The sequence below is a fragment of the Oncorhynchus nerka genome, unplaced genomic scaffold (genome assembly GCF_034236695.1).
Source record: "Oncorhynchus nerka isolate Pitt River unplaced genomic scaffold, Oner_Uvic_2.0 unplaced_scaffold_1964, whole genome shotgun sequence".
In the NCBI taxonomy this organism is placed as follows: Eukaryota; Metazoa; Chordata; class Actinopteri; order Salmoniformes; family Salmonidae; genus Oncorhynchus; species Oncorhynchus nerka.
The window spans coordinates 1-59,456 of record NW_027039362.1 but is presented as its reverse complement, the minus strand read 5'-3'; the positions used below and the strand labels follow the sequence as shown (position 1 = coordinate 59,456).

Genomic DNA, 59,456 nt, shown 5'->3' with positions numbered 1-59,456 from the left:
GTTGGTGTTTATGTCTAACCCTGTGTTACATCAGGCTGGGGTTGGTGTTTATGTCTAACCCTGTGTTACAACAGGCATCAGGCTGGGGTTGGTGTTTATGTCTAACCCTGTGTTACAACAGGCATCAGGCTGGGGTTGGTGTTTATGTCTAACCCTGTGTTACAACAGGCATCTGGCTGGGGTTGGTGTTTATGTCTAACCCTGTGTTACATCAGGCTGGGGTTGGTGTTTATGTCTAACCCTGTGTTACATCAGGCTGGGGTTGGTGTTTATGTCTAACCCTGTGTTACAACAGGCATCAGGCTGGGGTTGGTGTTTATGTCTAACCCTGTGTTACATCAGGCTGGGGTTGGTGTTTATGTCTAACCCTGTGTTACAACAGGCATCAGGCTGGGGTTGGTGTTTGTGTCTAACCCTGTGTTACAACAGGCATCTGGCTGGGGTTGGTGTTTGTGTCTAACCCTGTGTTATACAACAGGCATCAGGCTGGGGTTGGTGTTTATGTCTAACCCTGTGTTACATCAGGCATCTGGCTGGGGTTGGTGTTTATGTCTAACCCTGTGTTACATCAGGCATCAGGCTGGGGTTGGTGTTTATGTCTAACCCTGTGTTACAACAGGCATCAGGCTGGGGTTGGTGTTTGTGTCTAACCCTGTGTTACAACAGGCATCAGGCTGGGGTTGGTGTTTATGTCTAACCCTGTGTTACAACAGGCATCAGGCTGGGGTTGGTGTTTATGTCTAACCCTGTGTTACATCAGGCTGGGGTTGGTGTTTATGTCTAACCCTGTGTTACAACAGGCATCAGGCTGGGGTTGGTGTTTGTGTCTAACCCTGTGTTACAACAGGCATCTGGCTGGGGTTGGTGTTTGTGTCTAACCCTGTGTTACAACAGGCATCTGGCTGGGGTTGGTGTTTGTGTCTAACCTGTGTTACAAATAACAGGCATCAGGGCTGGGGTTGGTGTTTATGTCTAACCCTGTGTTACAACAGGCATCAGGGCTGGGGTTGGTGTTTATGTCTAACCCTGTGTTACAACAGGCATCAGGCTGGGGTTGGTGTTTATGTGTCTAACCCTGTGTTGCGTCAGGCATCAGGGCTGGGGTTGGTGGGCAAGCTTATAAGGTGTTCAACCCTGTGTTACAATAGCATCTGGCTGGGGCTGTAAGCTTATGTCTAACCCTGTGTTACATCAGGCTGGGGTTGGTGTTTATGTCTAACCCTGTGTTACAACAGGCATCAGGCTGGGGTTGGTGTTTATGTCTAACCCTGTGTTACAACAGGCTGGGGTTGGTGTTTATGTCTAACCCTGTGTTACAACAGGCATCAGACTGGGGTTGGTGTTTATGTCTAACCCTGTGTTACATCAGGCTGGGGTTGGTGTTTATGTCTAACCCTGTGTTACAACAGGCATCTGGCTGGGGTTGGTGTTTATGTCTAACCCTGTGTTACATCAGGCTGGGGTTGGTGTTTATGTCTAACCCTGTGTTACAACAGGCATCAGGCTGGGGTTGGTGTTTATGTCTAACCCTGTGTTACAACAGGCATCAGGCTGGGGTTGGTGTTTATGTCTAACCCTGTGTTACATCAGGCTGGGGTTGGTGTTTATGTCTAACCTTGTGTTACAACAGTCATCTGGCTGGGGTTGGTGTTTATGTCTAACCCTGTGTTACAACAGGCATCAGGCTGGGGCTTGTGTTTGGGTCGCAACCCTGTGTTACAACAGGCATCAGGCTGGGGTTGGTGTTTATGTCTAACCCTGTGTTACATCAGGCTGGGGTTGGGGTTTATGTCTAACCCTGTGTGTTACAACAGGCATCAGGCTGGGGTTGGTGTTTATGTCTAACCCTGTGTTACAACAGGCATCAGGCTGGGGTTGGTGTTTATGTCTAACCCTGTGTTACAACAGGCATCAGGCTGGGGTTGGTGTTTGTGTCTAACCCCTGTGTTACAACAGGCATCAGGGTGGGGTTGGTGTTTGTGTCTAACCCTGTGTTACAACAGGCATCAGCTGGGGTTGGTGTTTAGTCTAACCCTGTGTTACAAGAGGCATCAGGGCTGGGTTTGGTGTTTATGTCTAACCCTGTGTTACAACAGGCATCGGGCGGGGGGGTTGGTGTTTATGTCTAACCCTGTCTTACAAACAGACATCGGGCTGGGGTTGGTGTTTATGTCTAACCCTGTGTTACAACAGGCATCAGGCTGGGGTTGGTGTTTATGTCTAACCCTGTGTTACAACAGGCATCATCCCCGGGGTTGGTGTTTATGTCTAACCCTGTGTTACATCAGGCTGGGGTTGGTGTTTATGTCTAACTCCTGTGTTACAACAGGCATCTGGCTGGGGGGTTGGTGTTTATGTGTAACCCTGTGTTACAACAGGCTGGGGTTGGTGTTTATGTCTAACCCTGTGTTACAACAGGCATCTGGCTGGGGTTGGTGTTTATGTCTAACCCTGTGTTACATCAGGCTGGGGTTGGTGTTTATGTCTAACCCTGTGTTACAACAGGCATCAGGGCTGGGGTTGGTGTTTATGTCTAACCCTGTGTTACAACAGGCATCTGGCTGGGGTTGGTGTTTATGTCTGACCCTGTGTTACAACAGGCATCAGGCTGGGGTTGTTGTTTGTGTCTAACCCTGTGTTACAACAGGCATCAGGCTGGGGTTGCTGTTTATTTCTAACCCTGTGTTACATCAGGCTGGGGTTGGTGTTTGTGTCTAACCCTGTGTTACAACAGGCATCAGGCTGGGGTTGGTGTTTGTGTCTAACCCTGTGTTACAACAGGCATCAGGCTGGGGTTGGTGTTTATGTCTAACCCTGTGTTACAACAGGCATCAGGCTGGGGTTGGTGTTTATGTCTAACCCTGTGTTACAACAGGCATCAGGCTGGGGTTGGTGTTTATGTCTAACCCTGTGTTACATCAGGCATCAGGCTGGGGTTGGTGTTTATGTCTAACCCTGTGTTACAACAGGCATCTGTCTGGGGCTGGTGTTTGTGTCTAACCCCTGTGTTACAACAGGCATCGGGCTGGGGTTGGTGTTTGTGTCTAACCCTGTGTTACAACAGGCATCAGGCTGGGGTTGGTGTTTATGTCTAACCCTGTGTTACAACAGGCATCGGGCTGGGGTTGGTGTTTGTCTCTAACCCTGTGTTACAACAGGCACCAGGCTGGGGTTGGTGTTTATGTCTAACCCTGTGTTACAACAGGCATCAGGCTGGGGTTGGTGTTTATGTCTAACCCTGTGTTACATCAGGCTGGGGGTTGGTGTTTATGTCTAACCCTGTGTTACAACAGGCATCTGGCTGGGGTTGGTGTTTATGTCTAACCCTGTGTTACATCAGGCTGGGGTTGGTGTTTATGTCTAACCCTGTGTTACAACAGGCATCAGGGCTGGGGTTGGTGTTCATGTCTAACCCTGTGTTACAACAGGCATCATCCCGGGTTGGTGTTTATGTCTGACCCTGTGTTACATCAGGCTGGGGTTGGTGTTTATGTCTAACCCTGTGTTACAACAGGCATCTGGCTGGGGTTGGTGTTTGTGTCTAACCCTGTGTTACAACAGGCTGGGGTTGGTGTTTATGTCTAACCCTGTGTTACAACAGGCATCTGGCAGTTGGTGTTTATGTCTAACCCTGTGTTACATCAGGCTGGGGTTGGTGTTTATGTGTCTAACCCTGTGTTACAACAGTCATCAGGCTGGGGTTGGTGTTTATGTCTAACCCTGTGTTACAACAGGCATCTGGCTGGGGTTGGTGTTTATGTCTAAAATCCTGTGTTACAACAGGCATCAGGGCTGGGGTTGGTGTTTATGTCTAACCCTGTGTTACATCAGGCTGGGGTTGGTGTTTATGTCTAACCCTGTGTTACAACAGGCATCAGGCTGGGGTTGGTGTTTATGTCTAACCCTGTGTTACAACAGGCATCTGGCTGGGGTTGGTGTTTATGTCTGACCCTGTGTTACAACAGGCATCAGGCTGGGGTTGGTGTTTGTGTCTAACCCTGTGTTACAACAGGCATCAGGCTGGGGTTGTTTTATGTCTAACCCTGTGTTACATCAGGCTGGGGTTGGTGTTTGTGTCTAACCCTGTGTTACACAGGGGCATCAGGCTGGGGTTGGTGTTTGTGTCTAACCCTGTGTTACAACAGGCATCAGGCTGGGGTTGGTGTTTATGTCTAACCCTGTGTTACAACAGGCATCAGGCTGGGGTTGGTGTTTATGTCTAACCCTGTGTTACAACAGGCATCAGGCTGGGGTTGGTGTTTATGTCTAACCCTGTGTTACATCAGGCATCAGGGCTGGGGTTGGTGTTTATGTCTAACCCTGTGTTGGCAACAGGCATCTGTCTGGGGTTGGTGTTTGTGTCTAACCCTGTGTTACAACAGGCATCAGGCTGGGGTTGGTGTTTATGTCTAACCCTGTGTTACAACAGGCATCGGGCTGGGGTTGGTGTTTGTTCAACCCTGTGTTACAACAGGCATCATGCTGGGGTTGGTGTTTATGTCTAACCCTGTGTTACAACAGGCATCGGGCTGGGGTTGGTGTTTGTCTCTAACCCTGTGTTACAACAGGCACCAGGCTGGGGTTGGTGTTTATGTCTAACCCTGTGTTACAAATAGGCATCAGGCTGGGGTTGGTGTTGCGTCTAACCCTGTGTTACATCAGGCTGGGGTTGGTGTTTATGTCTAACCCTGTGTTACAACAGGCATCTGGCTGGGGTTGGTGTTTATGTCTAACCCTGTGTTACATCAGGCTGGGGTTGGTGTTTATGTCTAACCCTGTGTTACATCAGGCATCAGGCTGGGGTTGGTGTTTATGTCTAACCTTGTGTTTACAACAGGCATCAGGCTGGGGTTGGTGTTTATGTCTAACCCTGTGTTACATCAGGCTGGGGTTGGTGTTTATGTCTAACCCTGTGTTACAACAGGCATCTGGCTGGGGTTGGTGTTTATGTCTAACCCTGTGTTACATCAGGCTGGGGTTGGTGTTTATGTCTAACCCTGTGTTACAACAGGCATCAGGCTGGGGTTGGTGTTTGGTGTCTAACCCTGTGTTACATCAGGCTGGGGTTGGTGTTTATGTCTAACCCTGTGTTACAACAGGCATCAGGCTGGGGTTGGTGTTTATGTCTAACCCTGTGTTACAACAGGCATCAGGCTGGGGTTGGTGTTTATGTCTAACCCTGTGTTACAACAGGCATCAGGCTGGGGTTGGTGTTTATGTCTATCCCTGTGTTACATCAGGCTGGGGTTGGTGTTTATGTCTAACCCTGTGTTACAACAGGCATCTGGCTGGGGTTGGTGTTTATGTCTAACCCTGTGTTACAACAGGCATCAGGCTGGGGTTGGTGTTTGTGTCTAACCCTGTGTTACAACAGGCATCTGGCTGGGGTTGGTGTTTGTGTCTAACCCTGTGTTACATCAGGCTGGGGTTGGTGTTTATGTCTAACCCTGTGTTACATCAGGCATCAGGCTGGGGTTGGTGTTTATGTCTAACCTTGTGTTACAACAGGCATCAGGCTGGGGTTGGTGTTTATGTCTAACCCTGTGTTACATCAGGCTGGGGTTGGTGTTTATGTCTAACCCTGTGTTACAACAGGCATCTGGCTGGGGTTGGTGTTTATGTCTAACCCTGTGTTACAACAACAGGCATCAGGCTGGGGTTGGTGTTTATGTCTAACCCTGTGTTACATCAGTCTGGGGTTGGTGTTTATGTCTAACCCTGTGTTACAAACAGGCATCAGGCTGGGGTTGGTTTATGTCCCTAACCCTGTGTTACAACAGGCATCAGGCTGGGGTTGGTGTTTATGTCTAACCCTGTGTTACAACAGGCATCAGGCTGGGGTTGGTGTTTATGTCTATCCCTGTGTTACATCAGGCTGGGGTTGGTGTTTTATGTCTAACCCTGTTGTTACAACAGGCATCTGGCTGGGGTTGGTGTTTTCTATGTCTAACCCTGTGTTACAACAGGCATCAGGCTGGGGTTGGTGTTTGTGTCTAACCCTGTGTTACAACAGGCATCTGGCTGGGGTTGGTGTTTGTGTCTAACCCTGTGTTACATCAGGCTGGGGTTGGTGTTTATGTCTAACCCTGTGTTACAACAGGCATCAGGCTGGGGTTGGTGTTTATGTCTAACCCTGTGTTACATCAGGCTGGGTTGGTGTTTATGTCTAACCCTGTGTTACAACAGGCATCAGGCTGGGGTTGGTGTTTATGTCTAACCCTGTGTTACAACAGGCATCAGGCTGGGGTTGGTGTTTATGTCTAACCCTGTGTTACAACAGGCATCAGGCTGGGGTTGGTGTGTATGTCTATCCCTGTGTTACATCAGGCTGGGGTTGGTGTTTATGTCTAACCCTGTGTTACAACAGTCATCTGGCTGGGGTTGGTGTTTATGTCTAACCCTGTGTTACAACAGGCATCAGGCTGGGGTTGGTGTTTGTGTCTAACCCTGTGTTACAACAGGCATCTGGCTGGGGTTGGTGTTTGTGTCTAACCCTGTGTTACATCAGGCTGGGGTTGGTGTTTGTGTCTAACCCTGTGTTACAACAGGCATCAGGATGGGGTTGGTGTTTATGTCTAACCCTGTGTTACAACAGGCATCAGGCTGGGGTTGGTGTTTGTGTCTAACCCTGTGTTACAACAGGCATCAGGCTGGGGTTGGTGTTTTATGTCTAACCCTGTGTTACAACAGGCATCAGTCTGGGGTTGGTGTTTGTGTCTAACCCTGTGTTACAACAGGCATCTGGCTGGGGTTGGTGTTTGTGTCTAACCCTGTGTTACATCAGGCTGGGGTTGGTGTTTGTGTCTAACCCTGTGTTACAACAGGCATCTGGCTGGGGTTGGTGTTTATGTCTAACCCTGTGTTACAACAGGCATCAGGCTGGGGTTGGTGTTTATGTCTAACCCTGTGTTACAACAGGCATCAGGCTGGGGTTGGTGTTTATGTCTAACCCTGTGTTACAACAGGCATCAGGCTGGGGGTTGGTGTTTGTGTCTAACCCTGTGTTACAACAGGCATCAGGCTGGGGTTGGTGTTTGTGTCTAACCCTGTGTTACAAGAGGCATCAGGCTGGGGTTGGTGTTTATGTCTAACCCTGTGTTACAACAGGCATCTGGCTGGGGTTGATGTTTGTGTCTAACCCTGTGTTACAACAGGCATCTGGCTGGGGTTGGTGTTTGTGTCTAACCCTGTGTTACATCAGGCTGGGTTTGGTGTTTGTGTCTAACCCTGTGTTACAACAGGCATCAGGCTGGGGTTGGTGTTTATGTCTAACCCTGTGTTACAACAGGCATCTGGCTGGGGTTGATGTTTGTGTCTAACCCTGTGTTACAACAGGCATCAGGCTGGGGTTGGTGTTTGTGTCTAACCCTAAACAGGCATCAGGCTGGGGTTGCTGTTTGTGTCTAACCCTGTGTTACATCAGGCTGGGGTTGGTGTTTGTGTCTAACCCTGTGTTACAACAGGCATCAGGCTGGGGTTGGTGTTTGTGTCTAACCCTGTGTTACAACAGGCATCAGGCTGGGGTTGGTGTTTATGTCTAACCCTGTGTTACAACAGGCAGGCATCAGGCTGGGGTTGGTGTTTATGTCTAACCCTGTGTTACAACAGGCATCAGGCTCTAACCCTGTGTTACATCAGGCATCAGGCTGGGGTTGGTGTTTATGTCTAACCCTGTGTTACAACAGGCATCTGTCTGGGGTTGGTGTTTGTGTCTAACCCTGTGTTACAACAGGCATCAGGCTGGGGTTGGTGTATGTCTGTGTTACACAGGCATCTGTTGTTTTGTGTCAACCCTGTGTTACAACAGGCATCAGGCTGGGGTTGGTGTTTATCAGGTTAAAACAGTGCAACCCTGGGCTGGGTTGGTGTTTGTGTCTAACCCTGTGTTACAACAGGCATCAGGCTGGGGTTGTTTATGTCTAACCCTGTGTTACATCAGGCTGGGGTTGGTGTTTATGTCTAACCCTGTGTTACAACAGGCATCTGGCTGGGGTTGGTGTTTATGTCTAACCCTGTGTTACATCAGGCTGGGGTTGGTGTTTATGTCTAACTCTGTGTTACAACAGGCATCAGGCTGGGGTTGGTGTTTATGTCTAACCCTGTGTTACAACAGGCATCAGGGTTACTAGGCTGGTTGGTGTTTATGTCTATCCCTGTGTTACAACAGGCATCAGGGCTGGGGTTGGTGTTTATGTCTAACCCTGTGTTACAACAGTCATCTGGCTGGGGTTGGTGTTTATGTCTAACCCTGTGTTACAACAGGCATCAGGCTGGGGTTGGTGTTTGTGTCTAACCCTGTGTTACAACAGGCATCAGGCTGGGGTTGGTGTTTGTGTCTAACCCTGTGTTACAACAGGCATCAGGCTGGGGTTGGTGTTTATGTCTAACCCTGTGTTACAACAGGCATCAGGGGTGGGGTTGGTGTTTATGTCTAACCCTGTGTTACAACAGGCATCAGGGCTTGGGTTGGTGTTTGTGTCTAACCCTGTGTTACAACAGGCATCAGGCTGGGGTTGGTGTTTGTGTCTAACCCTGTGTTACAACAGGCATCAGGCTGGGGTTGGTGTTTATGTCTAACCCTGTGTTACAACAGGCATCAGGCTGGGGTTGGTGTTTTGTGTCTAACCCTGTGTTACAACAGGCATCAGGCTGGGGTTGGTGTTTGTGTCTAACCCTGTGTTACAACAGGCATCTGGCTGGGGTTGGAAAAGGCATAGAGTTTGTGTTCAATTATACCTGTATATTCCTAACTTAGGCCACATGTGGTCTAATTCAAGTCAAGGCCATTGTGGGTTCAGTTGATACTCACAGGGCAAGATGGTCCCTTGTGCTACTATTGGATGCTGACAGATGCCCTGAGATATCAGTATTGACCTACTCTGAACACACACACATTGACCCAGGGTGCATTGCTGATGAGTTGGTGCACAGCTGGGATTCAGCCTCACAGATGTTGAGGGCATACACCATATTTTAGAAAGTAAAATGTGTGTGTCCACGTGTGTTGTTATGCGTATACTATTTGTGTCTATGTGTTACCGTTTGCATGCGAGTATACACCTTTGTGTGTGTGTGTGTGTTATTTTTATTATTTTTATTTGACCTTTTATTTAACTAGGCAAGTCAGTTAAGATCGGTTACTAGTCCAACGCTCTAACCACTAGGCTACTCCTGCCGCCCCAGTGTGGGGTTTAGTGTGGGTGTGTGTGTAATACATCTCTTCAGTATTATTGAATAATAATGTGGCAAATGCATAGATCTATGTTAAAGTGTGTGATTTTAAAGGCTGTTGGGTTAAAGTGTTTAAACTGTGTTCCACTACTAACCGGTGCTTAGGGGGGTAAGCATGAGCCGGTTCTAGGTTAGATTTTGATCCTACTGGTTATATGTTTCCTATTTATTCCACTGTACATTTGGCTAGTTGACACCAGAGCTATATATGTAGTTGTATAAATTTGATAATTCAGTTGTTGCAGTAAATCATTTTCTTGCGCAGCTGGAAAATAACCTTCATGTGTTTTCTAGGTTCAAAGGCTTGCTTGAAGTTTGTCATTTCCACTTGAAATGTCAGACTTTATTTGCCCTACCGAAAACGTGTCAACCATGACAAAATGTCCATGAATTATAATCCACATAATAACTACACGCCCTGTTGCTTCAGGGTTATTTACTGATGTAAGAAGACAGTACATCTGTAATACAAAGCAGGGCCTGAATTCATGAAGTGTTCAGTATATGAGCATTGATCTACACAGGAAAGTGGCCAGTGTTACCTGGTGCTGTTTTTCCCGTGTAACGTTTCTAGAGTTGGGATTCATGTGTTAAATGAACACCTGAACCTCTGTGTTGGTGTTAATAACTGGTGTTAAACCTAACCACATCCATCATTTTTATATTCCCAGCATGCTCTATTGCAGGTTGATTTTTGAAATGTTTGTTAGAATATCCATGTTTGCATGGATATATCCATGTTTGCAACTAATCCAATCTGTTACTTGGACTTATTGCACCAATTACTGAGATGGTTGTTCCAGTTTAGATGGTTTAGGTAGTCTCATATCTTAGTCTGCCCAGTCCGGCAGTCTGTCGGAATGCAGGTTGCAGGGGAATAAAAATGACAAACGTTGTATATCCCCACTCTGGCTGGGTTCCAATACCAATTACACATCACTTTGCAAACCTGCATAATGTGACTTGCTGGCCTGATGTGGCCTGTAAACCATGAGTTTCAGGCCACTGTATTAGGGTAAAGCAAGGCCCTCAAAAGAAGGCCTTACAAAATAAGTGTTGCATTGTGTTAAATGTTTTTACTTTTGAATGAAACAGCTGTCTTGCTTAGGATCACTAGGTGAAGTCCACAGGACTGAAAATCGATGAATGCAACAACCATGTCTCTGTCACTAACAAATACAGTCATTGGTGGTAGCCATAAGAATCTCCGTTGGTTCTTTAGCCCTAAGTGAATGATGCATGATACAGAATTGAGACGTTACAGTTTTTGGGGTCCAAACTTCCCGTCAGGTCCTGGGGAATGTGAGGGGTTTGGTGGATTAAACATGACTGCTCAAACATTGGCTGGTTACGAGCTGTGTGTGTGTGTGTGTGTGTGTGTGTGTGTGTGTGTGTGTGTGTGTGTGTGTGTGTGTGTGTGTGTGTGTGTGTCTGGCCTGCACTGGGGGGATTACAGTAGATTTACAAGGCCCAGTAACAATGCGGAGGCCTGCACCCACCCCAGGGACCCAGACTCAATCACTATCACAATACTACTCTGCTAATTCCTATTAGAACCTGCTACTGCTGCAGCAGAGGGAGAGTTGGAAGAGGGGAGAGGGAAAGAGGGGAGAGGGAGAGAGTGGAAAGAGAGAGTGGGGAGAGGGAAAGAGAGAGTGGGAGAGGGGAGAGGGAAAGAGAGAGTGGGAGAGGGGAGAGGGAAGAGAGAGTGGGAGAGGGGAGAGGGAAAGAGAGAGTGGGGAGAGGAGGAGAGGGAGAGGGAGAGGGAGAGAGAGTGGGGAGAGGGGAGCAGGAAGAGAGAGTGGGAAGAGGGGAGAGGGAAAGAGAGAGTGGGGAGAGGGGAGAGGGAAAGAGAGAGTGGGGAGAGGGGAGCAGGAAAGAGAGAGTGGGAAGAGGGGAGAGGGAAAGAGAGAGTGGGGAGAGGGGAGAGGGAAAGAGAGAGTGGGGAGAGGGGAGAGGGAAAGAGAGAGAGAGATGAGACTGTAATTGAGTAGGTGTTTATTCCCATCTTGAGCAGTGTAAAATGGCGGGTGTATTTTAGTGGCGGTCAGATGGTTTGTATTTTAAGAGCCCACCAAGAGACCAATGTCTCTCAGACAGGCAGACAGACAGACAGGCAGGCAGACAGACAGAGACCCATGACTCTCAGACAGACAGACAGACAGACAGACAGACAGACAGACAGACAGACAGACAGACAGACAGACAGACAGACAGACAGACAGACAGACAGACAGACAGACAGACAGACAGACAGACAGACAGACAGACAGACAGACAGACAGACAGACAGACAGACAGACAGACAGAGACCCATGACTCTCAGACAGACAGACAGACACCCATGCTACTGCTTATCGGAACAGCCATCACTAATTGAGGAAACCCGGAGATAAAGGGGACTGTTTTAAATCCTCGCTAGGAGGTAATCGGCCCAGTTTGCTGCTGAATAAAATGGAGGAGTTAATTCATAGTGCCTTCATGGGGAATGAGATAGAGATCTTTGGGTGGGTTGGGTGTGTGTGGGGGGTTGCTTTGCTACATTTGTGTATGTAATTATGTGTATGTGTAAACACGCACACACAAACACACACACACACACACACACATGCAAACACAAATATTAATTTTGAAGACAGATTTAATTGGACTGAGAATCAGGGACGAGAATCTCCATCTGTATAAATATTTAAGGGATTGCTATGGGCTGCACACACACACACACACACACACACACACACACACACACACACACACACACTCTCTCTCTCTCTCTCACTCACACAGTCTACTTCAACTAACCTTGTGGGGACACACCATTCAGTCCCATTCAAAATCCTGTTTTCTCTGAACCCTAAATCTAACCCTTACCCTAACACTAAGTCTAACCTTAACCCTAAACCACCTAGAAATAGCATTTGACCTTGTGGGGACAAACAAAATGTCCCTAGTTGGTCCAATTTTTGTTTGTTTGGTATTCTTATGTTGAATTCTAGTCAGCACGACTATCGTTAAACACATCCACACACACTTGCACATGCACACACACTGTTTGGGTTCCACTAATAAAGGGGATATATTGGCCTGGCACACAGTCACTTGATGACTCCATTTTGGTTAGATTCTAATACACACACAGACACATACACACAGACACACCCTTTGAACTGGGGCGCTAGCTATGGTAATGGGAATAATGGGAACTGCATTATTAAACAGCCCAGATCCATTATACTCTTCTTAATTGAAAATGTACTTCCATGTTCGTCACACGCTCACTGACTCCCCTCTCTCTCTCTCTCTCACACACACACACACACACACACACACACACACACACACACACACACACACACACACACACACACACACACACACAGGAAGTAGGCTAACTCCACTGAAGTGTTTGTCTGCTTTGTTCTGTTATTTCCATTTAATTTCCTCCTTTGTTGTACGGATGCTGTGTTTGTGTGTGTGTGGATGTTTGTGTGTGTGTGGATGTTTGTGTGTGTGTGGATGTTTGTGTGTGCGTGGATGTGTCTGTTTGTGTTGCAGAGCAGTGTGTACCGCGTTAATGACATGTTAATGTTTGATAGAGTTACGTAAGAGCCCTCTCCTAATGCACCTCTGACCCCTGTAACACTCACTGACTTTCACTAACACAACACAACACCACACAATACAAAACTACACTGCACACCATCCCACAACACTACACCACACAATACAACAGTACACTGCACAACACAACACCACACTACACTGCACAACACCACACTACACTGCACAACACCACACCACACCTCACTACACTGCACAACACCACACCACACCTCACTACACTGCACAACACCACACCACACCTCACTACACTGCACAACACCACACCACACCTCACTACACTGCACAACACCACACCACACCTCACTACACTGCACAACACCTCACTACACTGCACAACACCACACCACACCTCACTACACTGCACAACACCACACCACACCTCACTACACTGCACAACACCACACAACACTACACCGCACAATACAACACCACACCACACCTCACTACACTGCACAACACCACACCACACCTCACTACACTGCACAACACCACACAACACTACACCACACAATACAACATCACACCACACCTCACTACACTGCACAACACCACACCACACCTCACTACACAGCACAACACCACACAACACTACACCACACAATACCACACCACACCTCACTACACTACACTACACTGCACAACACCACACAACACTACACCACACAATACAACACCACACAATACAACACCACACCACACCTCACTACACTACACTACACCACACCTCACTACACAACACTACACCACACAATACAACAGTACACTGCACAACACCACACAACACCACACTACACTGCACAACACCACACAACACCACACAACACTACACCACACAATACAACACCACACCACACCTCACTACACCACACTACACTGCACAACACCACACAACACTACACCACACAATACAACACCACACCACACCTCACTACACTACACTACACTGCACAACACCACACCACTACACTGCACAACACCACACAACACTACACCACACAATACAACAGTACACTGCACAACACAACACCACACTACACTGCACAACACCACACAACACCACACCACACAATACAACAGTACACTGCACAACACCACACCACACCTCACTACACTGCACAACACCACACCACACTACACCTCACACTGCACAACACCACACCACACCACACTACACTACACTACACTACACAACACAACACCACACCACACTACACCTCACTACACTGCACAACACCACACCACACTACACTACACTACACTACACAACACAACACCACACCACACCACACCTCACCACACCACACTGCACAACACCACAGATTGGAGAATGAGATATATAAAACCACACTACACTACACTACACTACACTGCACAACACCACACTGCACAAAACCACACTACACAACACCACACAACACTACCCTGCACAACAGAACACTACACTACACCACACTACACTACATTGTACAATACACTGCACAACACTACACAACACTACACTACACAACACTACACTACACTACACTACACTGCACTATTAACCACTACAATCCACTACAGAACACAACAGCATAAATCAAAACAGACAGAGAAAAGGAGAGGGAAAGAGAGAGAAAGATAGTGAGAGGATAAAGGAGAGAAGAGAGAGGGTAGAGTGGAGAGTGAGAAGGATAAAGGAGAGAAGAGAGAGGGTAGAGTGGAGAAAGAGAAGAGAGAGGGTAGAGTGGAGAAAGAGAGAGGGTAGAGTGGAGAAAGAGAAGAGAGAGTAGAGTGGAGAAACAGAAGAGAGAGGTGGAGAAAGAGAGAAGAGAGGGTAGAGTGGAGAAAGAGAAGAGAGAGGGTAGAGTGGAGAAAGAGAAGAGAGGGTGAGTGGAGAAAGAGAAGAGAGAGGGTAGAGTGGAGAAAGAAGAGAGAGGGTAGAGTGGAGAAAGAGAAGAGAGAAGAGAATGGAGCTCAGTAATGTATGATTATACGTGGCTTTTGTGGTGTGTGTGTGTGTGTGTGTGTGTGTGTGTGTGTGTGTGTGTGTGTGTGTGGCCATCCTTGCATGCTGTGGACAGTGGTGTCCTTAGCTCCAGTGTGTTAGCCCAGGCTCTGACAATACTGGGGCTGTCCTTGTAGTGACTGGCTGGATGAACAGGTCACTAACTCTTACTGTCATCTCTCTCTCTCTCTCTCTCTCTCTGTCTTTCTCTCTCTCTCTCTCCCTAACCCTCCCCGTCTCCCCTTCCTTTATCTCTCCCTCTATCTCTCTCTTAACTCCCCCCTCTCTCCCTAACTCCCCTATCTTCCTCCTATCTCTCCCTCTATCTCTCTCTAACTCCCCCTCTCCCTTCCCCTATCTTCCTCTATCTCTCTAACTCCCCCCCCTCTCTCCCCTAACTCCCCCTATCTTCCTCTATCTCTCCCTCTATCTCTCTCTAACTCCCCCTCTCTCCCTAACTCCCTATCTTCCTCTATCTCTCCCTCTTTCTCTCTCTCTCTCCCCCTAACTACTCCCTATCTTCCTCTCTCTCTCTCTCTCCTCTCCCTAACCCCCACCCTCTATCTCTCTCTCCCTCTCTACCTATCTCTCTCTCCCTAACCCCCACCCTCTATCTCTCTCTCCCTCTATCTATCTCTCTCCTAACCCCACCCCTATCTCTCTCTCCCCATCTATCTCTCTCTCCCTATCCCTCTATCTCTCTCTCCCCTAACTCCCACCCTCTATCTCTCTCCCCTAACCCCCACCCCCTATCTCTCTCCCCCCTCTATCTATCTCTCTCCCCTCTATCCCTCTATCTCTCTCCCCTAACTCCCACCCTCTATCTCTCTCTCCCTAACTCCCCACCCTCTATCTCTTTCTCCCGCCAATGGTTTGATTCGGTAATGGATGAGTGCATAAATTCCCCTCTAGAAGAGTGACTAGAGGATTGAGGGAAAGAAACAGAAAGATCAACATTTCTTAACCTACTGTACATAAAATCCATGTTATTCACTCGTGTGTTTCAAATGACTAAGTAATGGTAACTACAATATGACACATTGTACATCATTACTTAATGCCATTTAGCTCTGCTATGTAGCAGTGCATTTGTTCCATGTAATACACTGAGTACAAAACAGTAAGAACACCTGCTCTTCCATGACATAGACAAGGGTGAAAGTAAGCTGGTACTGTTAAAACATGAGCTTATCGCACTAATACAACATGCCCAAAACACTACAGGCTATTACAAAACGATTGAACATTACTGCATGAAATATTGACTGAAAACCGGGTGGAAACGCCCAATTTGGTTGTGGTTGGAGGAGAAGACTTACATTTTTGTCAAGGCAGAGCTGAGTGGCCGAGAGACAACGGAGCTCGGGACAACAGGATGCATCAATTCAGGCTACAAGTGTAAGCCTAACTACAACCGCAGAATGCCATTACAGTGCACCTAGGTGTTTTTGTGACCAATGTCTCTTTCCATTCATCCGATTGCAGGTGCACAGGTTTGCCTACAGAGTGCCTCTTGTTAGGTGATTGTTTGCCAATCAGATGAAAACTGGTTGTGTTTATGCCACATTAAAAAGCATAGGCAGCAGGTCCATAAGGCAAGGGGAAGCTTTCCCAAAGTAAAATTGAATTAAATTGCAAAAATTATATAGCCTAATTTGCATACTTCTGTTTATACAGAATTGAATCAAATCATTTCAAATAGGGTACTACAGAGGATCATTAGCTTATTTTTTTAAAAGTTGTGGATAGTTTTAAATTGCATTGCCTACAGTCAGAAGGGCCCACACTTTGGGCAGCGTGCTGCAAATACCAAGTAGATGATTGCTGAGTTGGAGACTGTCAGTGATAAGCAGAGAGACCCAGCCAGGCATATCACAATATTTAAAAATACAATCTGCTGAAAAACAGTTCGGAAAGCAAATGGCTATTGTTTAAAGAGATGACAATGAAAAAGACTCAATCTGTCTTTGTGTTATCAACATTGTTAACTTAATTGAGCGAACAGTAGCCTATCTTATTGGCACCAGTAGAGAACATCGGCCATATCCCTGTTGAGTGTGGATATTACCTATCTTTATCATTGGGTCAGTGTGCATATTACCTATCTTTATCATTGGGTCAGTGTGCATATTACCTGTCTTTATCATTGGGTCAGTGTGCATATTACCTATCTTTATCATTGGGTCAGTGTGCATATTACCTGTCTTTTACCTGTCAAGAATGTTCCACCACCCAAAGGACATCCAGCCAACTTGACACAACTGTGGTCGGCATTGGAGTCACCATGGGCCAGCATCCCTGTGGAACGCTTTCAACACCTTGTAGAGTCCATGGCCTGACGAATTGAGGCTGTTCTGAGGGCCAAAGCAGGGAGATGTAACTCAGTATTAGGAAGGTGTTCCTAATGTTCTATACACTCAGTGTGTGTAACGTGTGTAACTGCAGGGTGACAGGTAGCCTAGCAGTTACAGTTGTGGGCCAGTAACAGAAAGGTTGCTTGTTCAAATCCCCGAGCCGACAAGGTGAAACATATGTTGATGTGCCCTCCGAGGGGGTCTCAGGGGGAGTTGTGATATTCAAAAATCACATTTCCAATTCATACATGAAATAGGACACATATAAGTACCCACCAAATGATTATTATGGATTTCATTCAGACCTACAAGGGAGATGTCTGTAGAGCTTTTGACATAGGTGTTGCTGTTCATATCTGGTGGTCTCTATAGCATGATGCTGCAACCCATGGCTTCCTGGCACACGAGCTGCTCAACACATTTCAGCACCATGGACAGTTCACCCACTCACAAACAGCTTTTAGTACCATGGACAGCACTAATATTCTCTAATAGACACCAGACTGCTCTGATGACGTGCTCTGTTTTAACACATTCAATAAGTCTGTCTTCTACATGTTTTATACCCATACTAATGACATGTTCTCTCTCTTTCCTCTCTTCCATAATGCTGTGGATGATGGATCCCTTTCTCCTCTTCCTCTCCTCTGCTTCTTTCCTCATTCAGGTACGTAAAGGTCTTTTTTGTTGATTTTACTAATTGATTGGTTGTCAAGACAGGCATGTGACCATGTGATTTAATATGACTACAATGACAAAAGAGAGCTACTGTGTTATTACTGCAATGCAGGATCCATTGAATTGAGCCTTCTGTTTCAGCGTGTCTGTGCGTTTGTATCCGGTGTGTGTGTATCACCGTGTGTGGGTGTCAGTGTGTGACTGTGTACCTGAGAGTGCTGCAGTGCCGTAGTAGTGTAGGAGGTGTGTGAGTATAGACCCATCACACTCTCCTCTCCCAGGCAATGAGAGGGTGCCACGGTGACCAGTCACAGTTTAGCTTGGGGTGGGGCTGTGAGATCCTGTATGGCCCACGTGGTAGAGCATGGCGCTAGCACCACCAGGGTAGTGTGTTTGATTCCCGGGCCACCCATATGTAAAATGTATGCACAAATAAATGGCTTATAATATTATATACTGAACAAAAAAATGCAACTTGTAAAGTGTTGGTTCCATTACTTCAGGAGTGGAAATAAAAGATCCCATAAAGCACAAAAAGCTTATTCCTCTCTTTTGCCAAGATCCACCTGACAGGTGTGGCACATCAAGAAGCTGATTAAACCGCAGTGCTAGAGGCGTCACTACAGATCCGAAGTTCGATCCCGGGCCGTGTTGCAGCCGACCGTGACCGAGAGACCCATGAGGCACACAATTGGCCCAGCGTCACCCGGGTTAGGGGAGGGCTTGGATGGCTGGGATGTCCCTCTCCCTCGCGCTCTAGCAACTCCTTTTATGTCCGGGCGCATGCACGATGACTTCGGGTGCCAGCTGTGGGGTGTTTCCTCTGACACATTGGTGCGGCTGGCTTCCGGGTTAAGCGGGCATTGTGTCAAGAAGCCATGCGACTTGGCAGGGTCGTGTTCTTCAGAGGACGCATGGCTCTCGACCTTTGCCTCTCTCCGTAAGGGACTTGCAGCGATGGGACAAGACTGTAACTACCATTTGGATATCACGAAATTGGGGAGAAAAAGGGGTAAAAAGTACAAACAAATTAAATGAACAGCATGATCATTACACAGGTGCAGCATGTGCTGCGGACAATGAAAGGCCATTTTAAAATGTGCTGTTTTGTCACACAACACAATGCCACAGATGTCTCAAGTTTTATGAGGGAGAGTACAATTGGCATGCTGACTGCAGGAATGTCCACCAGAGCTGTTGCCAGTGAATCTAATGTTAATTTCTCTACCATAAGCCGCCTCTAACATTTTTTTAGAGAATTTGGCAGTACGTCCAACCAGCCTCACAACCGCAGAACACGTGTATGGCATCATGTGGACAAGCGGTTTGATGATGTGAACATTGTGAACAGAGTGCCTCATGGTGGCGGTGGGGTCATGGAAAGGGCAGGTGTAAGCTAAAGACCACAAACACAATTGCATTTTATCGCTGACAATTTAAATGCACAGAGATATAGGGATGAGATCCTGAGGCCCATTGTCGTGCCATTCATCCGCCGCCATCACCTCATGTTTCAGCATGGTAATTTCAGCATGTCGCAAAGATCTGTACACAATTCCTGAAAGCTGAAAATTTCTCAGTTTTTCCATGGTCTGCATACTCACCAGACATGTCACCCATTGATGCTCTGGGTCTTGATGTGTACGACAGCATGTTCCAGTTCCCCGCCAATATCCTACAATTTCGCACACCAATTGAAGAGGATTGGGACATAGGTCCACAGGCCAATCAACAGCAAAGAATGTGTCGCTACTGCATGAGGCAAATGTGGTGGTCAGACCAGATACTGACTTGTTTTTTGATCCACGCCCTTACCTTTTTCTTTAAAGTATCTGTAATCAACAGATGCATATCTGTATTCCCAGTGAAATCCATAGATCAGGGCCTCATGGATTTATTTCCTTTTGATGGATTTCCTTATATGAACCTTAACTCAGTAAAATCTTTGTAAATGCTTTTTTGTTCAGTATAGTATTATATTATTATTATATTGTTATTCTATTACTCTATTATTCTATTCTGTTATTATATTATATATTATTATTATATTGTTATTATACTGTTATTATATATATAAACAGTAAGGCCTTAGGGGGTGTGGTATATGGCCAATATACGACTACGGCTGGGCTGTTCTTCTGTACGACGCAACGCGGAGTGCCTGACAATATCTATTGGCAATATACCACAAACCCCGAGGTGCCTTATTGCTATTATAAACTGGTTACCAACGTAATTAGAGTAGTAAAAATAAATGTTTTGTCATACCTGTGGTATATGGTCTGATATACCATGGCTGTCAAATCAGCATTCAGCTTGAATCAACCAGTTTATAATATATATTAGATCCCTCTCCTGATATCAGCATCATCGAGTTTACCCATATGAACAGATCTGGGTTCAAAGCTTACTCTTCCTAAATGCAAGTCTCCTCCTCTTCTCTCCTCCTCTTCTCTCCTCCTCCCCTCCTCTACAAGGAAGTGCTCTTCACCCCACCATCCTCTCTCGTCTCATCTCCTTTTCTTTCCACATCACTCTCCTCTCATCTTCCTTAGCGTTTTAATGTTCATTGTATGTGTGTATCCTGAGTGTCTCTGTGCTGTGTGTGATTGTGGTGCTGACCGGTCAGCCTGCTAATCTCCCTCAGTAGCATACAACGCACTGGGAAATGTCCTCTCAACATTCTGGAGTGTTTTTCCACTCATGCTAGGATCCATAGCCTCTAATTTGACAAATCATTATCACACCAGCTCTTCACACACACACGCACGCACACAGATGCACACAGAAAGCACACACTAATACAACACAGGTGGTATACAAACAGTCCATTCGGAGAGTATTCAGACCCCTTTACTTTTTCCACATTTTGTTACGTTACAGCCTTATTCTAAAATGTATTAAATAGTTTTTTCCCCTCATCAATCTACAAACATTAACTCATAATGACAAAGCAAAAATAAGTTTTTAGATTTTTTAAATTTTATTTTGTATTTTTTTTTAAATATAATATTTACATAATTATTCAGACCTCAGTATTTTGTTGAAGCACCTTTGGCAGCGATTACAGCATTGAGTCTTCTTGGGTATGATGCTACAAGCTTGGCACACCTGTATTTTGGGAGTTTCTCACATACTTCTCTGCAAATCCTCTCAAGCTCTGTCAGGTTGGATGGGGAGCGTCGCTGCACAGCAGGTCTGTTCAAAGATGTTCGATGGGGTTGAAATCCGGGCTCTGGCTGGGCCACTCAAGGACATTCAGAGACATGTCCCAAAGCCACTCCTGCGTTGTCTTGGCTGTGTGCTTAGGGCCGTTGTCCTGTTGGAAGGTGATTCTTTGCCCCAGTCTCAGGTCCTGAGTGTTCTGGAGCAGGTTTTCATCAAGGATCTCTCTGTTTTTGCTTCGTTCATCTTTTCCTCGATCCTGACTAGTCTCCCAGTCCCTGATGCTATAAACATCCCCATAGCATGATACTGCCACCACCATGCTTCACCGTAGGGATGGTGTCAGGTTTCCTACAGACATGATTCTTGACATTCAGGCCAAAGAGTTCAGTCATGTTCACCATGGTCATTCCTTTAGGTCCTTTTGTTATACTCCAAGCAGGCTGTCATTTGCCTTTTACTGAGGAGTGGCTTCCATCTGGCCACTCTACCATAAAGGCCTGATCGGTGGAGTGCCAAGGGGAACTCTGAAGCTATGTCATAGTCACCATTGGGTTCTTGGCCACCTCCCTGAACAAGGCCCTTTTCCCTTGATTGCACAGTTTGGCTGGGCGGCCAGCTCTAGGACGAGTTTTGGTGGTTCCAAACTGTGTTCTTGGGGACCTTGAATGCTGCAGAAGTGTTTTGGTACCCTTTCCCAGACCTGTGCCTCAACACAACCCTGTCTCAGGAGCTCTACGGACAATCCCTTCGACCTCATGGCTTGGTTTTTGCTCTGACATTCACTGTCAGGCCTGTGCTTCTCCAAATCATGTACAATAAATTGAATTTACCACAGGTGGACTCCAATCATGTTGAGCATCAAGATCTCAAGTATGATCAACGGAAACAGGATGCACCTGAGCTCAGTTTCTAGTCTCATAGCAAAGGGTCTGAATACTTATGTAAATAATGTCTTAAAACCTGTTTTTACTTTGTCATTGTGGGGTATTTGGGTATTTATTATGGGGTGTTTATTGATGAGAATGTTTTTATTTACTTTCTGAATGCACGCTGTGTATATTTATATTACTCACTGCAGTGATTTGCCTCAGGAAAGTATGAGCGCTATCCGGATCTAATGTTCTCAGGTCATAGTCACACACACACACACACACACACACACACACACACACAGTGGAGATAGAGAGAGTGTGTATGTGTGTGTGAGCGAGAGAGAGAGAGAGTAGGGGGAGAGGAGGGAGAGAGAACGGCGAGAGCGAGACAGATACAAACACACAGAGAAAGTCAAATAGCTAATGTGACTGAGTGAGTGACACCCTTTCTCACCCAACAGGGGAACAGTCTGTTCTATAAAGGAATCCTTGTTAATTTGATGTCAATTGGAGGAGCTATTATAAGATTGTGTTACAGCAGGCATGAACTTGGTCAAGGACAGTACACACAACTCACCACGGTTTCTATATGTGGCATCCTCAATGTGACAGCCACCTTCACACAACCTTGTAGATCAGAGGGTGCAGATGCTTCACCAGATTATGAATTATCAAAGGATGCTCAATAATCAATAATCAAAGAAAATAGAAATCCATATTGTAGTACAACTCTGAAACTCTATCAAACTGTTCAAGCTTTTTTTTCAAGTGTGTCTGCGTGTGTGTCAATAATCAGCCATGCTCTATGACAGTACAGTTGTGTAAGGCCTGCCAGACATACTGTGTGTTTATTCTACATACTTCTATATCCTATCTCATCACATTTCTGTGGCTGTCATCTCTCAGTCTCTGTCATGTCATTAAGATATCAAACATGTCTCACTCTGTCTATAAGCTCTTCCTCTCTGGGGGGAACTTAAGTGCCTTGTGGATCCAGTGACTCTGGGTCCAGGGGGACATATATATTGGTTTCGCTACCTTTGATTATGTTAGTTCCTCCTCATTACGGCAGATTGAGAAACAAGACAGAAGTAGGAGAAGGCAAGAATAACCTCTAGTTCTGTTTTAAGTGCGTGTGTGTGTGCGTACTTGCATGCACTTTTGTGAGTGTGTGCATGCACTGGAGTGTGTGAGAGGGGGATGTCGTGAATCGTGTCCCGTACAGTAGGACACAGTCGACTGTGTGAGTCCATATGGTTTTGGGACAGATGGACATACATACTGTACAGGCAGACATACATAGACTGGAAGCTCCTCTGCCTTTCCCCTGCATTTACATATAATTGAAGACTGGTGATTTGTTAATACACCCAAAACAAGCACGTATGCAAAAACACTGGGCTGGGGGAGGTGTTGCTTTATATGTTCAGAGCCATATCCCTGTTAGAGAGGATCTCATGTCAAATGTTGTTGAGGTGGAGCAAGTTCACCTGCCTCATCTGAAGTCTCTTCTTTGGGGTGCTGCTATAGGCCACCAAGTGCTAACAGTCATTATTTGTATAACATGTGTGCAATGCTTGAAAATGTGTGCGACGTTAACAGAATGTATGTTAATAACAGTATGTTGGTCTGATGTTTGAGAGAAAATGAATCCAGATGCAGCACTGGAAGTATTTGTAAAATGATTCATGCTAATTGTTGACCTTGCTGCACCTGTTAAGAAACTAACCGTGAGGACTGTTAGAGTCTCCTGGATTGATGGGGAATTTTTAAATGATATGGTTCAATAGAAATGATGCAAAAGGTGTGGCAAACAAGTCAGCTGATTGGTTGACATACTGTAAATTGAGAAATGTTGTGACTAAACCTAAGAAAAAGAAGAAGAAATTATATTACCAAATAAATGACTTAAAACACAATGGAAAAAGACTTTGGAGTAAATGAAATGATATAATGGTAAAAAAAAAAGTTGTATTTATTGAAGTTGATGTGTCATTTATAACAAAACCTTTTGATATTGCCAATCATTTCAATAACTATTTCACTAGTGAAGTGGATGAACTCAGAAGAGAAGTGACACCATTGAACAGTGAACCATCATATGTTTATATAAAATATCTAGTAATGAAAGAGATTAATGTTTTGAATTTGGGCCGTGACTCTTCTCCTATTTTTACAAATGATTTGTCGCTGGTCAAACACAATGTTTGAATGACTATGTATGTGGATGATTCCACGCTACATGTCACCACCCGAAGCCAGTGAGATCACGGAACTTCTAAATAAGGAGTTACAGTCAGTAGCAGAATGGGTGATGAATAATACACTGGTCTTAACTACATCTAAAACTAAAGGCATTGTATTCGTTTAAAAAACATTCTCTGACCTCCCGGGTGGCGCAGTGCTCTAGGCCACTGCATCGCAGTGCTAGCTGTGCCACCGGAGACTCTGGGTTCGTGCCCAGGCTCTGTCGCAGCCGGCCGCGACCGGGAGGTCTGTGGCGCGACGCACAATTGTCATAGCGCCGTCCGGGTTAGGGAGGGTTTGGCCGGTAGGGATATCCTTGTCTCATCGCGCACTAGCGACTCCTGTGGCGAGCCGGGCACAGTGCACGCTAACCAGGTCGCCAGGTGCACAGTGTTTCCTCCGACACATTGGTGCGGCTGGCTTCCGGGTTGGATGCGCACACTTATAATTAACTGTACCACAATTCCAGTGGGTCAGAAGTTTACATACACTAAATTGACTGTGCCTTTAAACAAGGAAGAGGCCACTGCTCCAAATCCGCCATAAAAAAGCCAGACTACGGTTTGCAACTGCACATGGGGACAAAGATCGTACTTTTTGGAGAAATGTCCTCTGGTCTGATGAAACAAAAATTGAACTGTTTGACCATAATTAACATGGTTATGTTTGGAGGAAAAAGGGGGTGGCTTGCAAGCCGAAGGACACCATCCCAACCGTGAAGCACGAGGGTGGCAGCATCATGTTGTGGGGGGTGCTTTGCTGCAGGAGGGACTGGTGCACTTCACAAAATAGATGGCAACATGAGGAGGACAATTATGTGGATATATTGAAGCAACATCTCAAGACATCCGTCAGGGAGTTAAAGCTTGGTTGCAAATGGGTCTTCCAAATGGACAATGACCCCAAGCATACTTCCAAAGTTGTGGCAAAATGGCTTAAGGACAGCAAAGTCAATGTATTGGAGTGGCCATCACAAAGCCCTGACCTCAATCCTATAGAAAGTTTGTGGGCAGAACTGTAAAAGCGTGTGCTCGCAAGGAGGCCTACAAACCTGACTCAGTTACACCAGCTCTGTCAGGAAGAATGGGCCAAATTAACCCAACTTATTGTGGGAAGCTTGTGGAAGGCTACCCAAATGTTTGACCCAAGTTAAGTTAAACAATTTAAAGGCAATGCTACCAAATACTAATTGAGTGTATGTAAACTTCTGACCCACTGGAAATGTGATGAAAGAAATAAAAGCTGAAATAAATCATTCTCTCTACTATTATTCTGACATTTCACATTCTTAAAATAAATGTCAGGAATTGTGAAAAACCGAGTTTAAATGTATTTGTCTAAGGTGTATGTAATCTTCTGACTTCAACTGTAGATAGATAGAAAGGGAGGGAGAGCTAGAGAGGGAGGGAGGGAGAGCTAGAGAGGGAGGGAGAGCTAGAGAGGAGGGAGGGAGAGCTAGAGAGGGAGGGAGGGAGAGATATACAGAGAAAGGGACTGGGAGAGAAGACAGAAGGCGATTGGAGAATAAAGAGTATGGTGAGCAGCTATGTGTTTGACACCAAACACACACACACATACACACACACACACACATACATATATAATGGTTCTAAATAGTACCAAATAGGGGTTCTTTGGCTTGTAACCATAACGGAACCCTTTTTTAGGTTCTATAAATAATCATGCTCATAAGGTTCTAATTGGGTCTATATAGAACCATTATAAAAAACATTTTTATAGAACCATTCTCAATCTGAAAGGTTCTTTGTAGATCATTTTGAAGAACCGTACAGTGTTTTTATTCTGGTCAGCCATATTATATTCCAAAGGTGTTATTACTGTGTTAATTGACAAGTTGAATCAAGTGAGCTACCTCTGGATCAGCTGGGGGTCCCTGAGGAGGGAATTGAGAACCACTGACTGATTTATTGACCCAAGGCCATATGTGAGTCTTCCACAAGACACCATCCTGGGCCATTGTGGTATATAAAATGTAAAGGCATAACACACCACATTAGATGAACTGTAATGACATTCTCACTCACGGGTACACAAAAAGAGCTGTGCACAAACCACGCCTAAAAAATAATACAATGAGCCACCTCCTCTACCTTTTGTGAACTCCAAGAGAACCGTTGAAGAGCTCACATATAACCACACACACGCGCGCGCGCGCACGCACTGCAGTGTGTGTGTCTTCGAACATACATATGTATCACACTGTGTATCAACAACATCTGTATATGCACACAAAGTGTGTGTGTGTGTGTGTGTGTGTGTGTGTGTGTGTGTGTGTGTAGCTGGGTCGGAATACACTCCCAGTGTGTTTAATCTCCACCCCAGGGGTACTAAGTCCCTGAACCGTAGACTATACGTTCTACTCAATTACCCCTGGTTCACATATACCCTTAAACCCTACCCCTACCTCTGACTACCCTGGGGCACTGTGCAGGGTGCAGAGCTTACTTGGGTAAGAATTACAGTTAGAGTATACATTTGTCTGTGTAATTCTACCCTTACTGCATTAGAATCAAGTGCTTTGTTATAGCAGTGAAACTCTGTTATATAACTTAAGTTATATAGCATTAGGTGTAGTAAACCCATGTAGAGTAACAGCTAAGCAATACTTAAGACTCTTAAAGACTGAGACTGTACAGACAAAAGATATTCAGTTCGATATTCGGATAGTTAGCGATCTATTGCGATTGTTGACTGTTTCTTCTGGCCATGGTAGGATCACACCACCCACCCAACATCTGATAATTACGCTTCATTACAGGAGCAGTTCGAGAACACAGGAGGAGAGGGACCCAGGGGTAAAGAGAGAGGTTGGGGGAGGGAGAGCGAGGTGGAGAGTGGGAGGGAGGGAAGGAGAGTGAGGAAGAGAGACAGGGTAAAGGAAAGGAGATGAGAGGGAATAGGTGTGTACTCAACATGTGTATGCCTCGTCGTCTGTCAGTGTGAATGGTTGGGTGGTTGCGTGCATGCGTGTGCGTGGTTGGGCGCGTGTGTGTGTATATACTGTGTCACCCACAGAGAGACCTTATTATATGTGTGTGGACTTCTCAGGCAGATCAGGGTCCTGTCTGTCTTTGTTTGACACCACAGCTAGACAATAAATACAGAGCCCTGAGCTAGAATACATTCAACAAGAGTTATTCATAAACACACACATACACTCCATGCACACTGACTAACAATGCCAGCTGGCACCAAATCAAATTTGATTTGTCACATCTTGAATACAACGGGTGTACACTTCACTGTGAAATTCTTTGAGCCCATCCCAATGATGCAGAGCTGAAAAATAATAATGACAAACATTAAAGCTGGGATGAACTACTTCTGTACTGTTTGCCAAATTACAAATCAGAACTCAAAATCGTGCAATATAATATGCTTTGATGTATTTTGGACCATTTTCCAATGATGTTGACTACTTTAAACGCCTTTTTCTCCAGATCCGCTGGACCGATCGGCACCAGATTTGGTATATAACATCTATGGCTGCACATCTTCAAACCATTTTCCAAGGCTCTAGCTGAAACAGTCTATACACCACTGAGCTTGCATTCATGTTTTCCTGTCCAACAGCGCCACAATGTGTCCAAACTCAACCATACATTACAGGTTAGCTAGGCTCATCACCTGGATGCGTGCCAAATTTTTGATCAAGCAATGCAAAAAATGTGCCGTTATAGCGCCACCGTAAGGGCGATATGAAGTGTTTGCATATGTTGAGTCTTGACAGTGTTTGAAACGTGTACCAAGTTTGGTTAGAAGCTTTCTCTGCCCTTAACCTTGTTCTGAACACTCCAAAATAAAGGTCATGTGGTTTGGTAAGAAGAATGCCCCTCTCCCCACCGATGTGATTACTACCTCTGAAGTAGTCACCTCATACAAGTACTTGGGAAAATGGCTAGACGGTACACTGTCCTTCTCCCAGCACACATATCAAGCTGCAGGCTAAGATTACATCTAGATTTGGTTTCCTCTATTGTAATCGCTCCTCTTTCAACAGCTGCCAAACTAACCCTGATTCAGATGACCATCCTACCCATGCTAGATTAAGGAGACATAATTTACAGATTGGCAGGTAAGGGTGCTCTCCCGAGCTGCTAGATGTTCTTTACCATTTGGCCATCAGATTTGCCACCAACGCTCCTTTATAGGACACATCACGGCACTCTATACTCTGTAAACTGGTCATCTCTGTATACCCGTCGCAAGTCCCACTGGTTGATGCTTATTTATAAAACCATCTTAGGCCTCACTCCCCCTTATCTGAGATATCTACTGTAGCCCTCATCGTCCACATGCAACACCCGTTCTGCCAGTCACATTCTGTTATAGGTCCCCAAAGCACACAAATCCCTGGGTCGCTCCTCTTTTCAGTTTGCTGCAGCTAGCTACTGGAATGAGCTGCAAAAAACACTCAAACTGGACAGTTTGAATATCCATGACTATCCATGACGAATATCCATGACTGATTTATAGGCATTTATGTGTGAGACACGCCTATGTGAATATTTATTGGTCAGTAGCAGCCATGTTGTTTTGACATACTAGCCTGAAATAGTGTGTTGAGAGACCTTGGTCCATAGATAGCCGATATCAAGTTTCGTGCCGATCAGTCGTTCGTTGCCAGAGTAGCGTTTTAAGTGTTTTCTCAAAATGCAAAAAGGTGGAATTTTCTTCATTGCAGACTTTATTGGTCCTTGAGTAAAATGTGTTGCTTGTGGGGAGAGGGACCTACATACCGAATGTCAGGGTGAGGCGTGAGCTTTCAAAGTTTGCGTTTTAATCGCTTGTTAAAGCACCGCCATGTGACCAACTGGTGTAGCATGCATGAGGTTGTGGCCCATGGGCCTTTTACCATCATGTCAGCTTTAATGTGCCTTAATAACAAACGTGTATGCCATCTGTAAATATTAATACAATTTTAAATTACGAGTAGTTGGTTTAGCCACGGAAAAGACAGGAACCTTCCCGCTAGCCATGATCTGTCTATAACCCAGAGCTGCTCATGTGTAGATAATCCTTGCTACCGGTGCTTTTTGAAAGAAAAACGTTAGCCACGGAGAACTGCAAAAGTGTTGCTACTGCTCTCAACAACATTTCTGCACTGAATTTTGCAGGCGCTACTGACAAAGATCACTGGGAAAAAGTTGTGATGGACTACTTTCTGCACGGACAGTATAACCAAGTCACTTGACACAACGGGCCAAACAAGCTGTAGCTAGCTACAAACAAACGGAAAATACACTGGACGCCTGTTCTGATCTGTTGTATCAGCCTGAATGCTTTAAAAAAACAAATGTATCATGTAGTCACAACTATCCCAGAGTCGGTTTGGAACAGGCTATTTCTTTTATTGCACAGAACGACAAGCTGAAATAGGTCAAATATTCTACTATGGGGGGAAATTAGATTGATATAGGCTAGTGATTTTGCTATTCCTTACTCATCTAAAATATTTTTCGTTATTTTTATTTCACCTTCATTTAACCAGGCAAGATAGTTGACACCAAGTTCTCATTTTACAATCGACCTGGCCAAGATAAAGCAAAGCAGTGCGACACAAAGAGCAACACAGAGTTACACATGGAATAAACAAGCGTACAGTCAATAACACAATAGAAAAAAGAAAGTCTATATACAGTGTGTGCAAATGGCGTGAGGCGGTAAAGGCAATAAATAGGCCATAGTAGCGAAGTAGCAGATTAACACTGGAGTGATAGATGAGCAGATGATGATGTGCAAGTAGTGATACTGGTGTGCAAAAGAGCAGAAAAGTACATTTAAAACAATATGGGGATGAGGTAGATAGATTGGGTGGGCTATTTACAGATGGACTATGTTCAGCTGCAGCGATCAGTTAGCTGCTCAGGCAGCTGATGTTTAAAGTTAGTGAGGAAATATAAGTCTCAGCTTCAGCAATTTTTGCAATTCGTTCCAGTCATTGGCAGCAGAGAACTGGAAGGAAAGACGGCCAAAGGAGTGTTAGCTTTGGGGATGACCAGCGAGATATACCTGTTGGAGCACGTGCTATGGGTGGGTGTTGTTATCGTGACCAGTGAGCTGAGATAAGGCAGAGCTTTACCAGTGGATCTGGCAACGAATATGTAGCGAGGGGCCAGCCAAATAGAGCATACAGGTCGCAGTGGTGGGTGGTATAAGGGCTTTGGTAACGAAACAGATGGCAATGTGATAGACTGCATCCAGTTTGCTGAGTAGAGTATTGGAAGCTATTATGTAGATGACATCGCCGAAGTCAAGGATCGGTAGGATAGTCAGTTTTCCTAAGTTTGGCAGCGTGAGTGAAGGAGGAGGCTTTGTTGTGAAATAGGAAGCAGATTCTAGATTTGATTTTGGATTGGAGATGTTTAATATGAGTCTGGAAGGAGAGTTTCCAGTCTAGCCAGACACCTAGGTATTTGTAGTTGTCCACATATAGTCAGAACCGTCCAGAGTAGTGATGCTAGTCGGGTGGGCGGGTGCAGGCAGCAACGGTTGAAGAGCATGTATTTATTTTTACTAGCGTTTAAGAGCAGTTGGTGGCCATGGAAGGAGTGTTGTATGGCATTGAAGCTTGTTTGGAGGTTAGTTAACACAGTGTCCCAAGAAGGGCGAGATGTATACAGAATGGGTACGTCTGCATAGAGGTGGATCATGTGACAGTCATTATAACATCTTCAAAGTTCTCATGGAATTCGGTAAGAAATACTGTTGTATGCTTGAGCTGCATGTTATGTTAAGATGAATAACCATAATCCAAGTGTGATTTCTGTCATTCTGAGCATCGTGGTAGGACGCCCTAATCAGGTTACGCAACAAATGCATATGGCTCTCTATAAATAAAATGCTGCCTGCCACATTTTTCTGATGGAAACCCTGCTGTGCGGTTGTTTGTGGACCATCCATAGTGATATGGATGTCAAGGAGGTTGAAGCTCTCGACCCACACTACAGCCTCGTCGATGGGAATGGGGGCGTGCTCTCCCGTCTATCTCCTGTTGTCCACGATCATCTCCGTGGTTGTACTGATGGTGAGGGAGCTGTTGTCCTATCAGCAAACTCGATGATGGTGTTGGAGTCGTGCCTGGCCACACAGCAGTGAGTGAACAGGGAGTACAGGAACTGACTAAGCACACACCCGAAAGGGGACTCGATGTTGATGGTCAGCATGGCGGAGGTGTTGTTGCTGGCCATATCCTCAGTGGGATGTTCCAAGCATGGGACTGGCCCTTCAGCATTCTCACAAAGAAGTCAGGATCCAGTTGCAGTGGGAGGTGTTCCGTCCCCAGGGTCCCAAGCTTGTGATGAGCTCTGAGGGGACTATGGTGTTGAACACTGAGCTGTAGTCTATAAACAGCATTCTCACAAAGTTATTTCAAGCCAACTTGTCCAGGTGCGAGAGGGCAGTGTGATCACCAGAAGTGCAATTGAGATTGCACTGTGGATCTGTTGGGTAAGTATGCAAATTGGGAGTGGGTCCAGGGTGTCTGGGATGATGTTGTTGACATGTGTCATGACCAGCCTTTCAAAGCACTTTATAATTACAGATGTGAGTGCTAGTGGGCGATTGTCATTTCGACAGGTTACCTTGGAGATCTTGGGAACAGGGACAATGGTGGTCAGACTTGAAACATGTTGGGATTACAGACTGGGACAAGGAAAGATAGAAAATGTCCACGAACACACTTGCCAGCTGGTCTGCACATGCTTTGAGAACACACTCCGGTATTCCGTCTGGTCCGGCCTTCCCGTATATTCCAGGTAGACGTATTAGGTCATGGCACTCTGAATTTTGTACTACAAATAAAATTTGTGAAGTGGCAGATGGTACTCTATGACAGTACTAAGGCTGTGTCAGAACACTGTGTGATGTGTGTGTCATTTAAAACCAGTGTGTCTTGGGAACAGCAATGGTGCGTGCAGCAAACTGCGTGCACTGTGTGTGTGTGTGTGTGTGCGTGCGTGCGTGCGTGCGTGCGTGCGTGCGTTTGTTCCTGGGACTGATAGAGAGAAGGAGGTGTGGACCACAGTAGATCATGATGTTTTGTGATATGCTGGAATACTATAGGTGAATTAGCAGAAGGGGGTGATAAATACAAGTATTGTAGTTCTCTATACAGAAGTGTCTGGTGTGAATGGTGTAGGGAGAGAGACAGTGAGAGGTCTGGGCTGTAGTATTCCTTTTTCTGCAGACACATTGATTTCTCTGGCTGGCATGGTGGGAATGTGGTAGGAAATGTCAGCCTGTCATTAAGTTGATCCAACTGGTTGAGTTTCACGCATACAGTGTCTTCAGAAGGTACTCACACCCTTTGACTATTTCCACATGTTGGTGTGTTACAGCCTGAATTTAAATTGATGAGTACCCCTTTCCTGCAGTTGAATGACCAAAGCGCACTCTAGTGGCTTCATGGTTGGAATGTTATTCATATTTGCAATAATTTCATAATTAATGAACATTGGGTGGGAAATGATGCCGAAAATTCAATGTTTCTATGTCAAATTGTTTTGTTATATTTCAGTCTTCTGTGATGTATATAAAGTGTAATATTGGGACACAAACTCAAAATGTAATACATTTCAACTCTAACATGTTACAGTGTCTTCCTTGTGTGAGGTATATACTTACTGTATGTTTCAAAATACATTTGTTTAGGACTACCAAGAAACACTGTGTGACCCTGAATGTCTTCAACTGAATCAGAGAGGTGCTGGGGGCTGCCTTTATCGAGAACTACATCTTCGGCGCCCGGGGAACAGTGGGTTAACTGCCTTACTTAGGGACTCATGAGGCCTGCAAACCATTAGTGTCAGGCCATGGTGTTGGGGTTATATTAGACCTCAAAATAAGCCATTAGAGACATCTAATTTATTGTCACAAGTTTAATGACAACATTCAAATAGGAAGGCTACAATATTGAAAAATGAATGAATTCAACAACCATGTCTCTGTCACTAACAAATACAGTCATGGGTGGTAACTCTAAAATTCAACCAAAAAGGCAAGGCACACTGGGAAATTACATTGGAAGCATTGTTTAGTGGGGCGTGGTTTTCAGTATTATTTTTGGGCCACCCGTGAGTTGAAGTGTTAGACCACAAATGGCTTTGTCACTGTCAAGGTACCCTACAGTATGTATTATGTACCTGTAACTAAAGGGACAAAGAAAATGTTTGTACTCCTTTAGGAACCAAGCAATAACAAATTGTCAGAGTGTAATACAGTGGCCTGAAATTCACAGTTTACAAGCTATGTCAGGCCTGCAGGTCACTGTTTTGGTCCACAATGATGTGTATGAGTTTCAGGCCCTTGTAGGGCAAAACTAAGTATTCCGACTCCTTTTTCCACAATTGGTTACGTTACAGCCTTATTCTAATCTCATCAATCTATGCACAACACAAAAACAGGTTTTTAGAAATGTTTTGCTATGAGACTCAAAATTTAGCTCAGGTGCATCCTGTTTTCATTGATCACAACTTGATTGGAGTCCACCTGTGGAAAATTCAATTGATTGGACATGATTTGGAAAGGCACACACCTGTCTATATAAGGTCCCACAGTTGACAGTGCATGTCAGGTCAAAACCATGCCAAGAGAAATAATTGTTCGTAGAGCGCCAAGACTGGATTGTGTTGAGACACAGATCTGGGGAAGGGTACCAAAACAATTCTGTAGCATTGAAGGTCCCCCAAAAACAGTGACCTCCAAGTTTGGAATCATTAAGACTTTTTTTGTGTGTTATTTTTTATGATAACCTCTTCACTGAGGATTTCACTTGGTGATGTCCAAGAAAATTGAAAATGGATGAATGCAACAACCATGTTTTGTCACCTAACATATACAGTCACTCTGGGAAATATTGAAATACGGTTTTACTTTAAGCAGTGTGTTCATTTAACACTGGTTCCAGTGTGTATATGGTTCTACTTTTTCAGTGTTGATTTAACACTCAGTGTGTGTGTGGGTGTGTGTGTGTGTGTTTGTTTGTTTGTGTGCGCAATATAGGATATTTTGAGATATTTTAATGTGAAATTACTGTGAAAGGATGTGGAATGAGAAGATGGTGGGGGGGTAGAAAGGTAGAGGGAGAGGGAAAGAGAGAGTTAGAGAGATATTACAGTGAGAGGCAGAGTCGTCATTTAATAATGAAGAATTAGTCTAATGTCAAAACAGAAAAAAACGGATTATTTCTGCTTCATGCATTGACTCTGTCTCTTAATCAAGGCAACTTTCATTATCATAAATAATAGCCTTCAAACCAATCCAATACATCTAATGCTCTACTGGATTATCAAAGGTGGCCAATGCGATGCCTGCAATGGAATAAAACCTTTGTATAGGATTTGTGTGGAGATGATATTTGGATAATGAGAAGGACATTGCCTGTCTGTTTCTAAAGCAACCCCAATGATCTCTTAATGTCAATCATGTTTATCAGAAACACCCTCCGTGGTTACGTAATCACATTCCAAAGGGGTGTGTGTGTGTGTGTGTGCGTGTGTGCTTATCACAACCTCACAATCGTGTCAACAGAAGGGAGCCTGTTCTGATAATTAAGGGTGTTAATTAGACAGAATCCCACAGTTAATATATTACTCTCTCTCTCTCCCGTACACACACACACACACACACACACACACACACACACACACACGCATAGACAGGCACATACAAATACACTCAGATTTGTGAGGCCTACTGCTAATTAAGAGGAATAATTGGGCAGACACCCACACAGTCATATAACACACACACATGCTCTGGTAATTAAGGGCATTAATTACAAGTGTAGTTGTCCCTGTGAGGGTTCTGTATCACTTAGACTTGCACACAGCAGGGGTCCTTTACTGTAGCACTTCACACACACGCACGCACGCACACACACACATACAGACACACACACATACACGCACACACATATAAACACACACACATACATATATACACACACACACAAAAGTGAAATTTGTAAACAAGTGATCGCAGACTGATTGCTGGCCGTGGGTTAACCTCTCTGCCACCATGTCCAGAGGAGACATTGAGCTAATATGGATCCAAATAAAGAACTGTGTTCCCCTCTATCACTTAGTGTATGATGTCTTATGTGTTTTAAACAGTAGTGGTAGTCTGTCTACAGCACTACGGGGTCCGGACGTCACTGATGGAGATATTTCCATACACCTTTCCAGGTGTAAACGTTTGTGAGAAGGATGGAAATGGATGAGAGAAGATGAGAGAATACGAACAGAAAGTGGCACAGACGGAAATACACACACACACCGATTTAGCATCCACCAAGGCCACACTGATGAAATTCAGCTGAAATCTGTTTTCCCAGATGTAATATTCTCTCGCTCAGTGCACAACATTGTTGTTTTGTTTCCATGTTTACTGAGTGAGGAGGAGGGGACTAATGATGGTAGGATAGAAACATGTAACCCCCATAGCTGACAGCTGTACAGACTTGTCTACAAAGAATTTAACTCTCTCTCCTCTGTCTTGAGGATAGCTAACTCAATAGAATATAACATCCTGTTTCTCTCTCTTTTTCTTTCTCCATAGTTGACCTCTGTACAGACTGGTCAGTGGATTACCTGAAGTACCGTGTGCTGCAGGGAGAGCCGGTGAGGCTGAAGTGTGCCCTATTCTACGGCTACATCCGGGCCAACTACAGCCAGGCTCAGAGCGTGGGCCTCAGCCTCATGTGGTACCGCAGCACTGGCCTGGGCCACGGAGACTTCGAGGAGCCCATCTCCTTCAACGGCGTGCGCATGAGCAAGGAGGAGGACGCCATCTGGTTCAGACCGGCCGACCTGCAGGACGTGGGCCTCTACTCCTGCGTTCTACGGTAAGACATGAGGGACAAACTGTGCTCTACTGCTCGAGTCTACTCCTGCGTGCTACGGTAAGATAGGAGGAACAGTAGGGATACTAGAGCTACGGTAAGACACGAGGGACAAACTAGGGAAACTAGGAATTGTTTACTCTTTTAGCTACAAGCCTCTTTTAGTCCCTCTACTTTTAACCGTGCGTACTCCTCTGTGATATTGATTGCTGAGTCTTTCCAACTCTTTCTCCTACCGCACTCGCTCTCTCTCACAATCTCTTCCCCCCTTCTTCCTCCGGCTGAGTCAGAATCAAAGGGGTTGTGTTTCTGTCGTTCTGTCAAGAGGGTCTGAAGTGGATGTTTCTCATAGGCATGGAGGCAACAAAATACTCTCTCCTCCTTCTCTCTCCTTCACTCTCTACCTTCTCTCTCCTTCACTCTCTCCCTCCTTCTCTCTCCTTCACTCTCTCCCTCCTACTCTCTCCTTCACTCTCTCCCTCTCTAAGACTTGACCCTTACTTTAAAATGTTTTCTATGGCCAGCACACTGAGAACGTCCTCTATGTGTGTGTATGTGTATGACACTAGACAAGCAGATCACATGCATTAGGAAATGTTCTCCAGTGTTTTAAAGTGTTAAAAGGCTTCATGTATTCAGATGTTATTCATGGTGGGTATTCAAGAGTTCTCCAGTAACCTAATCAGAGAAGCATTTTGGAGATTTGCCACTGAGCTGAAATCAATTCTCTTTTTGTTGGAGGGTAAGCTTCTGAGTTGCAAATTTTAGCACACATGACCCAAACACATCCACCAAGCATCTCTGCTGGGGAGAGATTTGTCAGTGATTGCTGATCGTATTGTTGAAATCTAGTCATATTTTCAACCATTCACTTGAAGTTTGACTGGTTATTATGATCTGTTTGGAGGGTGTAGATAGTCTTACGGTATTGTGGTGCATTGGAGGATGCTGCTACATTGGGTTGGCTATATCTAAATATAGATCAATCCTTCAGTGGAGAAAGTACAGCTTAGCATTGAAACCTCCAGATGTTTTCCCTGAAGGAGATATGGTGTGTGTGTGTGTGTGTGTGTGTGTGTGTGTGTGTGTGTGTGTGTGTGTGTGTGTGTGTGTGTGTGTGTGTGTGTGTGTGTGTGTGTGTGTGTGTGTGTGTGTGTGTGTGTGTGTGTGTGTGTTGTGTGTGTTAGTCGCTTTTCTCCTTTGCTGTCTGGAATCAAATTTTCCCATCAGTGTATGTGTGAAGGTGACTTAATCTACATAACAATCTCTCCTTGTTTCTGCTTCTCTCTCTACCCCCTCTCTATAGCTCTTCCTCTTTCTCTCTCCTTGTTTCTGTTTCTCTCTCTACCCCTCTCTCTATAGCTCTTCCTTTTCTCTCCTTATTTCTGTTTCTCTCTAACCCCTCTCTCTGTCTCTCTCCTTGTTTCTGTTTCTCTCTACTCCCTCTCTATCGCTCTTCCTCTCTCTCTCCCTCTCTTTCTCTCTCATTGTTTCTGTTTCTCCCTCTCCCTCTCTCTCTTCTCCCTCTCTCCATCCCCACTTAATGTAAATGTAAAGCTGTCACCTCCAGTGTTTTCTCTCCTCTAAACAATCTCCCTCCACCTCTGTAGTCCATGCACGTGTCTCCCACTGAATGAATTCACCACCTCTCAAATGAGCCTGTATCTCTCAGTGGTCTGCTTGTGTGTTTTCCTGTTGTGATTACTCTGAGAACGAACGTATGTGAGGGATACTAATGTGTGGGGAATGGAAGCTAACACGAGTTGGAGACTAAAGCTTGCTGTGTTGGAGTGAAACAGTTTTTGAAAGTTTGGACGAATTGTCGACCCCTGACTGTCCATCAATCAAACACCACAAAAAAATGTCCCACGATCCCGCAGTGATCCCCTAGTTTCAATATTTAACAAGTACCCTCATTGGTACCCCTGGGACTCCATCCATCTGATTGGCTCAGGTGTCCCCTCCGCTACGAGGTCATCTCTGATAATCTCCCTCATCATGTCAACATTTACACCTCCGAATCTCTTAGGCGGTGTACATGTGTGTGTGTGTGTGTACGTGTGTGAATATGCATTTATGGACATGTGCATGTGTGTTTAGGCTAAATAAAAACACAACATTTTAAATAACACTGTCATTGCATTATCAAACATATGGTTACGGTTTCCAGTCCAATCCTACTTTACCTATTCTCAGTTTGCTCCGTACCACAGTAAGAGAGCCTTCCAGCCAGCCTGTTGGCTATACCTCTAGTAGCCTGGTGCAGTGTCTGACAGCCTCAGCTGTGTGTGTTTTATGGTCTGGAGGTCAGGTGTTTCTATGGGAGAGGGGATTCTCTTATTACTTCCATAACTTGACTCTATAATATGAAAGCCTGTCATGTAGCCTGAAAGGAAGCATCTGGCCAGCAGTAAAGTTAATGTAACGAAATGCAGCCCCATATGCTACACAAGGCAGAGAGATGGGGGTGATGGTGGTGGGAATGGCAACAAGTGCTCAGCATATGTGGGAACTCCTTCAAGACTGTTGGAAAAGTATTCCAGGTGAAGTTGGTTGAGAGAATGCCAAGAGTGTACAAAGGTGTCATCAAGTCTATATCATCGTCTGCATCCTATGTAATACATGTGTATCACTAGCCACTTTAACTATGCCACTTTGTTTACATACTCATCTCATATGTATACTGTACTCGATACCATCTACTGTATCTTGCCTATGCTGCTCTGTACCATCACTCATTCATATATGTTATGTACATATTCTTTATCCCTTTACACTGTGTATAGGACAGTAGTTTTGGAATTGTTAGTTAGATTACTTGTTGGTTATTACTGCATTGTCGGAACTAGAAGCACAAGCATTTCGCTACACTCGCATTAACATCTGCCAACCATGTGTATGTGACAAATAAAATTTGATTTGATTTGAAGTCAAAGGTTGGCTACTTTGAAGAATCTCAAAAATATTTATTATTTGTTTAACACTTTTTTGATTACTACATGATTCCATATGTTATTTCATATTTTGATGTCTTCATTATTCTCTACAATGTAGAAATGTAGTACAAATAAGAAAAACCACTGGAATGAGTAGTATGTACAAACCTTTGACTGGTACTGTATATCTGAAGTGATGACATCACTTAGCCATCCGCTATAGACAATGAGCCCATGTTTCAGTTATGCCACTGGCTTCCTCAAATGACTCATATTGAAGGAAAGTAGATGAGAAATGTAGCTTGTTTGACTGTATTTAGACTCAAGCCTTCAGCATTTGACTGTATTTAGATCCAGCCTTCAGCATTTGACTGTATTTAGGCCCAGCCTTCAGCATTTGACTGTATTTAGATCCAGCCTTCAGCATTTACATTTACATTTAAGTCATTTATAGACGCTCTTATCCAGAGCGACTTACAAATTGGTGCATTCACCTGACTGTATTTAGCCCAGCCTTCAGCATTTGACTGTATTTAGGCCCCGGCAGCGTTAAGAACTGTATTTAGATCCAGCCTTCAGCATTTTTACTGTATTTAGACCCAGCCTTCAGAATTTGACTGTATTTAGACCCAGCCTTCAGCATTTGACTGTATTTAGGCCCAGCCCTCAGCATTTGACTGTATTTAGACCCAGCCTTTAGCATTTGACTGTATTTAGACCCAGCCTTCTGCATTTGACTGTATTTAGCTCCAGCCTTCAGCATTTGACTGTATTTAGGCCCAGCCTTCAGCATTTGACTGTATTTAGGCCCAGCTTTCGCATTTGACTGTATTTAGGCCCAGCCTTCAGCATTTGACTGTATTTAGACCCAGCCTTCATCATTTGACTGTATTTAGCCCAGCCTTCAGCATTTGACTGTATTTAGGCCCAGCTTTCAGCATTTGACTATATTTAGGCCCAGCCTTCAGCATTTGACTGTATTTAGGCCCAGCCTTCTGCATTTGACTGTATTTAGCCCAGCCTTCAGCATTTGACTGTGTATTTAGACCCAGCCTTCAGCATTTGACTGTATTTAGACCCAGCCTTCAGCATTTGACTATATTTAGACCCAGCCTTCAGCATTTGACTGTATTTAGACCTTCAGCATTTGACTGTATTTAGGCAGCCTTCAAATTTGACTTTATTAGGCCTTCAGCATTTGACTGTATTTAGGCCCCAGCGTTCAGCATTTGACTGTGTTTAGCCCAGCCTTCAGCATTTGACCGAGATTTAGGCCCAGCCTTCAGCATTTGACTATATTTAGCCCAGCCTTCAGCATTTGACTGTATTTAGACCCAGCCTTCAGCATTTGACTTTTGATTTAGCAGCCTTCAGCATTTGACTGTATTTGGCCCAGCCTTCAGCATTTGACTGTGTTGGGCTCAGCTTCAGCATTTGACTGTGTTTAGCCCAGCCTTCAGCATTTTACTGTATTTAGCCCAGCCTTCAGCATTTGACTGTATTTAGGCCCAGCCTTCAGCATTTGACTGTATTTAGGCCCAGCCTTCAGCATTTGACTGTATTTAGACCCAGCCTTCAGCATTTGACTGTATTTAGGCCCAGCCTTCATTATTTGACTGTATTTAGACCCAGCCTTCAGCATTTGACTGTATTTAGGCCCAGCCTTCAGCATTTGACTGTATTTAGGCCCAGCCTTCAGCATTTTCAATGCCACAGGCTTGCTCCTGTGCTGTCAGAGGGCAGTGGCCCGTTCCTGTAGGTTCATGCTCTACAACATCCACTTGAGTACGACCCTGCATCACACAGGAAGCGGCGCAGGTCCTAATCCAGGCACTCCTTATCTCCCCGTCTGGATTACTGCAACCGCTGTTGGCTGGGCTCCCTGCCTGTGCCATTAAACCCCTACAACTCATCCAGAACGCCGCAGCCCGTCTGGTGTTCAACCTTCCCAAGTTCTCTCACGTCACCCCGCTCCTCCGCTCTCTCCACTGGCTTCCAGTTGAAGCTCGCATCCGCTACAAGACCATGGTGCTTGCCTACGGAGCTGTGAGGGGAACGGCACCTCAGTACCTCCAGGCTCTGATCAGGCCCTACACCCAAACAAGGGCACTCGTTCATCCACCTCTGGCCTGCTCGCCTCCTACCACTGAGGAAGTACAGTTTCCGCTCAGCCCAGTCAAAACTGTTCGCTGCTCTGGCCCCCAATGGTGGAACAAACTCCCTCACGACGCCAGGACAGGCGGAGTCAATCACCACCTTCCGGAGACACCTGAAACCCCACTCTTTAAGGAATACCTAGGATAGGATAAAGCAATCCCTCTCACTTCTCTTAAAAGATTTAGATGCATCCACTGTTCCACTGGATGTCATAAGGTGAATGCACCAATTTGTAAGTCGCTCTGGATAAGAGCATCTGCTAAACACTTAAATGTAAATGTAAAATGTATTACATCACTGTGATGACTACAGGTTCTTCCACTCCTTCCATCCCCTGTCTCTGTCTCTGTCTCTGTCTCTCTCTCTGTGTGTGTGTGTGTGTGTGTGTGTGTGTGTGTGTGTGTGTGTGTGTGTGTGTGTGTGTGGTGTCTGTTTTGTCATTAGTATCCCCAGGGCAGGCTTGCATGGCCCTCCATTAATTAAATAGTGGTCGTGAGCCTGGTCATTGTTTCAGTAAGCTGATGAACACGTCGTTAGCACTATCTCCGACAATGTGTGTGTTGCATGTTTTGCCTGTCTTTGTGTGCGTGTGTGAGGAATGAGGACATGGGAAGAGGGAGTAAAAAACGTATAGTCAGAGAGAGAAAAAAGAAAGCTAATGTAAATCAGGAATAGAAAGAGTTGTTTTGACTATGCATTTTCTCTAATAGTCTGAATCTTGTCAGTGACCTGTTGGTTGTGCTGGTATGTTCCAGGAATTCAACCTACTGTATGAAGGTGTCCATGTCTCTCCACGTGGCTGAGAACGACACAGACCTCTGCTACAACTCTGACATGAGACATATGGAGAAGGCCGAACTCAGCAAGAGCAAAGACATCACCTGTCCAGACATAGAGGACTACATAGAACCTGGGAAAGACCCTCATATCATCTGGTTTAAGGTGAGAGAGACGTGTGTGTGTTTGTGTGTGTGTGTGTGTGTGTGTGTGTCTGAATTTACTTGGTGAAGATTGTGCCTCATGGCTTTGTTTTCAGATCACTTCCTGGTTGTTTCTATGGAATGTGAAAGCTATGTCCGTGGGAGCCTGGAGGACTGGGTCAGATTATGCATGTGGGATTTGTTAATAATAGAGAATTACACGACACCTGTCTGCAGTGCACCAGTATCAGTGTAGAGGTCATCTTAGGAGAAACACACAGTACATGAATACAGAGACAGAGACGGGATTCATTATTCACACACTGATGAGGGGAGAACCTTTTCATATTATAGTTCACTTTGCCCTACGGAAAAGTAGGAGAACAGAGGAGAGAGAGAGAGAGAGAGAGAGATACAGAGAGAGAGACAGAGGAGAAAGACAGAGAGAGAGTCAGTGACAGAGAGAGGAAAAGGAGAAAATGGATAGAGAAGTGAATGGGGAAAGAAAAACGTCACCTCTCCGTCAACCCTAATCAGCACAGTTGACCCAGCAGGGTCCCACAATCCACTGCCTCCTGCCCAGCCAATGGAGAACACACCTGGGCTGCCCCAAGCACAGCGTGCCTTCAACCCTGGAACTTACCCTGCAGCTAGGGCTGACTGAGCACGGAGTTTTAAATAACCTTTATTGGGTCTGGGGACAAACAACACAACAACACTCACACAAAACCATAGTTACATATCAATTAAAAACACAACACCAAATCTCCCTCCACAGTATCCTCATAAACAGATCAATGTTATTAATCATTTTGTAATAGTCAAATTCAACCCTCAGTCTTGCTGCCAACATCCCTCCAACACATTCCCACCACATCCACAGACCCCCTGTCCCCAAATACTGTTCTTTCAGGTCTTCCATATTGCTAATTTAGCTGCCCCTGACGCAAAATTAAGCAAAATAACTTCAACCCCTTCAACTAAACCTGTACTTTTTTAGCCCAAATATAAACAGTTGGGAAGAGAAAACCTCTCCCAGAGTTGAGAGTCAGCTAGGATCAGGTCAATCATCCCGACCAACCTGGGACACTGTCAGAACAGATGTGCCAGAGTTTCAGGCTCAGCACAGAATGGACACCTTCCCCAACAGTAAGATCCAGGTGTACCAGATGCATATTGGTGGCTATGGATCCATGTATTATCCTCCATTGGAGGTCAGCTGTCCTCTTTTCAATAGGCAATTTGTATAAAGACCACCAATAAGCCTTTTGGGGAGGCACCTGGACCAAGCACACCCGCCCATCTCGTTCATTTGACCCCTTCCAGGGAAGAAGCACCGGACAGTTTTACACAGATTTTGTACATGTCCTTCTTTCCCCGCCTTGAACTCCCCCAGTTCTGGGGTTTGGAAGGAAAGCAGCATCCCCACGTCCTCCTCTAATGCCCCCACTGCAGCACTAACATTCAGTGCAGGGAACACATAATCCAGACCCTCCATCCACTGATCCGAATTGGAAGTGTCAGTCACATTCTGCCGATGAAGTACTGGCAAGGAATTACAGACCTCAGCTACAACCTTCCTCAGTAGGCAGATGACCGGATCCCGCTCTTTCTCCCAGTTCCTCCAACGATCTGCTCCTACTCCGCATCAGATGACCCAGCTTGGTACACACCCCACCTAACAGGCATGAACATAGGCTGGCTGACCCCACAGCACGGGGACTGGATGGCAGTGTTGTAAAAAAGAGGCTCTTCAAAAGCCACATACCTGGTGGGGTGCCGGTCTTACGACACTGACAAGAATTCTCCAAGCCTGCTTAACAGACTCATAAAATGGAGTCAAGCCAGACAAATCACCCCCTCTAGCTTTAAGAGGAAAATGTGCTTGTCTAAGCCCAATCGGCCCACTCCCCTCATCAATGTATAGGTTGTGTCGACCCAGCTAGAACGGTCACAGTAAAACCGTTTCTGGGCTGCTTGAAGCCGGAAAGCCATGATCCTGGAAGAAATGTCCACCAGGCCTTTACCACCCCCTCATGCAGTGGCAGGTACAGGGCCACAGCTTTAATCTAATGTTGTCCAGACCAGAAGAAATTGGCAATGGTCCTCTGAAGCTCTTGTATCAGACCCCCAGTGGCTGTACAATCATTAGTCTGCACCACAGGGTAGAGGCAGCTAGATTATTGGCTACCAGCACCCTTCCCTATAAGACAGCTGGGGTAGCACCCATTTCCATGTTGACAGTCTGGCTCACACTTTCTCCACTACACCCTCCCAGTTCTTTTTCTGAAAGACATCGGAGCCCCACTGAATCCCCTCTGGTAACTGTGGTGCGGACCCCGTCTGAAGCTGACCTGCCCACAGTGATTCGCTCTTTTCCCAATTGACTCTATACACCTTTAAAGCGTTTAAGAGAAACTTAACATCCTCACCCCCTGTAATAAAAAATATCACGTCATCTGCATACACAGACAGTGCTATCGTGAGACCCTTCATTACCCCAGCCACAGAGAAACCAGTAAGCCTCGCTCTTAAAAAACAAAGTATTGGTTCAATTGCCAGATAATATAACTGCCCTTAAATTGGGCATCCCTACCTGATACCCCTTTGGACAGGGATGGGGCAGCTCAAACCACCCCCCACCCAGGCCCCAGTATACAGTAAACTCATCCAAGACAAAAAAAATCATCCCTAAACCCAAAAGCTTTCATTGTTTTGAATGACTACTGGTGGTCTACACGGTCAAAGGCCTTCTCCTGATCCAAAGAAGTTTACAAATGTCTAAAACATCTCTTATCAGAAACAAGTTATCAGTATACTGTTGACAAACAATTGTATTTGGGCCTTCCCAACCTCCCACCATTGTCTCAAGGACTCAAAATTCCCTTTTGTAAACCTGAATTTTTCCCAAAACAACAAACACCTTTCCCAAAACATGACATAATGTAACAATTTAACATTAAGATACCAATAAGGTGATGACGTTCGTAGACAGGACAAGTGGATATCAACAGACACCTTATGATGATCAGAAAAACCCACAGGAGTAATATCACACCTTCAACCCTACTACAGTAGTGATCAGATACATATAACCTGTCTAACCTTCAACCCTACTACAGTAGTGATCAGATACATACAACCTGTCTAACCTTCAACCCTAGTACAGTAGTGATCAGATACATACAACCTGTCTAACCTTCCAAACCTACTACAGTAGTGATCAGATACATACAACCTTCCAAACCTACTACAGTAGTGATCAGATACATACAACCTGTCTAACCTTCCAACCCTACTACAGTAGTGATCAGATACATACAACCTGTCTAACCTTCCAAACCTACTACAGTAGTGATCAGATACATACAACCTGTCTAACATTCCAACCCTACTACAGTAGTGATCAGATACATACAACTACAGTGTGATCAGATACATACCTTCCAACCTTCAACCCCTACTACAGTAGTGATCAGATACATACAACCTTCAGATACAAACCTACTAGTGATCAGATAGTGATCTACAGATACATACAACCTGTCTAACATTTCTTCCCAACCCCTACTACAGTAGTGATCAGATACATACAACCTTCCAAACCTACTACAGTAGTGATCAGATACATACAACCTGTCTAACCTTCCAACCCTACTACAGTAGTGATCAGATACATACAACCTGTCTAACCTTCCAAACCTACTACAGTAGTGATCAGATACATACAACCTGTCTAACATTCCAACCCTACTACAGTAGTGATCAGATACATACAACCTGTCTAACCTTCCAACCCTACTACAGTAGTGATCAGATACATACAACCTTCCAAACCTACTACAGTAGTGATCAGATACATACAACCTGTCTAACCTTCCAACCCTACTACAGTAGTAATCAGATACATACAACCTGTCTAACCTTCCAACCCTACTACAGTAGTGATCAGATACATACAACCTGTCTAACCTTCCAAACCTACTACAGTAGTGATCAGATACATACAACCTGTCTAACATTCCAACCCTACTACAGTAGTGATCAGATACATACAACCTGTCTAACCTTCCAACCCTACTACAATAGTGATCAGATACATACAACCTGTCTAACCTTCCAAACCTACTACAGTAGTGATCAGATACATACAACCTGTCTGACCTTCCAAACCTACTACAGTAGTGATCAGATACATACAACCTGTCTAACCTTCCAACCCTACTACAGTAGTGATCAGATACATACAACCTGTCTAACCTTCCAAAACCTACTGTAGTGATCAGATACATACAACCTGTCTAACCTTCCAACCCTACTACAGTAGTGATCAGATACATACAACCTGTCTAACCTTCCAACCCTACTACAGTAGTGATCAGATACATACAACCTGTCTAACCTTCAACCCTACTACAGTAGTGATCAGATACATACAACCTGTCTAACCTTCAACCCTACTACAGTAGTGATACAACCTGTCTAACCTTCAACCCTACTACAGACAGATACCTCAGTGATCAGATACATACAACCTGTCTAACCTTCAACCATACAACCTGTAGTGATCAGATACATACAGCCTGTCTAACAGTAGTGATCAGTAGTGACATATACAACCTGTTCTTCAACCCTACTACAGTAGTGATCAGATACATACAACCTGTGTGATCAATACAGTAAAATCCACTACATACAACCTGTAACAACCCTACTACAGTTGCTCAGTCCCCAACTAAAACAGATACATACAACCTGTCTAACTCTTGGTCACACTGTCTTAAGTGATCAGATTCCTGTTCTTCGGTGTGATTTGATCAAATACAGGTCAACTGTCTTAAGGTTTCTCTGTACCTCTGTCAATAGGAGCATAAACATTCAAAACAAAATAAACAGAAACTCCATAACATCCACCTTGACCAATAAAACCTGACCCTTGACAATCTCTGTTGCAGATACCACAGTCACACCTAAGCCTAAGGAAAACAAGATGGCCACCCCAGCACTGAAATTAGTACCATGACTGAGTATATGCCCCTCCCATCACATACCCCAGTCCACCTCAATAGCCTCATCAATATGTGTCTCCCTGTGGGAAAACTACATTAAGCCTTTTCTGTTTTATTACTTCTAATACCCAAGCCCTCTTATTCCTGTCCCTTCCCCCATTAATATTAGAGAGAACCCACCCTTAGTACCTCCATCTAGAAAAGAAAAAAGAAAAGCAGAAGAAACCACAGAGGAAACCAGACAAGAAAAAAACACCCTGAGTCATGATCATCCTCATTGTTTTTAATTTTCACTGAACCTGACCACGTTTCCCACCACCTTTTGCAGCCGTAACAGCAGTAACACATTCCTCAAGCGAAAACGCTTCTTCTCCTCAACTGGTCCAACCCCACCATCTTCTGTAACATCACAGCTGACCTGCAAACTTAGCAACACAGAAAAAAAAATCAGCCAATTTGACAGATTTCCCAAATGTCTGATCCAGGAACCCATTACCTCAGATTGTAAATTGTCACCAGCTGCTATCTATATCCCTTCTCTCTGATCCTCCTTAACTGAGGCCACAGACCCCTGACTCCCCTCAGGCACATCCCCTCTCAACACTCCCCCCCTTGCACCCCATCACTCATACAGGCATCTCCTCCACTACCTGGGAGACTAGCTCCACATGAACCCCCTCCTGTACCCCATCACTCATACCAGGCATCTCCTCCACTACCTGGGAGACTAGATCCACATGAACCCCCTCCTGTGCCCCATCACTTGTACTGGGCATCTCCTCCACTACCTGGGAGACTAGCTCCATGAACCCCCTCCTGTACCCCATCACTTGTCTGGGAACTCCTCCACTACCTGGGAGACTAGCTCCACCTGAACCCCCTCCTGTACCCCATCACTTGTACTGGGGAACTCCTCCCACCTGGGAGACTAGCTCCACCTGAACCCCCCTCCTGTACCCCATCACTTGTACTGGGAACTCCTCCACTACCTGGGAGACTAGCTCCACCTGAACCCCCTCCTGTACCCCATCACTTGTACTGGGCATCTCCTCCACTACCTGGGAGACTAGCTCCACCTGAACCCCCTCCTGTACCCATCACTTGTGCTGAACTCCTCCACTACCTGGGAGACTAGCTCCACCTGAACCCCCTCCTGTACCCCATCACTTGTACTGGGCATCTCCTCCACTACCTGGGAGACTAGCTCCACCTGAACCCCCTCCTGTACCCCATCACTTGTGCACTGGGAACTCCTCCACTACCTGGGAGACTAGCTCCACATGAACCCCCCTCCTGTACCCCATCACTTGTACTGGGCATCTCCTCCACTACCTGGGAGACTAGCTCCACCTGAACCCCCTCCTGTACCCAATCACTTGTACAGGGAACTCCTCCACTACCTGGGAGACTAGCTCCACCTGAACCCCCTCCTGTACCCCATCATGTGCTGGGCATCTCCTCCACTACCTGGGAGACTAGCCACCTGAACCCCCTCCTGTACCCCATCACTTGTACTGGGAACTCCTCCACTACCTGGGAGACTAGCTCCACATGAACCCCTCCTGTACCCCATCACTTGTACTGGGAACTTCTCCACTACCTGGAGACTAGCTCACGTGAACCCCCTCCTGTACCCCATCACTTGTAATGGGCATCTTCTCCACTACCTGGGAGACTGGCTCCACATGAACCCCCTCCTGTACCCAATCACTTGTACTGGGCATCTTCTCCACTACCTGGGAGACTGGCTCACGTGAACCCCCCTAATAGCTCATTGGGAATAAACGGTGGTACATTTTGAAATCGTTACCCTTGTTGACAGAGAGAAAAAAAAAAGCGGCGTAACTTGAATAAACATTCCTTTAAGAAGTACACCATGCTCAACCATCCGATCAACAAGATGGTCTTCTTTAAGAAATTTTACCATGCTCAACCATCAGTCAACAAGACACTCTTCTTTAAAGTACACCATGCTCAACCATACGATCAGCAAGACACTCTTCTTTAAGAAGTACACCATGCTCAACCATCCGATCAACAAGACACTCTTCTTTAAGAAGTACACCATGCTCAACCATCCGATCAACAAGACAGTCTTCTTTAAGAAGTACTCCATGCTCAACCATACGATCAACAAGATGGTCTTCTTTAAGAAGTACACCATGCTCAACCATACGATCAACAAGACACTCTTCTTTAAGAAGTACACCATGCTCAACCATACGATCAACAAGACACTCTTCTTTAAGAAGTACACCATGCTCAACCATCCGATCAACAAGACGCTCTTCTTTAAGAAGTACACCATGCTCAACCATACGATCAACAAGACGCTCTTCTTTAAGAAGTACGCCATGCTCAACCATACGATCAACAAGACACTCTTCTTTAAGAAGTACACCATGCTCAACCATACGATCAACAAGACGCTCTTCTTTAAGAAGTACGCCATGCTCAACCATACGATCAACAAGACACTCTTCTTTAAGAAGTACACCATGCTCAACCATACGATCAACAAGACACTCTTCTTTAAGAAGTACACCATGCTCAACCATTCGATCAACAAGATGGTCTTCTTTAATAAAAAACACCACCGCTTCATTCATCCGTGACGCATAAGCAACATTCTCATATCCTACCTTCTCTCCTACGGCGACCAGAAACTGCTCCACAGTGACAGTAGCTTCAGTAACACACTTAAAGCCGTGCCGAAGTGACAGGGACGGCGTCCCCATGTGGGTCGCCATCCCCACCAAAGCCAGGGCAATTTCCACAAGAAAAACAATAATCTTAATTCTTCCACAACAAATAAATAAGATAAATAATCACCTGTATAGGAAAACCACCAAGAAAAGTCAAACAAGACAAGAAGGAAAAAACATGCGATGTAACTTCAGACAACACTCGCACTCGCTCATACAATTCCCAGCATGCACCAAACACTCCCAGCATACAGAGAGAGAAAAAGTGTGTGTGTGTGTGTCCTCTAAATGCTCTTAGCCTAAGATATCTATTATCTGACTCTCGAGTTACCTTTCTCACCTGAGTTCTCCCCCGTTGAGGTCAGGCATGGCCTGCGGATCACAGCACGCATCCCAGGGAGCGGCCCAGGCCAAACTAATCAAAGGCAGATCAGTGGTAGATTAGCCAGTCGGACTCGACCTCCAGGTTTTCCCAGAATTCAATTAAGGCTTGGATAATGACTGGGAGCGCTGGAACCTGGAGTTATTTGGATTGCTCTGCAGCCGAGCTGATTGAATTCCGAGGGTTGCCGCGAGCTATGGTGGAATAGAATCCTCTGAGCCAGAGTTGTCCCTGCCAGAGAGGGAGGAGAGTACCCGGAGTGAGGAGCCTATGTACACTCTGCCTATGTACACACACACGCACACAAACCACACATACATACGCACACACACATACACGCCACACACACACACAAACACATTATTTTGCCAATGGAGACTTTTCAAATGACATTCCGTGTCCTTTTACCAGTCGGAGAATATTGAATCTGGAGTATCCAGTTCAGTGCAATACACTTCTATCAAATAAGTAGGATAACTCTTCCCATATGGATTCTCTCTAGTTGGCAGTGATACACTATGCATTCCACTGCTCTCTTTCCAGTCCTCTCTACTGTCTAGATAATATAATGACTCTGTTTGGTCTCCTCTTCCCCAATGTCCTTAACTGTAATAGATGCCACTATCCAAAGCAACTTAGCGTTGACAAATTCAGTATGTGACCAATGCAGAAATCAAAGACATCATGCATAGGCCACCTCAACAGAACTTCCATTGCTGTTGTTGGTGTTCATGAGATAACAATCCAACCTGTTCTCTATGTTATGATGATTTCATGTGTCTCAGTGTCAATAGCACTATAGCCCCATGTTGTATTGTGTGTGTTCGTGTGTGTGTGTGACTCCCAGGAGTGTCGTCCTAAGCAGTGGCGGGCCTCCATCCTCCAGAGAAGAGACTCTCTGTCCATCAGAGAGGTCAAAGAGGACGACATCGGCAACTACACCTGTGAGGTCACCTTCGGGGCCTTCGTGGTACACAGGACCACTGAGCTCACCGTCACAGGTAAGATGGAGGGTGGGATGAAGCGTTGTACCTCTTTAGGATATCACTTCCTCTTCCTGCAGCGTTTTTCAGCTTTTTAACTTTTCTCCATTCTACTGCTTTGCTTGTGTTGTATGTTGTAGGTGATTCTCTCTCACACACACACACACACACACACACACACACACGTCTCTTCTATAGTGCTGTGGCCTCCTGCTGGTGTTAATTGGATGTTGAAGTGTTGGCCTGTAATGCATGTCTTGGTCCAGATCAGCACTTTACAACCTGCCAAACACTGCTAAGCCCCTTCCACACAAAGCTAAAGAGCCAGGACCAAGGTCAGGAGACACACACACACAGGCCCGCAAACGTGAATGCACACACACTTGCATACACACATACACATCTGAATGCTTGCACACACGTATCAAACACGCAGACATATGCACACACACACCAAACATGCATGCTCAGTCAGCCCTAGCTGCAGGGTGAGTTCCAGGGTTGAAGGCACGCTGTGCTTGGGGCAGCCCAGGTGTGTTCTCCATTGGCTGGGCAGGAGGCAGTGGATTTGGGACCCTGCTGGGTCAACTGTGCTGATTAGGTTGATGGAAAGGTGACGTTTTTCTTTCACACCATTCGCTCTCTATCCATTTTTTCTCCTTTTTCTCTCTCTGTCACTGTCTCTCTGTCTGTCTCTCTCTGTCTGTCTCTCTCTGTCTGTCTCTCTGTCTCTCTCTGTCTGTCTCTCTCTGTCTGTCTCTCTCTGTCTGTCTCTCTGTCTCTCTCTGTCTCTCTCTGTTTCTGTCTCTCTCTCTGTCTGTCTCTCTCTGTCTGCTTCTGTCTTCTGCCCTGTCTGTCTCTCTCTCTGTCTTTCTCTGCTCCTCTCTCTGTCTCTTGTCTCTCTTTCTGTCTTTGGGTTCGTCTCTCCGTGTCTCTCTCTCTGTCTCTGTCTCTCTTTAGTCTGCCCTTCTTCTTTCTGTCTCTCTCGCTCTGTCTTTCTGTCTTCTCTCTCTGTCTTTTTGTCTCTTCTATCTGTCTGTCTCTCTCTGTCTCTCTGTGTCTCTCTCTGTCTCCGTCTCTCTCTCTCTGTCTCTCTGTCTCTTTCTGTTCTCTCTCTGTCTGTCTCTGTCTCTCTGTCTCTCTCTGTCTCTGTCTCTGTCTCTCTTTTGTCTGTCTCTCTGTCTCTCTCTGTCTCTCTCTGTCTCTCTGTCTCTCTTTGTTTGTCTCTCTCTTGCCTCTGTCTCTCTTTGTCTGTCTCTCTGTCTCTGTCTTTCTCTGTCTTCTGTTCTCTTGTCTGTCTCTCTCTCTGTCTCTCTCTGTCTCTCTCTCAGGAATCAGAATGTTGTATTACACTGCCATTGCAATATGACCTGATCTACACACATAGCTCTTCTAGGCCTGCTTTAAAAATCCTGTGTGTTTCATTGCAGGTTTTTGCTCCATATCTCCTGTATCCTGATTCACCCCAGGGTTAGTTCTGCTTAGCCAGCGGAGATGCTGAGCTCTTGTCACTGTTGGTTCTGCTGGCCATTAGATACAGACAAGGATGGAGCAGATGTATCAGGAATACAGTGCATTAATGAATTGAGGCAGATAGAGGAACTAGAGAAATGGAGTTCTCTAACTGCTTTTCACTGTGCAGACTACTTGCTCCAAATACGTGTGTGTGTGTGTGTGTGTGTGTGTGTGTGTGTGAGTGTGTGAGTGTGTGTGTGTGTGTGTGTGTGTGTGTGTGTGTGTGAGTGTGTGTGTGTGTGTGTGTGTGTGTGTGTGAGTGTGAGTGTGTGAGTGTCTGCATTGAAATGTTTATTTTTGCGTGTGTGTGTCTGATTTGTGTCCCCTGTGCTGTTTATTTCTAAAGCTGGTCATTGTTTTGTGCGATGTGGTACAGATAGGGATACAGGGAGCAGCTACTATCTGACTGAGATGGAACAAGTCCTCCAACAAGACCTTTGGACAAGGCAGGGGCGTGATCCTGGAAACCAAGCTTCCTAATAGGTTGACTCAGTGATTGATGGCCGTGGTTTTATCCCCTGCAGAGCTCAATAAGTATGAGGCCGATAGGAAACAGATACACTGCATCTTTATTACTCGCCCACATCAAACCAGTGTGTTTGAATGTGTGTGTTTGCGTGCTTGTGTGTGTGATGGTGTGTTTGTAGTACGGTATGTTCAGCACAGCGTCTTCTGCATGTCAGAGTGCTTTTTGTGTGTGTGTGTGTGTGTGTGTGTGTGTGTGTGTGTGTGTGTGTGTGTGTGTGTGTGTGTGTGTGTGTGTGTGTGTGTGTGTGTGTGTGTGTGTGTGTGTTAGCATGTCAGCATGACCTCCATGTAATGGTTGGGGCCATAAAAACTTTATGGAGGTTATAAATACAGAGCACCAGCTAATGACATAGAGAAGGGATATAGAGAGAGAGATTTGAGAGCAAGCGAGAGAGAGCAAGGAAGCAAGCAAATTGTTACATTTAACATAGAATAGCTTTTTTCTCTCTCCACTGTCCTCTCTCCTTCCCTCTCTTCTCTCTCTGTCTTTCCCTTTCTCGCTCTCTTTTTCTCAGTGTGCGTAAAACCTCTTGTCCTCTGTGTCTATATGACAGTTTGGAAGAATATCTCCACTTCTTGTTTATTTGACGTTAAAGCACCTCAGTTCTGACAGAAAACATGCTGGGCTCATAAGAGGTACAATACGCCTACTGGAATTACACTTCAATCAAATGTACTGGCAAACACACACACACACAACACATACGCATGCATGCACACACACACACACAAACACACACACACATTTACAACTGCTTGAGGTCCTTTTCCCCATGTTCACAGTAATGGAGTGTCAGTGACTCACAAAAACAACGGGAAGTAATTTTGTGTGACACACAGGTCTGATAGTGGGTAGTGTTCCCTATCCCAACCTTAACCATTAGGGGGGGGGTGACAAAAGACATTATCCTGGATCAGTTGTTTGGCGTCAGTAAACTCTGAAACACAAAAGCCCTGGTGTAGAAGTCTTTACAACACGGGACCACATCTCCATTTCTTGTGGGCTCCATTCTTGCTGGTTTTCTCTTCTATCTTGTAGTTAAATGACTGATTTAGTGTTGCTGATTAGCTCACCACTCACCTGGTGTAAAATGTCCCTGGTCTGAATCAATCCCTGATTAGAGGGGAAGGACGGACAATAGGACCATAGTGGACTCCTCCGATCTATGGGCAACATCTGGCTTTCACCCGTGGTCTCCAGGGTTGTTTTACTGCTTTTTTAGTTTGGTGGAAAAACAAAACACATGCTATCATTGATTGGCCAGATATTTCAACCACATGGTTACCTGTGGTGTTAATCAGTCTCATTGAAACACAAGGTTAAGAACCAGCAGACACAGCAGCCGTAGTGTACCAGATAATGTATGTTCACTCCTGCTTTACACCAACCCAGTAAAGACAAGGAATCTATGCTCGTCAGGGCTGCGTCATAAGCAGGGACATTTCTCTATTAAACCTATCACAATATACCATAGAACCATTTCATCTCATTAAAAGACTATACCATTAGGCAACTTTCCTATTAAATGCGTACTGCAGGGCTAGAAATAAGATTGTCTCATATCAGCTGTATGGTGTCGGGTCCTTTCCATTGTTAAAACCAACCCATCTTCTCCCTCGAGTGGGCGTGAGATGATCTACCTTTTATCACTTCCTGATAAAACCGCCACATCCCCGAGGGCAAACGTAAAAGGCCAAACTTCATTTGGCGGACTAATGTTGTAGTTTATTTAATAGGCTAGGAGGATGAAGGAGGTCATTAAGTTTAACTGGTCTTAAACACAGCGCAATCCAGACTGCCCTCCACTGTAACCCTAGACTGATCTGGAGAGAGTGTAGTGTGTGTGTGTCTGTGTATGTACTCTACACACCCCAAAAAAAGTTGGTTATATTAGGAAGGGTGATGGTTCTATGTGGAACTATAATGACTCAAATCACCCTTTTGGCTCTTCAATGGTTCTTTACAGTTCACAAAAGGGTTCTTTTCTCTTTTAGTGATAATTCAAATGTAGGGGAATTGGCTCATTTGAATATTTTGGGGCATGGTTTGGTCACAGCTCTTTTTGTTAGTGAGAGTGTCATTCTAGTTCATCTCATGTGGTGTGTTATGCTATCACGTGTTATATGACTATGGTTAGTGACAGTGTCTTGTGTCTATTGAGAATGGTTGACTAAATCAGTCAGTGGTTCTCAATTCTCTCCTCAGGGACCCCAGCTGATCCAGAGGTAGCTCACTTGATTCAACTTGTCAATTAACACAGTAATAACACCTTGGAATATAATATGGCTGACCAGAATAAAAAAACTGTACGGTTCTTCAAAAGGATCTACAAAGAACCTTTCAGATTGAGAAGGTTCTTTGTTGAACCTTAAAAATGTCCTACCTACCCCAAAAAAAGGGTCGTAAACATAGGTTATCACGGTTCAGGTAAGACCAGATGCAGACAATGTCAAAGTAACAACAGTTTATTCATCGAACAGGGGCAGGCAAAAGGCAGGTCAAGAGGTCAGTAATCCAGATAGGTGGGGCAAAGGTACAGGATGGCAGGCAGGCTCAGGGTCAGGGCAGGCAGAATGGCCAACATCGGGAAAACTAGGAAACAGGAACAATCGAGAGAGAGGAGCAGAGGAAACATGAGACAAAGAGCTGTGAGACATGGGTTTAACTCTGGACACATGAAAGGCAGGATGTAGACGGCGGGTACGGGGCAACAGAAGAAGACCAGCAGAGCTGCTAATGACTTTGGAGATGGGAAACGGGCCAGAAAACCAGGGGTAGAGGTTTCGGAATTCGACCCGGAGGGGCAGATCCCGGTGGACAGCCATACCTTCTGCCACAGCCAATTCCCGGGAGCCGGGGATCCGGTGGCGATCTGCTTGTTGTCAATACCTGGAGGTGGTCTTTAGGAGGGCCAACCGGGCTCTCCTCCAGGTATGACGACAGCAGCGGACAAACATCTGGGCAGAAGGTATGCCGACTCTTCTTCCTGCTCAGGGAAGAGCGGGGGCTGTGTTGCCATCAGACGAGGCAGACCCATGACAAAGTCCCCCCCCTCCGGAGTTAGGCTGGAACACTGCACCTCACGGACCCATGCGTCCCTATTCCCCAGCTAAGTGCTGTCGCCAGGCACGAAGTGGAAGGAAGGTCTCGGGTCCCGAGGTAGTAGTCATGGGGCAATAGCGGCGTGACAGCGCATCCGGCTTGACATTATTGGATCCCAGCCGGTAGGAGAGGGAGAAGTTGAGCAGCAGGGCCAATCTAGCTTGCCTGGAATTGAGGCACTTGGCGGTGCAGAAATACTCAAGGTTTTTGTGGTCAGTCCACACAATGAACGGATGTTCCACCCCCTCCAGCCAGTGCCGCCATCGAGATCCATCGGTAATTCTCAGGCTACAAGCTCGTACTTGATCTCCTCCGAGACTCCACGTACGAACATGTCGAACATCGCTTCTTGGTTCCAGGCACTCTCAGCTGCCAACGTGCGGAAATCCACCGCATATTCTGCCACACTGCGAGTCCTGCCGAAGCTGGAGTAGCTTCCAGGTTCATAGTCTGCCACACTGCGGGAGTCCTGCCGAAGCTGGAGTAGCTTCCAGGTTCATAGTCTGCCACACTGCAGGAGTCCTGCTGAAGCTGGAGTAGCTTCCAGGTTCATAGTCTGCCACACTGGGAGTCCTGCTGAAGCTGGAGTAGCTTCCAGGCAGCCTTTTCCCAGAGACTGGGGCATCAAATACCTTCTTTATCTCTCCCACAAACTCTCCAGACTGACCCAAATGACTGGCTGTTGCTCCCATACAGCTGTAGCCCAGGCGTGCACCCTCCCAGACATCAGCGTGATAAGTTACGGGGAAGGAGGAGGCTGAAACTGAAGATGAGGGCACACTGAGCTAGAAACACCCGACAGGTTCTCAATTGAAGCGTCTCCAGGGGAATTAAGCCGGGATCCCGGGAAGGCGGAGTGACCGTGAGGCGGCTGCTAACATCCGAGTTACTGAGAGGCTGTGAGGTTACTGTCAGACTAGGCTGCCTCCCAGCCAACCTGCGGAATTGCTCCAGTAAGATGTCCAACGCCCGGTCATGGCATTCGCCAAGGTGTGGAACCCTCCAAAAGGCCACGAATCTAATCCTCATGCCTCCTGATGGTAGCTCCTTGGGAGGAGATGGCATTGCAGAGCTGGTCTGTGTCTGCTGGGTCAGTCATGGCCAGTTCGTACTATCAGGTTTCAGGTAAGACCCAGATGTAGACAACGCTCAAGTAACAACAGTTTATTAATCGAACAGAGGCAGGCAAAATGCAGGTCCAGGGCAGTCAGAGGTCAGTAATCTAGATAGGTGGGCTCAGGTACAGGACGGCAGGCAGGCTCAGGGTCAGGGTCAGGGCAGGCAGAATGATCAACACCAGGAACTAGGAAACAAGAACAATCAAGAGACAGGAGCAGAGGGAAAACGCAGGTAGGCTTGGACAAAACAAAATGATCTGGAAACAGACAAACCGAAAAACACAGGTATAAATACACAGGGGATAATGGGGAAAAGATGGGTGACACTGGAGGGGGTGGAGACAATCACAAAAAGACAGGTAAACAGATCAGGGGTGACAGAGGAACCTTTTGGTGCTATATAGAACCTTTAATGGTTCTTTATAGAACCTAGGAACATGTTCTTTATAGTTCTATACTGGTTCCATTTAGAACCGTATGAGTAGATTGTTTATAGAACCTTCAAAAAGGCTTCTATATAGCCCCAAAAGGGTTCCGCCATGGTTACAAGCCAAATAACACCTATCTGGTACTATTTAGAACCATTCTTTTCTGTGTGTGTGTGTGTAGCTCTTTTGCTGTGACCCTGCCTTATTCTGTACCAGGCACCATGCTATGGAGGGTAAATACTGGGACACACCATAAGGCTTTATCCAGGATAATAGAAGTGTTTTAAAGACACTGGGACACTGGGTCCACTCTCAGCCTAATGTACTTCCTGCTTTGTGTCAGGGACTATGTAAACATCCTTATCTCCCAGGGTGGGGTTTCAGAGGCCCAGAGGAAGATATACTGTCTAATATTATATTTATATTCTTCTCACCTCCATAGCCCTGCCACAACTAATGCCCTGTAAAGAGTGTGCCTTTTCCTGTTCTACTTTAATAGACCCTGTTGTGTGTCTGTATATGTTTGAGTGCACACATGTGCGTGCATGTTGGGTGATACTCTTGGCTTTTAATGGAACCACTGAATGATTTCTATTCATTTCTACATTTTCCCAGGGCGCATCTCAGATCAGTGATGTTGATGCTTATAACACCAGATAAATGCCCTATTCACAAGATATAATGCTCTCTCCTTCTCTTCAGTGGGAACTGAATATAGTAGGAGAGAGAGAGAGAGGAGAGAGGAGAGAGAGAGAGAGACTGACTATCTATTTAAAATGGGAAAGTATTCAATCTGTACTCCTTAACAGAGGTTACGCCACCAGAAACTGTTACTGTGTTTGCATTCTGTACACCCCTGTGTGTGCGTGTGTGCGTGTGTGTGTGTGTGTGTGTGTGTGTGTGTGTGTGTGTGTGTGTGTGTGTGTGTAAAGGACCGTAAACACACTAGTATGCCAGTCTGTATCACCATTTACATTAGTGTTAGCGTGTCTCTGACTAACTGTAATAGAAGCATTAGGTTTGATGGATGCCTGAGACCTGGATCTCTCTCTCTTTTCTCTCTCTATCCCACTGCTTCCTGTCTGTCCCTGTCCCCCCTCGCCATACACATGGACTCATACAGTTATTGTAATGTGTGATTTAGGACTGCTGTTAATGTGATGTTGAGGTTTAATCGGCTTTAGACAGGAGGGGAATAAGGGGACAGGAGTGTGTGTCCCTATCCTCTCTGTTCAACCAGGAGTGTGTGTCCCTATCCTCCTGTTCAACCAGGAGTGTGTGTCCCTATCCTCTCTGTTCAACCAGGGGTGTGTGTCCCTATCCTCTCTGTTCAACCAAGAGTGTGTGTCCCTATCATCTCTGTTCAACCAGGAGTGTGTGTCCCTATTCTCTGTTCAACCAGGAGTGTGTGTCCTTATCCTCTCTGTTCAGCCAGGAGTGTGTGTCCCTATCCTCTCTGTTCAACCAGGAGTGTGTGTCCCTATCCTCTCTGTTCAACCAAGAGTGTGTGTCCCTATCCTCTGTTCAACCAGGGAGTGTGTCCCTATCCTCTCTGTTCAACCAAGAGTGTGTGCCCCTATCCTATCTGTTCAACCAGGAGTGTGTGTTGGGGGCTATTCATTAGCGAGAGAAGGGAGGGTGGAGGGGGAGA

At 45.5% G+C, this 59,456-nt stretch overlaps 1 protein-coding gene across 1 annotated transcript; it reads left to right on the top strand.

The window, feature by feature from the left end:
* The first annotated feature begins 31,392 nt into the window (after window positions 1–31,392).
* On the top strand, window positions 31,393–53,766 carry LOC135567518 (interleukin-1 receptor accessory protein-like 1-A). Its single transcript, XM_065014882.1, has 5 exons — window positions 31,393–31,465; window positions 35,739–36,024; window positions 41,870–42,056; window positions 50,978–51,131; window positions 53,711–53,766. Exons 1-5 carry the CDS (start codon window positions 31,393–31,395, stop codon window positions 53,764–53,766), a joined length of 756 nt encoding a protein of 251 aa, XP_064870954.1.
* The last annotated feature ends 5,690 nt before the right edge of the window (window positions 53,767–59,456 follow it).

Excerpts from the sequence above, each read along its gene's own strand:
- LOC135567518 (XM_065014882.1), top strand. The coding sequence starts at position 31,393 with ATGGGACTGGCCCTTCAGCATTCTCACAAAGAAGTCAGGATCCAGTTG. Across the intron at positions 42,057-50,977 it reads CTCATATCATCTGGTTTAAG|GAGTGTCGTCCTAAGCAGTG; the intron begins GTGAGAGAGACG and ends TGTGACTCCCAG. Across the intron at positions 51,132-53,710 it reads CACTGAGCTCACCGTCACAG|TTTGGAAGAATATCTCCACT; the intron begins GTAAGATGGAGG and ends TCTATATGACAG.